The sequence below is a fragment of the Cyprinus carpio genome, chromosome B17 (genome assembly GCF_018340385.1).
Source record: "Cyprinus carpio isolate SPL01 chromosome B17, ASM1834038v1, whole genome shotgun sequence".
In the NCBI taxonomy this organism is placed as follows: Eukaryota; Metazoa; Chordata; class Actinopteri; order Cypriniformes; family Cyprinidae; genus Cyprinus; species Cyprinus carpio.
The window spans coordinates 19964036-20036124 of NC_056613.1; positions in this window are offsets into that span (position 1 = coordinate 19964036).

Genomic DNA, 72089 nt, shown 5'->3' on the forward strand with positions numbered 1-72089 from the left:
GCTGTCATCTCGCATTCACTCTTCTATTGAGACTAATGACGGATTAGGGAATGTGCTTCAGGGAGCCAGAAACTAAATTCACCATCATCTAAACTAGCAATGAAGTTTTATAAATTAAATCTCAGCAGAGTAGCAGGCTTTGATGTACGTAATGGAAATCATATCGGCAAAATCAAGCAAGCTTAGTTTTTATCCACATATTAGATTGGCATCCTTGGATGCAATTTACCTCTCGCTGAAAATATTCCTGATGAAATAGTTTCTCTACAGCTGTCGGTGTGGAAATTAACACTATGCTTTGACACATTGCCACTAATTCGGTCTAACCAACCAAATCGTCTCAGCATTGACAAGGAAATTGTTTTTGGATTAAAATTAGAGTACTTGATACCTGTCTGTTTAATTGTTTCTTTGAGAAATGATAAGACTATATTTGCGAAAAGAAGCAAAGACATTTCAGGGAAGGCCTGTGAATCCTTTCTTTTGATCCGAAATTATGTTGCAATGGATTGTGGGTAATGTCAGGGATTTCAAGTGCTTAGTGCTGGAGTAAAAAGTGTTCCCTTTTGGTAAACATCCAGTTTGGCTGCTGATGTGAAGTTGAACACCTGCGGTGAGACATGACAAATCGGACCAGGAGAATGAGAGGCATCTCAAGCAGAAGCGTATGCAGGGCCCTCCAGACAATGTTGGCTCGGCAGGTTAATCCTGTTCATGGGCCTTGTGCTTTTACAACATGGTTTCTGTTTGTGTAAAATTGGCTAATCTTTTATTTACCTGAATATGTAAAGATGTTTTGAAATGCTGAACTAAGCTGCACTTGAATATGTAGATTTAGTCGTTTCCAAGACATAGTTCAGCCAAAATAAAAATACTGTCATTTATTTATTCACTACAGCCTCAAGTTATTAGAAAACTGTATGCTGTTGTTTATAATTAGGAACACAAAAGCAAAAATATTTATGCAGCTCTTTCCATACAATGATGGGGACAAAAAAATAAATAAATGAAAATGAAAACAATAAAATAAAAACAAAATAAATGAAGAACAAAAGCTCAATAGTAAACAAGCAAGCACAATAAAAGTGGTCAATTTCAAGGAACCAATGCTGTTTTGTCGTCAGTTTTGCAGACTATGGTTTATTTTGGATGGGTGGGGCTTCAAAGTGTTTGTTTACACTTGGCAGATTTGGTTCAATTAAACTTCTGGTTTCCACTTTGCTCCGGAAGGTTTTTTTTTGTTGTTGTTGTTGTTGTTGTTGTTTTACTGTGTGAGAACATGATGTGTAGCATGAGAGCAACATGACTTGTCAGACGTAGCAACAGTAGCGAAGGGGGCTAGGTCATTATGAGGGGTTAATTGTAAACGCTGCCATCCAAACCAAGCAGACCAAAACCCATGAAAAGGTGGGTTTTGGTCCACTTCTAAAAGAACTCCAGTATGGTTTAACTGAGATATGAGCTCAACACAGACCAAAACCATCTAAACAAATCCAAAACTTCATTCACTCACTTTAGGATCTACAGTATAACAAGCAATATGAAATCATAATATTGCTAATCAGAGTTCAGTGCAGGCATTGGAACCACCGACCCCATGCAGCAGATCTTTATTTGTGTGCACAACAGAGAAAAACCTACCATTATTTCGACTCCACTACAGATTTTATAAGCCCTTCATGGGTTCTCAGCTTGTAAAAATATCATGATATATGTACACACATACAAAGGGCTTATTTAACCAAGAACACAGCATTAGTCAGGATGTTAGGTAAGACCCATCACAAAATATAGATCATAAGAGCTTTCTAATCAGGTTGTGACTTTATTCTTAGATGTCTTTTGTTTTGTATCTTTGGGTTTGGTGTTAAAAATGATAGCTTGAACACTAAGTGAACCAGGACTGAATGTATAATTTTCTTTTTATGGTCTGGACCAGGAGAATCAAGTGTGAATACACCCTAAGATGTGACTGTTTACTTATTGTTCAAGCACCTTATGGTATACTAATTATCTTAATATATTCACACTTTGTCTTGTTATGTTGTGTCAGTTTAAATTTTGCACCACAAGGCCTTAAGGCAACAGCATTTCACCCCATTTATACACTTGTATATGGCTGCTGTGAAAGTAAAGCTCTGTTGAATCCCTTGAAATAATGTCTCCCAGAACTTTTACTTTTGTCTTCAACTGGGAAAAAAAAAAAAATTAAGCGCATAAGGCTTGAAACAACATGAAGGCAAGTAAATAATGACAGGTTTTTTCATTTTGGATGTGAACTCGAAATGATTAAATTGGAAAAGTGTGAGTCATGTTGTGCTCTGCTGCCATCAGGATTATTTCTGTCTCACTATATTGTGACAGAATTGGCTGGGACACGATCATTCTGACAGTTAATGTTGTGAGAGTGCAGAAAATTCCTTGATTAAAAAAAAAATACAAAGCGTGCTGGACATCTCCCGGTCATGCTGAACAATTTCAAGCAATTTCATTGTGTACGAGTCTTATCAAAGCGCAAACATTCACCAGTGAAATGGAAGCCTCTGCAAGCAAATGCATGTAAAATAAAATCTTGCCTTGTCACTGAATTACAGTGGCTTTGAGAGCTTTGGCAGACCGTAATAATCCAGTCTCCATCTGCAATCACTGTGATATGCAACATTAATGCAGCGGTAACTGTAAGCAAGCATAATTCAGCACATCTGGCCATCATTCAGAAGGCCTGCCACAGATCTGAAAATAGAAAGACAAAAAAAAATAAAAAATTCACACTAAGACCCACAGAGATATCAATATGTGCTCTAATTTGGATGAAAATAAGACTGGAGGTTCAGGTCAACATGATACAGCGTTTGCATTCTGTGTTACTTTAGCATTCGGATGGTGAAACAAGATATTAACCAAGATAAAAATGTTTGGAAAGTAAATTGTTTTATCCACTGAGAATTGATTGGATAACTACACAAATAAATATGCTTTCAGCTTGCACACATGAAGGAATTTCAAGGTTACAGGATGAGCTATTGATGGAATTCCCCTCTTTTCTTTATTCTCTTCTTGCTTATTGTTAGTTACTTATGCAAGTCACCATATTCACTGTATGTTTGTGTCAGATTAAAAATAGGATGTGATCCAGAAAGCTTGGAGTATTCTTGATTTTTCTTTCTTACTATAAGTGTTTTGATTCCTTATAAGTTAACAGTTAATTCTATTGGATGAGAATCACCAGTCACTGGATGATATTCCTTTGTGAATGTATATAAGCCAATGCCCGAAGCAATAAACCTTTAAAGAAGTTTGAACATTGATCCTGAGGTCATCTTTCTTTCCTTTCATATTCTAACCATGTTACATGCCAGAGGGTTGGATAATAATTTGCACCAAAAATTTGTTTTAAGAAAATAAACAGATTCAGTTTTGATTGGTTGACTTGGAAACTATAGTATGGCAGTATGGAATTAAAAATACCAGCTGCTTGCATACAACACAAGTCTTAAATGCACTCTAAAAAAAAAATAAAATAAATAAAGGCTCTAAATATTAACAAATCAACACATCTAAATATCAACATTTGTGAGATTTATTGATATAATTTTGTGTCTTTGGAAAATAGTGATATTTGACATTATTATAAAAAAAGTGTGCTTGATAAGGCTTTATTTATTATTATTATTATTTTTTTTTTTTTTTTTTTTTTGTAGAGTAAAAAAAAAGGTTTTATTTTGAAGTAAAAAGATAACATAAGTCCCTTGGGGTCTTATTGTAATTCATTAAATTATTATCTAATAATTTCATGAGTTAGCCATATATATTTATTAAAACCTATTTATTTATTATTTATGAAATTTATTTATTACTATTTATTAAAACATATAGGCTAATTGTGTGAAATCATTCAATTTGAATTAATGAATATGACATATTTTCAATTAAAATGTGGGCATATTTATATAGCAATATACCTGATTATAACTCATAGGATAGTAAATTAGTAAATTAAAACACAATTGAGTTTTAAGAATGATATCAAAAGTAATTTTCTAGCAGTGATTTAAAATTGCCTCTTTGAATAATTTTACATAAATATGTTAAATGACCACACCACAATGCATGTTTAAAATAGGGTTACTTATTATTGATCCGAGTTTTCGTGCAAAAACATTTGGCAGTTCAATCAAGTAATGTGCTCATGGTTGATATTGATATAAAAATGCACCTCCTGTGGATTTGCTACAGAATTTTCACATTATTCATAGTCTAAAAAAAAAAGCTGCTTTTAGGGGCAACAATGAAAACACAAAAATTGATATTTATTATATATAATGGATCATATTTTGCTTCCTCACTCTTTAAAAGCACCAGCCGGCACTGATACACTGTAGATATGTTATATATACTGTGCCATTCTCAAAGCTATGCTTGTTTTATATGCATGTTTTTTTTTTTTTATTAGCTGCAAGATCACACAACATGAAAAAACATATTTCATTCTTCCAAGTTCTCTCATTCTCGAGGGTGTGATGGTTATAATGTTCGATGTTCAAGCAAGTTGCTATTATTTATAAATAAGAATGAATCAAATGCTCTTTTAATGAATTCAAGTGTGAATTATGAACTCAGTGGGTGAGTAATAAACACCAAACTTAGCATGACACCAGAAAAGTGGCTCTATAAATAGTATATAAACAGTACTAAATCTTTGATAAATGCAAATGTTATGTAAATCTGTGAAAGGAAGCCCTCACTTGCTGTTTCTCTCCCTTCCTTCGGTGAGGGCTGAAATACGTCTACAGTCAGGAAAGAGTCACTGCCACGCAGATCTGAACGAGGTCTCCTTGTCTGAGGCCTCTGCAGTTTTTAGTGTCAGAACATGCTGACATTGCATATCGGTGTAAAAGACACACGCTCGGTGACAATACGTCAGAGCAGCTGTCAGAGAGCAGCTAATTTCCCATCTGTATTCATGCCGCCTGTCCAGGTGACGCATAACTCTGAACATCCTGCACTCTACTCTATTTAATGCCTGTGTTTAACTGCCAGGTAATTTTCTCAAATGACAACAACAAACCAGTTGGGGTAAGTTATCTGCTTGTTTGGAGTCAACAACGCAAGTCAGTAATTTATTCCCATCACAAACAGAACGCTGTATGATTAACCTGAAAGAATGAAACTATTAATTATAGAAACAGAAAAAGCTCTCAATCAAAACTAAAAAAGTTTTTATTTCCTCTTTTGTGGATAAATTACAGCTAAGAAAAGTAAAACAAACACAACTAGGGTTTATTAAAGGTTTTTGTGATGCTTGTCAGTGGTTAATTAAGTGTTCTTCTGGAAAGGTCTTTTGCACTTTGCCATGTGCTTTCTAAGGGGTTGGGTGGTTGCCGGGGTGTTGCTATGCAATTTCATTGTTTTGCTGCAAGTACTTTATACACTACTGTTGGAGTTCAATAAGAAAAAAAGAAGGAACATTTTTGAAAGAATCTTATTATGCTCACCAAGGCTGTATTTATTTGATCAAAAACACAGTAAAAAATGTATATTGTGAAATCTTTTTTACATTTTAAATATCTATTTTCTATTTAAATATGTTTTCCAATTTTATTTATTCCTATAATGGCAAAGCTTAAATTTCAGCATAAATTTGATAGTGATAGTTTTTTTTTTTTTTGATGGCTAAAAAGTTCAAAAGAATAGCATTTATTTGCAAGCTTAATGTCTCCAAACATTTAGGACATGGCCAAACTTTCTTAAGTTTGACTTGTTTTGTTTGGAGAAATGTAGCATTACATCACTTGCTCACCAATGGATTCTCTGGAGTGAATGGGTGCCGTCATAATCAGAGTCCAAACAGCTGATAAAAACATTACAATAATCCATAAGTATTCACTGGAAAAAACAAAGTTATGGATAAAGGACTCATATTTCGTCTGGAAGCAACACTTTGAAGTCAAAAACATCTTGATGGATTTGTTTGTTACAAACACACAGCTTTTTACTTCATAAGACATTAATTGATGTACTGGAGTTATTGTGATGTTTTTATTGGCTGTTTGCACTATCATTCTGATGGCACCCATTCACTGCAGAGGATCCATTGGTGAGCAACTGATGTAATACTAAATTTCTCCAAATCTGTCTGATGAAGACATCATGGCCTTTGGGTGGCCATTTTTTCTGCAAATGTTTATTTTTAAGTGAACTATCCCTTTAATTCTTAGGCTACTATAAGCTACTTTTTTTTCTTTTTTTTTGGAAGCCTTGACCACATCATGCAGACCTCCGGTGAATAATGCCAAATGAGTGCCTGAATCTGCAGTAGTAGGATATGATCCAGTTCCTGCAGAAGGACCTGATTAACTTGTTGGCCGATGTGAGAGGGTCACATCTCCATTCTGCCATGGTGTGTCAGTCCTGCTCTAATGTGGTCACACGAGGACAGCCAGATCTTGGACGGTCATTTGTCCTTCCAGCCTCCTGAAACCTGCTATGCAGTTGAGGCACAGGGACATGGCTCACTCCATATGACTGGCACTGCCCAGCACGCCAATGGCCCTTTCCCTTGCTAAAAAAACACATCAGACAAAAGTGTGTCCTGGTTCTTGTTACTATACAGTTAGTGTTTTTGCTTTATAACCAAAAAAAAAAAAAAAAAGCCCCAGAATGTTCCTTTAAGGTTAGGTGGTTTGAAATCCCCCAAGCAATCGCCATTGACAAACATAACAAAATAATGATCACTCACTAGCTTGATATCAAAGAAGAAGCTTCAATCAACTCCACAATATCATCATTGTTCATGATCCAGATATTACCATGCTGACAAAAGGGTATGTTTAGGTCATCAATGTGTTTTTCTTGTTGCTGTATTTGAAGTGGATAATGATCCTGTATATTCCCAGAAAATAATCGTTCTAGTAAATAAGAAATGACTCTTCAAACCCTCTCACACTGCACAGATTACACCGGTTTCCATCCTGATTTTAGAGGATGTCTGGGTATTCTACAACTGCTAATGCATCATCGCAAACAACATCTGAAAATGTCTGTTTTGTGTTAATGAGGATTTTTTTTTTTCAGCAATACAGAATAACAGCTTTCCTAAACTATTTAAGTCAGTGCTGTATAAATCATCCAGACTTTATAACTTTCATCCAACGATTTCAATTTATTGGTTGACAACTGAGTTTTTAGTTTTACTGTCATGAAGAGCCTGTTTTTACTGGACCACCCAGACTTATTGTTTATAATACATCACCAAAACATCTTGCATTAAGGCATATTCTTGTACAAACAAGAATATATAAAAAGATGTAAGAGCTAAGTGATTGAAGAAACTACAGTACATCAAAACAGTGTCTGATGTTTTAACTTAATGCACTCTGAAAAATGTGCTGTTAGAAAAAAAGTTTGATGAAGTTTATGAGCATCTGCCAAAAGAAACTTCTCTGTTTATGACCCTTTTAAGGTCTGGCTGGTTTTACATCAAAATAAGAACCTAAAAAGTCATTAGACGTGTCACACAAAATGGATAAAGTTATTGAATCATGGTGCAGAAAGCGGCTTTATTCAATAATGTTCATTGTTATTGAATAAAGCAGATATCATCAAGAGTTTCAAGGCATTCCGAGCCACCATTCACAACAAAAAAAAATGAAATGGGTGACAAATGAAATTTGAAAAGCATCATTCACCACATGAAAGAGTAGAAAAAAAATTGAATTTTATCATTTATATCTTAACAAAAACAATCTTCAGTGTCATTGGTTTCTTCCTTTCCTGTAAAAGTAAGGTACTTTGCTCTGAGGAATATTAAAAATATGCCAAAGGATATTAACCAATCAGTAGCCACAGATATGATGAAATCTCTACATTAATTGCATATCATATGAATGTAAAAACCCATATAGGGAAATTAAATGTGTATCAGGGGAGGGCTGCACTGCTAAATATGACAATTTATCTTAATTTTAACTGCATAATTGGCCATAAATCCTTCTGTTGCATTGTGATCTGATTTTGCCTAGCAAAGTTAATTCCCCCTAACTAGCCTCTGACTGGCTTATATTGCACTTAATGCATTTTGCTTATTGAAAATATATTCTCAGGTGGTCACAACAAATTACAAATGGCTGTGCAGAACGCTTATTAAAATTGTTTTTGCGAGAAGCATTTTAATATTTTAAAGGGAACAGAAACAATCAAACAGGTACACAGAAAACCATTTACATTTATTATCTTTCAAAAAGACGTTACAGACTGTTTTGGGACAAACAGGGCTTTTGGGCTTTTCCTAATATTTAAACCAGAAAATTATATGATGTCATTAATAAGCCAGTCTTCCTGTTGAATCTAGTGTGTTTAGAATACCAAAGCAATTCCATTATAAGACATTTTAATGGGAACCACATTCAGTTCTTGATTACATTAAACAGTTTTGTGTTTTCTAAACAATGGTATTATGAGCATTAAAGTCAACATGAACATTTTCTAAAGGGATTTTATTGAGAACAACACATCCAAGCATTTTATTTATTTAGCTTGTATTTTACTCAAAAGTTTTGCAAAGTTTTCACACATTGCTAATATAGCATGCTGGCTTAAGGCCTGATATACTTCACTTAGGGGTATACAGAAGTCTGAAATACATGGGTATACTGAATATCCAGATGAGATTGATGCTGTTGAGAATGATATTTAGATGAATATGTAAATGTGCTGCACACTTTCCTTTCACTAACAAAAATGCACAACCAAAATGACAGTATTGAGAAAACAGCAGTTAAGAAAGCATCTGATCATAGCGGTTTGAATATTTTTGAACCAGCTCTGCAATCCAGTCCTCCTGTCAAGTCACTTCATGTTTATATGGCACTTTATACAGATAGATAGTAGCTCTTCAGAAGCAGGGTTGGAGACCCCTGTTTTAAAGCAAGTAGCTTTACAGCAGGGGTGTACAAAACTGTTCCTGGACGGCCACTGTCCTGCAAAGTTTAGTTCTGACCCCAATTAAAATCACCCGAACCAGCTAATAAAGGTGTTCGGACCAAAGCCACTGGAAGACAAGCCTGCAACCTTTAGCTAAAAAAGCGTAACAGCTAATATTAACACTTCTGCTTTGGCGGTATGCAGGGAATGAGACCTTCCTTGACACCTTGAATGGATATCAATGGAGGAGAGGCTTAACTACACTGAATAAACAGCTTTTGTGGGGAAACAGCTTATTATTTAATGAGTCAACGGGATATATCTTCAGCTGAACCTAACTATTTTTAGAGTTTACACCAAAAAAATAAAAAATAAATAAATAAATAAAATCCCACCTGTCTTTTTTTGCAACAGGGTGGATTCAGCTTACGTCACTTCTCATTCATTCCTATGGTATCTGGAAATGCCAATTGACTGTCACACAACTTAATTCAATTCAATGACGTCAAGGCTGTAATGTGATTGGTTAACAAGGCACACGTGATGCAAGCTGACTGTTACGCTTTCTCCAATGGTAAGTAATACAGACCCTTGTGTCTCCCAATAGTAAACCAATCTCTGTTCAGACTAACAAGACACTTTAATGCAAGTGTGTAGGAGTCAGTGTCTCTATCATTTAGAATGACAATATAAAGCAGGTTTTGGGTGTTTTTACTCATGGATATCCAACCTTTGATGGACTGAACAGAATAAATGAGCAGCAACTCCAAATGAACTTCGTTTTAACTTCATTTTGCTTGAGAAGACATCACTTAAGTTTTCTCTTTGATTTAACTTGAAGTATATTGGGGCCTTCACCCCATGTAGATCACAGAAAACCTTACTGCATTTGATCAGGTGTTACTAACAGCTGCCTCTTGGGATGCTAGATGGGCTCGATTCAACAAGACCAGGGGTATCCAATACTGCTCCTGGAGAGCCAACGTCCTGCAGAGTTTAGCTCTAACCAGCTCCAGCACACTTGCCTGGAAGTTTCTAGAGAGCCTGAAGACCTTGATTAGCTGGTTCAGGTGTGTTAAATTGGGGTTGGAGCAAAACTCTGCAGGACAGCAGCCCTTTGGAAACAGGTTTGGACCCTGCTGAACAAGTCAGAGCAAATTTTTCATGACACTGGCGAAATCACTGTTTTAGTGAAAGGTGAATAGGAAGTTCTTCATTTCTGTCAGAGAAGCAGCAAGAAAGATTTGTGTTTACTGTAACGCTTAAGATTAGGGAACAGATTCACTATTAACAAGGGGTTATAAACTACTAATGTGTTGCTTATTGATAGTAAGTAAGGTAGTTATGTTATGTTTAGGTTGATTTAAAGGATCTAGACTACTGTCATACAGAATAAAGCATTTTAAGGGTCATCGGATGCCCATTTTGATATGATCCTTTAGGGTCTTAATGAAAAGTCTATAACATACTTTGGTGAAAATTTCTCAATGGTAGTTTAAAAAACACCCTTTTTACCCTGTCAAAATCAGCTCTGTTTTCAGCAAGCTGTTTTTTAGTCTACTTTAAATGCTAATGAGCTCGGCTGACCCAGCCCCTCTCTTCCATGGGGTGACGAGCAGCCTGTAAAATTAGCACTTTATTAGGAAAGGCGATTTGAAAAGATTCATAGAAAACCCTTATACTCACTTCTTCTGTAGATGAAGCTGGATCACAAATGATTCGCGCAAACATATACACATTTAGGCAGATCGGGATCGGCGCATTCGCTTCAAAAACAAAAGTAAAGTTAATCCTCTGCGTCTTCAGTGGCTTAAGTGTTGGAAGTAAATGACGACTGCTATATTTATTATTACATCCAACAACAACACATCTCAATCGCTTAATCAGAGACATTTTTGCCTTCCTCCGCACTGGAGTCGACACAATGGCGGACAGCTCTCAGCTCACTCAGGGCGGGTCTAAGGTAAGACAGCCTTGTGGGAGTGGCCTGTGCAGAACTTCGTCATTCTGACAGGAATCTCAGAACAGCCTGATTTGAGAAAGGGGATTTTAAAATAGGGATTTAAAAAAAAAAACTAGGTGAATTTTATCATTATAAGATGGATGTGTACACACAATTCCAACAGACATTTTTTCAAACAACTTGTAAAGTGAATTTTGCATCCGATAACCCCTTTAATATGTGCTTTATAATTACTAATAAACAGCCAATATGCTAGTAATATGCATGATAATAAGCAGCTATTTACAAGTGAATAGTGTTTCCTAATTTAAACAGTTACCACATTTACACTACAAATGCAATGTGGCTGAATGAATGCAAAGCATTTTGAACCCCATTTTCTTCACCTGTATTTAGCACTATCGAACTTTAGCTTACTCAAAACTGATGCTAATACTAGCTGTAAATGAGTTTTATTTAGGTGCACAAGAGGGCAAGCTATGATTCTTTTAAATGGAAATGCAAGTTGTTCTACAAACAGAACATTAGCCATGTGCTTTAGCCCTGTGCTCATCAACCATTTAACATTGTGTGCCCTTAAACAGGCAAATTATGTTTCCAAAGTGTTGTTTTGGGTAATAACTTTCCTATGGCCCATTTCAAAGTAATAAACCTGATTTATTAAAGGGCAAAGCAAAAGCAGAACAGTTCTCTGTGGCTAGCCTTGTTCGTTTCCCTAAAGGAAGAATCTATTAAACACTTAGCCATACCTCGCCCTTCATTTCATTAATAGGAGGCACAGATGCCGGGGTCTGCTCCAGTGAGATAGGATGGGTGGCAGGAATAGCAAAACTACATTAGGGATTATGGCTTTGAGGAGGTCCACACCACTCAATCTCACATTCTCTCCACGTGGCAAGACAGAGTGATCAGTGGCACTGCTTTTTTTGCAGAGCCAGCATTGGCCCCTGCTTAGGTAATACTGGTGTCATTATTTAAGCTGTTGGTGATTAATCACAGTTTCTATTAAAAAAAGGAGAGAGACAAACAATCAAATCTCAAGGAAGAGAAGTTAAATTATCTCACTGAAGCAGGTTCCACCCTCTCAAGTATCAACAGCAGTTTAAAATATAGCTGCCAACATTCTGGTCATATTCTGCATTTCATGCATCAACTCTGTAATTTTGTGTTTTTCAGAATTTTTATTTATTTTTTGGGCTTGTCTCTGTGTATGATATTGTAGGGATGTGAGAATGTTGGCAAGAAAACAGCCAATGACAACGTAAAATAACAACTGTATCTCTAATGGAAACAATGGTAATATTAAAGCTCTTTATTTACAATTTTCTGTGTTGATGTTCAGTGGGTCCAAAAGTTAGTGATTACCTGAGAAAATGGATTCAAAGCCAACCAGTGTGTACAAAAGCATTATAGCCACCATATTACAGTGGTTTTATCACAGAAATATATATAAATTGTATATGGGTCAATTTAAAAAAATTTAAAAATCGTTGATTCTATTCATTTTGGTTTCATATTGTTTTAAAAAAGTGCAATTATTTTTGGGGAATTTACGTGACGCTAATATATTTCTATGTATTCGCCACATTGATCAACAGAAAGCTGCTTTGTTTAAAGGCAGTTAAATGCTTAATTCTGATTGGTTGATGGGCTTTCCAAACTGAAACATGGTTGGTTTAGGAGCTGTTTCATGCTTCATTCTGATTGGTTGATGAATATTCTAAGGTGTGCCATTATTTTGGGGGAATTCGTGTTTAGCAAAGTTTTGCCACATTGATATGCTTGATTCTGATAAACGAACGTTCTGAGGTGTGCAACTATTTTATGGGAATTCATGTGAGGGCAAAAGATTTTGCAATGGTGTCAAGTTGGTTATGCATGTTCACTGTGTGACCAACAAATATAGCTGCTTGGTTTAAAAATCTCTAAATGAGCTGTGCTTCATACAACGCTACACTATTGACGAAATATATAGTATAAAGCATTTATAGAATGTCACTGTCAATAATGGTATTTGGTTTGGCTCATCAAGGTGAGACATTAGTTGTAACTGTATAGCTGCAGTATGTCTCTGCTGTCAGATATGAGCACGCTAACTTCGACTGACCTTTTCCCGGAACAGTTTAGCTGACAGGAAGTTCACATGCAACATTTCCACTTCAAAAGGATTTATGGCAAAATTAAATTTTCTGCCTTCATTTTTACAGTATAACATGGTTTTGACACAGCTGACCTTGCCTCTACTTTTCGATTTAAAACAGTCCATTACAATGTTTCACGCTGGTACTCCATACTTCTGCTAAACCTGATTGGATTAATAAAACCGCTATTGTGTTTTACTGTTGATGTAGTTTCCTTTTATTATACAAAATTGCTGTGAATCTTAATAAAATCAGGACGGCATCAGAGCATAATAGCTATTTGAAGCTCATAGCATTATCATAACAGACCATAGCACTATTAAGCATAATTGTCTAAATTTCCAAGCCTAGAAATGCTTTCTTTAATTCCTAATATGATTTCTCCTCTCTGTGGGGGATTACGTTTTAAAGAAATGTCTCCTCTTTTATTGACAGCAGAAATATTTCAGTTGGCTTCAAGGAATTATGTTATTATGTAGAAGAGATTAGGAATGCAATCATTGTGGGCTTTGAGGCAATTTTGCAGCATTATTATGAAGTAGCCTGTAGCACATACGCCCTCAAAATGTATTTTGCACACACAGAAAGACATACTTAAAATACTGTCTGCATGCTAAAAAGTTAATTAAAAATTATTATTAAATCATATTACACACAAAAATATGAAACAAGTGCAAACAGCATAATCAAAAAAAAAAAAAAAAAAAAAAAACAGCAGAACCATACACTTATTGGGATCAGTAAATATTTTTGAAAATGTTTTTGAAAGTCTCATAAATAGTAAAGCAAAGTCTCACAATATATATACATTTTGAACTGTTATATTTGAATATATTTTAAAATATATTCTGTTATAGTATGAATTGGTCAAGAGGTCCACTCTTTGGATTTCATACAAGGCCCCAGGTTCAAAACCAATCCATGCATACTTTTGTAAATAAATCAAGCAGAATTGATGTATATCAGGAACAGGGGCATTTGGTAAGATCTTATTTAGTGATTTTCCTGGAACAGGGAGCGAATGGAGGATGTTGCTCCAGGCAAATATGTTGTCTAGAGGGAAAGATTATACTTCATGTAATGAACTTGAAAGGATTTTTATTTTGAGTTTTTGAGATAGTGGGATGTACATGAAATGGAATCCTTCTTTCTTTTTTAATCAAAGGCCTTATGTGACCCCTGAATAATTAAACCCTTTTGGTTTTATAAAGTCTCTCCTCAATTTTATTCCCATGTAAGGAGCCTGTCTCTGTTTATTTGCTGTAATAGACTCCAGAAAGATCAAAGGCACAGCAGAATAAGGAGTTGTCAGAGTGTGGCACTCAGAGAAATTATCTCGTCATGGCTGTAGATTATTGGACAAGGCCTTAGGGGACATTAGCTTCATTTGCATCTCTGCCATCTCCAGTTGAGTATGTGCAAGAGTGGGCTTTGAATCTGTCCGGTTGGCAGTGTCTTCTTATCACTCCATAGCTTTGCAGTGGTGCTGAGGCCAGTCTAGAGAATGTGTTCCATATCAAATTCAGTATGCTCAGAGATGAACTGGCTGGAATAGCAAAAAAATCAGGAAGTTGTGATATGGGGAGACAGCCCTAGGGAATCCTTCTTTATTGATAAGCAACGAGTTCTAAGTCCTGCTAGGAGTTTATATGTGTGAGAGGGAGAAATAGTTTGTTATGCCATATGGGACCATAATATCATAGAACCTTGGCACTAGGTTGTTTAATCTTGGCCCGTACCTAGAGCACCCTAGAGACCATCTAGCAATAACTGAGCTACCACACAACATTATAGGAACAAAGCAGCAAACTGCAAAGCAAGTCATTTAGGCAGACTAAATGCATGACGTCTGGTCCACATTATGTCTTATTCTGACCAATTACTGTGTAAATCAAGTTAAGGGGAGGGGTTATCTGACATATGTTGTACCTCAATAATAGAAGAAATTAAACAATTAAAATAGCTAGAGATGTACTAATTTTAAAGCGGTCCTATTTTATTTATTTATTTTTTTCACTTTTTTAGCTTTAGTTAGTGTTTAATGTTGCTGTTTAAGCATAAAAAAACAAAGTTCAAAGTACACATTTTAAAAGGAACTACAACAAATGGCTTGTTTGGACTATAACATGCTTCTTCCAGGCGAGTCCTGGTTGTGCTGCGCAAGAGAAAACAAAAAAGAAGAGTTGCTTTAGTTGCGTGTTGTCACCCTGTTGAAGAGATGCTGTTTCTTCAACCCCGGTTCCAAAACCCCTATTCTTGGTTGCAAAGGTTCTGCACATCTTCTTGTTCGTAAAAATAGCTAACAATTAACAAAGAACTTTATCACTGACTTCTAGTTCAAGTTTAAAATCTCAAACAATGGATTGTAACTAAATCTCCACCTCATCCAGCGCTTTTTTTGTTTACGTTCTCCGCTGCTAAACGATCCAGTGCATGAGTGAACTGTCTGAATGAATCATACTAAATTGTGAACAATTTCAGATCTTTTTGCAACTCCGTTTGACCAAATAGTTAAGAAGAGTGATTCATTCACATATCTGGGACCTCCAGTTCTGATTCTAAACAGCGGATAGAAAACACATATGACTTGATTGCCGAAATATTATCAGAGAAAATGATTCTCAGGTCAGTGTACGTCAATTCCACTGACACATAAGGATTCATAAGTAATATTTTACTGGGGCTTGTTGTGCCCCAGGGGAAAGGGTCTAGTGATACCCCTGTAATGTACAGTACGAACTTTCATTCTGAGATTCTTGCACCGCTCTTGTTTAGCTTGTATATGCTCCCACTAAGTCAAATAATGAGAAAGAACCAAACTGCCTATCACAGCTATACTGATGATACAGAGATTTACCTAGCCTTATCGCCAAATGACTACAGCCCTATGGACTCCCTCTGCAAATGTACTGATGAAATGAATAGTTGGATGTGCCAGAAATTTCTTCAGTTAAACAAGGAAAAAACTGAAGTCATTGCATTTGGAAACAAAGATGAAGTTTTCAAGGTGAATGCATACCTTGACTCTAGGGGTCAAACAACTACAAGCCAAGAAACTTGGTGTGACTCTGGAGACCAACCTTAGTTTCAGTAGTCATGTCAAAGCAGTAACTAAATCAGCATACTATCATCTAAAAAACATTGCAAGAATTAGATGTTTTGTTTCCAGTCAAGACTTAAGCCCCTTTCACACTGCACGTTGGACCCGGCAAATTGCCGGAACATTGCCGGGTCGCCTTCTGTGTGAAAGCAAACACGTCCCGGGATTGAACCCAGGATTGAACCCGGGTAGGGGACCTAGTAACATTGCCGGGTTCAGTCCTGGAACGAGCGCTGTGTGAACAAAAGCCAGATCTAATGCCGTGTCGTAGTGATGACGCACGTTATCGCGCGACTCTTTTAGCGTGTTTTGAAGGCAGATCAACGTTCGCGATGAAACAAGAATTTCAAAACCTAAACAAACAAAAAACAAATAATTCCCCAATTTCTTCCGCGCTGAAGCTGAGATCGTTCACCATCTTAAGTGAAAGTTAACGTGCCTAGCGTTTTCGACTCGTACATTACACGTCACACCCTGATATCACATGTCTTTACGGGGACCCTTACGGGTTGTGTGTGAACACACGCACATATTCCGGGTAATCACTGGCAGTGTGAAAGTGCAAAATCTAGCGACCCGGGTACAAATGCCGGGACACATTACCCGTGTATTTGCCGGAATCGCAGTGTGAAAGGGGCTTTAGAGAAACTTGTTCATGCCTTTATCACCAGCAGGGTGGACTATTGTAATGGTCTCCTCACCGGCCTTCCCAAAAAGACCAATAGACAGCTGCAGCTCATCCAGAACGCTGCTGCCAGGATTCTGACAAGAACCTGAAAATCTGAGCATATCACACCAGTCCTCAGGTCCTTACACTGGCGTCCAGTTACATTTAGGATTGATTTTAAAGTACTTTTACTCATTTATAAATCACTCAATGATCTAGGACCAAAATATATTGCAGATATGTTCACTGAATATAAACCTAACAGACCACTCAGATCATTAGGATCGAGTCAATTAGAAATACCAAGGGTTCACACAAAACAAGGGGAGTCCGCCTTTAGTTATTATGCCGCCCGCAGTTTGAATCAGCTTCCAGAAGAGATCAGATGTGCTAAAACATTAGTCACATTTAAATCTAGATCAAAACTCATCTGTTTAACTGTGCATTTATTGAATGAGCACTATGCAATGTCCGAACTGATTGCACTGTATTTTACGTATTCACTGTATTTTATGTAAAATAATTTTCTATTTTTAACTGTTTTAAATTCATTTGAAATAAGTCAATTTTTAAATCATTTTCAAAGTTTTAAAATTGCTTGTTTTTTTGTTTTTTTAATTATTTTTCTTCGTGATCATTTTACTTTCATGTAAAGCACTTTGAATTACCATTGTGTACGAAATGTGCTATATAAATAAACTTGCCTTGCAACAGATTACATTAAACTGTTATTAAATTATTAGTGTTTTTAACCCTCTCGTGCTGCTCACGTGGCAGTAAAAAAAAAAAAAAAAATTCCCCAATGAAATAAATATGCTATTTTAGTTTGATAATGTTTTTAAGTTGTGGTCCAAATTTGAGGTTGATCTAAAACAAATGAGCTTTCAGTAAGAATTTCTACTAGATGAAATTCACCTATTAAAGGAATGGTGCATACAAAAATGAAAATTTGTCATTAATTACTCACCCTAATGTCATTCCAAACCTGTAAGACCTTCGTTCATCTTCTGAGAACAAATTAAGAGAAGAAATCATTGAATAAAGTCGTTATTTACTTATAAGCAATTTACTCTCCCTATAAACCCTATGCAAAGCATGCTGGGACCTACAAATTCCCTGCCCATTTGCAGTTAATAATCATGCTGCATTAGCTCATTTTAAGTAAATTGAACAACCAGCCTGCTGCAAAGTTCCTCAAACAAAAATCACAGTATCTAAGATGTGATGCCACTAACCTAAAAGACTTTGGCTAATCCAGTCATTAGATCTTCTTTTTCATTATATTAACCTGGCATATTGCAAACATGATTACGTTTCCACACAAGATGATCTCCAGAAATTGTGTAAATCCAGCCAATCAGATTACAGGTTGCTTGATTGAGAAAGTAATATCCAGTTTTATGTGCATTATGCATAAGCCTGCTCTGCCAACCACCCACAACTCTTTAAAACTGTATCAGTTCGGTTTACAGGGCAAGTACCTCTTATATTTCCCTCAGAAAATGTACAAATTCATTGCTGTGCCTCAAGTGCTTTTGTTTATCTGAAGATTTGTTTTCACTTTTCCATTCGGTGTCATCTTCTCTGCCTCTGAGGATTGTTGCATGAGACTTCGACATTCTGTACATTTTATATTTACCCTGGAATCCTGTACTTCTTGTTTAATCAGCCAATGTCATTTCTCTCCCCTAATCATATCTTCTTTTGCCACTACCTGTTCTGATGCTGGCGGCCGCCATCAGCAGCAACATCGCCTCCGTCTCCAACTGTACTGACACACAAATAGCAAGGCGCTGCTTGTCAGTACTGGCATTCTCATCAGTTTCCCATATTTCCCCTTCTAGTTCAATTCCCATTGGATATGTATCTGTACATCTGAAACGTCGCCCTCCAATTCCATCACCTCCAGGAGATCTGTTTTCCCTATTTCCGCCTCAGCATCATCTTATCATGGCTCCTGCTCAGATAAGTCTACAATCTGCAATAATGGTTACAACACAGCTGAACATGCTGAACTTGCTTTGCACTTTTGGACTTTTTATCCTTGGAGTGGCAGGCTCATGCGAATAAGCTAACTGGGGTCATGCTAACTGGCAAAAGCTCTTGGCTTCTAACTACTTTTTATAATTCAGCCAATTCCCAGTGAATACAATCAAGCCCAGCCTTGTCTAATGTTCTTGTTGAATACAATTTTATTCCAAAATACAGATGCAAAATGGGTTGCAAAAGTGTTTCATTTGATTATAATCATCGCAATTCAGCCAGCAGAACACTGGTCTCCAAGCAGTTAATGAAACGTCTGCTACAATGCCGCAGATCCTGAGGAGGTGAGTCGTCTGTGAGAAGGGTTCAGCTCTTGTTTTTCTAGGTGTGACAGAGGTAATCACATACTGTACCTTTTGCTTTATTGGCTTGATGGTATTAAAGTTCAGACCCTGCTGCTGACCAGTAACACTCACAGCTGATTATTCAGTGTTGTTGTTTCATAAAAACATATATTATTAAACGATCAGTACAGAGCAGTAAATGATTTAGATCAGTTTCAGATCAGTGAATACACTGAAAATGACTGATGGCTGATACAGAAAGCAGGTCACCTACTGTAGCACGGAATAACAAAATCATTAACTACCATGTTGTATCAGCATTTTAATAAAGCCCCTCAAGCCTTTGAACTAGAGAAATCTAGGCACAATGTAAAGCATAGTAAAATCATTGTAATGCATGTCCTAGAGTGGTTTATTGCTTTTATTAAACAGCTTAAAAAAATCCTATAATTTGCATTATTTCTCATTATTATTAATAATTAATATGTAATTGAAAAAAAAGTAGAAAACCTGCTCTACTGCACATACTAAAACAATATACAACAAACTTTGTGTTTAATTAATTAACATTTATGTTTGAGATTATAATTAATCACACAGTAATTATATTGTGTGAAGTCTCTGCAAAATTCTAGTCATCAAAAAGTGATATGTTGCAGTAAATGTTTCAAATTGATTCAGATGTCTAACAACTGGCATTCATTCAACATGATTTTTATTCTCTTCAAATGTATTGTGTGTGTGTGTGTGTGTGTACACACACAGGAATAAATTACATTTTATAATATATTCAAATATAATTTAAAATGAAATATTTCACAAGGTATTTTTTTTCTTTATTTCTGATTGAATAACTGCTGATAAATTGATTTCTCTGTAACATCTCTCTAGTTTTGCTTTGTGAAGTCATGTATACATGATACATGTTATACTTGATAAATCAAGTGAAGCAGATGCTGCCCTATAAATTTCCTTTACTGATTCTTTTATTTTTCTGTTTGTCATTGTGAAGCTTCTTTAACACAATGTGTATTAGCACTACAGAAATAAAGACTTGACTTGACATGATACACACTCTGCTTTCACTGTTTGCTTTGAGAATGAAAATAACCCAGTAAAACCAGTTATGGAGTTTGTTTTTAACAAAATAGAACCAGACCTCATGAGACTGAACAGTAAAAGCAGCTGAACGGAAATAGAGAGGCATCATGTCAACAGCCATTGGCTGTTCAAGAAATCCACTGAAAACAAACATCGAAGGTCCTGGATCATTTGGCTTGGCATTGCTGACATACAGAAAACAGATGATTTCATGACTTACCTGAACATCAGTCCAGATCTGATCTGTGCGCTGCTGGTCTCCAGCTACAGCTGTCTGGATGCTGTCTGCAGGTTCTCCAGGCCTGTCAGGTGATTGGGCTTGTGGTCCCTGTGTTCTGAGCATTACAGCTGACAGAGTCGCTTTACGTTGGCTGACGTTCTAATAAACACACGACAACACTCCATTTCCGCTGCTTGATTGCTCTGCCAGAGCCAATGTAAAAGACTGTCTGTCATAACAGAGAAACCAAAAAATAATTATATAAATAAATGGTGAGAGTTCTTGTGATTACATTCAATCCTCACACAATAGCATTTGTTCTAATGTAACACTGGAAAAATAGCTGTTTACCATTCCTGTAGAGTCACTTCCATTAGGACTAATGTCCAGCGGAGTGCTGCAGTTATTTCGGGTTAATTATTTTGAATTCCCATCTGCAGTAAACCCTTGAATTGATTGGTACACCCACACTACAGCATATACCTAGCTGTTCAGATGATTCATAATAGTACACAACACTGGAGAACTTAATGCTGAGCACAGGAGCACAACTCAAGACTTTCGTATATTTTCTGGCTCAGGAGGAAGGACACATATTTATCTATCAGACGGTGATGCTCATCTAGTGTTCTCACAAAGCAGCAGTGGCCTTCATCTTTCAATGGAGAAGGCAAAATGAAAATTAATAGCTGCTTTCTTTCTTTCTCTCAGGCAGTGGAGGTAATCTAGCTGTCAATGTGAAAGTTAACTTAAATAAATAAATAAATAAATCAAAATAGTTTCTGCAAACGCAGCATTTATTGTCTGCAAAAGTACTGTATGAGTCTGAAGATCTTGGAGTATTTTGTGAGTTATTTTAACTTCCTTCACATCTATTATTGGGACATTACTTAATGTTCTGCATGTGAATAGACATATTTTTTTTTTTTAGATCACATTAAATACCTAACTATGGGATGCATTTGGTGAATGATATTTCAGCACCAAAAACAAACAAACAAACAAACAAAAAACTAAAATGATGAACAATCAATTGAATATAAGATAGTTATATAAATTAAGTTTCAGTGTAAAGTGTTTAAATTAACATAATTAAGACTATGGCTTCAGCGTTGGGGTGCTGATCAGTTGCTATGAATCGTCATTATTGTTGAAGTTTCTCATCGGTTTGTTGGTCTGTGGATGATTTCATGCACAAGAAAAGCTGTCCACAAATTGCTCGCCCAAGCAAAAAATATGCTGTTGCTAGGAGTTCTCTTTGAAACATTTGTTTACTTTATTTTTATTGTGCATTGTTTTATGGCATTTAAATATGGTTCTTTTTGTTATTTGCAAAAATGTTACTTAACTTCTTAGTAAGAGGACAACACTGAGCTTCAAATTTTTTGCTTGTTTTTGTAATATACAGTGGAGATCAAAATCAGAGAACAACCTACAGTTTCCTAAATACTCACTGCTTAGTCCTACTTGAATTTATCCTAACAGGAGTAAAAGCAGAGTTTTTAAGCATATTTCATGAGTTTAATATATTCTGAAGCACAGTATAAAAACCTAAATGAGGGAGAAAACGGGTTCAAAATGAGAAAACACTTTCAGATACATCCCAGTTATTGGTATTAATCTGGATCCTTGCGCAATTTTTTATAGCTATCTGACAAACACTAATTAACTGGCAGTTTTACTTTACACTTTTCACTGACTTTGCAAGACTGTGAGCTGTTCTAAAGTTGTTCTAGCAGCCATAGCAAGAGAAGCTGGTCGTCCTAAATCTGTGATTTCTAGAATATTGCATCTTTACAATGTCACTAACTCATTCAAGTACCCCAGAAATGCTGTTTTTTTCATCCACGAAGGACAAATGCCCAAGAAGACAGGATAATGTGGAGAATCTCAATGGACAGTCAGTTCAAAACTGTAGCTGGAATTGCTCACCAGTTTAGCACTGAACAGGATAAAGATATGTCTTCTCATACAGTGTCTCAACGTTTAAGAGAATTTGGACTGAAAGCCCACTTTGCAGTGACCAAACCTCTCATCAGTGGAAAAAATCAAAAGGCTAGACTAACCTTTGCAGAGGAGTTTGTTGTGTGGACAGAGAGTTCTCTTCATTGATGAAAGCTAATTTTATTTATTTGGGTCCGAAGGGGAACATTTTGTTTGGCATCAGACTGAGGAAAGACTGAACCCAAAGTGGGTAAAGAAGTCAGTGAAAGGTGGAGGAGGACTTGTAATAGTTTGGGGGTTGTTGCAGTAGAAGTTGGGCCTCTTACACATCTACATGGCAGAGTTTATGCAAATGTTTATCAGAACCTCCCGTGGCAACATACGGTTCCCTTCCTTGCATTCATCAGTCAGCAATTTTCATGTAGGACAATGTCCCCATCACATAGCAAAACACATAAACCAGTTCCTTGACACAAAAAAACATTGAAATAATGAAATGGCTGGCCCAGAGTCCTGATTGAAAATCACTGGAAAACCCTTGTTGACAAAGTGATGCCCTGTGGCCGCAGATGTGCAGAAGTCGTTCAAAGCAAGGGCCTCTACTCTTCCTACAAAATTTTGCCTGCTGTAACCTTGAGAAATTTTAGTTCTCTCTTTGTGCTACAGTCATTGCTGTTCTCTAATCTTGATCACTGTTTTTCCACAAAATAAAGGGTTTTTGTTGAAGTGCCTATTGAAGTTTTATTAGCATGGTATAGCCACAACTTAAGTTCCTTCAAATTTTGGACAGTGAAAAATCAAGTGTTCATAAATTGTTCTTTAATTTTGATCTTGACAGTAATTCTATAATTTGATAAAAGTTTTAGCAATTATCATGATATTAAATTATCACGAGATACAAAATATCAACATACATGCCTGTGGAGAAATAGATCAGCATTTACTACAACATTGGTTGTCATAGTAATGATTCACCAGGCTGAGATGAATTAAGAAAATTAATAAGATTTCAAATCACCTACAAATGGTGGTTTGGATTGGACTTGTGAAAATTGGATTTTGTGAGGTTATTTTCCTGTTCAAAGGTCAGATTTTTTTAATGTGCCTTGCAATGAAGCTGAAAGCTGCAATGAAACTGGCAAGCCATAGATGAAACTGTGTTAAAGAACAATTTAGCAGAAATGAGACACTGAAACACTGTCATTAAAGAGTCTTAATAAGCTTGTACACAATTATCAACTTCAGAAACATCATGACACATGCAAAACTTATGCATCAAAGATTTTGGTCATTAGAATTAGCAAAAGGTAATAAAACAGAAAAACCTTCCGTTCATCATCAAAAGAGACACTATTAGGCAGACTAGAGTGGATCTCAATCAGCACAGCAGGTGTAATGTGACAGACAACTGATTAATGATGCGTAGTTTATTTCTGTGTCCATTAGCTCGGAGGAGAGCAGAAGGTTCAGCCTCTCGTTGTGGGGTGCTGAGACGCCAGAGTGCTGGAAAGAAACACAACTGTGTTAGAAGAACCCGTGTGCCCTTTCACTGGCCTCTGCACCCCTAGGGTATCTTCCTTCACTTCATCAAACACCTTTGGCCCCCTGTGGATGGCCACTCGTCCAGTATTGCCAACTAATTTTCAGGGGAAGTTACTAAAGGCAGATCGATTTGCTGCTAAAAATTGCAAAATGACATTGTGATGTCAGTGAGTGCTGACGTCATTGCATAACCATGACACAAAACAGTGTTTTTACATAGAATACACAACAAGATTACTCAAATCTCAGCAAAATTGTGTTTTTTTTCTCAGAGATGCAGAGACAGGTGGTGGAGGAGAGCAAAGCTGAAGAGCAGTGTGAGTTCTTGGATCAACAAGCATGTCTTGCGCTATATGAGAGGAAAGATTTACTCAGAGAGCAGCAGAGGAGAAGTCAGCAGCTAGATGAAGAGGCTTGTGCAGCACACAAGACCAAAGAACTGATCACCAAACAGTTTGAAAGACAATGCCGCATTTAGCGGAGAGATGGAGCTGGGGAAAGTGCGTCTAATCGGACCACTTCTATGAGAATCAGAGACTGAAAATGCAGCAACTGTGCAGTGAACTTGACCCAGGGCAGGTACAGACTGATATACTCTGTTCGCAGAAGGTAGAGGTTACTTACCACACACCACATCAGTTATCTGATAATACATAGCACTCTACACCTTACCTACATCAGTGTAATCCTGTCACTACTCAGCCCATGATTTCACATTATGTTCCTGAGCAATGTTCCTGAGCACATTAACTGAACCCTCTCTACATCCAAACCATTACATGCAGAACCTGCAACTGTTGTTTCTTCTCCTATCTATCCTGTAGCATTGCCAAGTGTGTTCCTCCAACAGGTAAAATTGTCTACTGCAGATGTTTACCCTCCTATAACAGTGCAGCCATTCATGTCTTTTGATAGACAAACCTATAGTCTAGGTCAGTCAGATGCCAACCTTACATTTCCAGCTAAACCAAATATGTCTCAAGATTCAACAGTGACCAGCTATGCCCAGCAACCTACCTTTTTAGTCCCAGCAGACTCTCAACCTCCTCCTCCAGCAGGTCAGTTACAACAAACTGTTAGGGAACTGCAGTTTAGCCCACAGCCATTGCCAGCCATTGTTGTTTGCCAGCTTATATGGTATACCCAAACCAGCTCTGCCTAAATTTGATAGTGGTAAGGAGTCTGACTTTGCCTTACTCAAAATGGCACTAGACAGTCTCATTTTTGGACATGCTCATCTTATGGAGCTTCTAGACAGATTAAAGCTACCAAGTGCCTACAAATTAGCACAAGCCTACATGCATGACCCCACTCCTTACACCACAGCATTCCAAGCCCTCCAAGACAAATATGGGCAACCCCGTCAACTTGTACAGAGTGAACTTGGAGCTATATTGAACTCTCCATCAGTCAGAGTAGGTGATGCTGAAGCATTTGATAACTTTGTGCTCTCAGTGCATGGTCTTGTGGGCATGCTATGTTAATTGGAGGGTAAAAATGTCTATGAACTGAAATGTGGCTCACATGTAGACAGACTTATAGTCAAACTGCCTGCCAGCTACCGTGATGGGTTTTTTGAACATTGTCTAAGACGTGATATACTTATCACAGGGACAGACAAAACATACACTCTTCTGGACCTATCAGCATTGCTTCAGCTAAAATCACAGGCAAAGCACATCTACAGCAAAGCTGTTGACATGTTTCAAGAGCAGATGAAGCCTCAGAGGAAAGGTAAGAGAAGTCAGAGTCAGTCATTATCTTCTGTGTACTACAACACCAGTAGTAGTCCAGAAAAATTACCCCTTACGTCTCCGCCTCACCGTACCTTCCCACCCAAGCCGAGAGACAAGTCTAAACCTTATTGTCCATATTGTGAGTTTGTGTTCAAAATTCAAGTCACTGACAACTACCCAGATCCCAGAGTGGGTTAATGGCAAAAGCTGTTACCACTGTGGGCGTAATCACAAGCCTGAGGCTTGTAACCTCAAGAAACCATGTAAAATATGTCAAAAGCAGCATCTAGCAATGCTTCATGATGTAAACATACAGGCGCCCAACAAGATCCTCATGGTTAGTACCCCTTCAGACACCATTTATCTTGACCATTCCAATCATCCTCAACAGGTCATGTTAAAGGTGGTCAAAGTACTTTTACATGATGCCAAACACTCACTTGAGGCATATGCTTTGCTGGATGACCAAAAACACTCTCACTGAAAACTGTACGACATGAGTTTGTTCACCTATAAGGGGCATCTGTTTCTTTCCCCAAAATTCCCCAGCTGACAACCCAAGATCGATCATGCATTCACTGATAAAGAACTACAAGAACTTACAGGGGCAGCCAATCCCAGCAACTGACAAAGTGAGGCCAGTACTACTGATTGGTTCTGACTTACCACATTTGTTCATCCCTACTCAGCCTGTTTGTCTTGGCCCTTCTGGGGTACATGTAGCAATATGTGCTTCCCTTGGATGGACACTCCATAGTCCTGCCAGTGTGATTCATCTTCCCTTTGATGAGCAGCAGGTTTTTATTTATTTATTTATTTATTTATTTATTTTTATTGCAGTTGGACCTACACACTTTGATCTCCAGGGGCATGTGGAGAAACTGTGGCAAATTGACACTTTGCCCTATATCAGTGAGAAAGCAGCCACCCGATCCAAGCTTGATCAGCAAGCATTTGACTTGCTTAAGCAGAGCATTGTAAGGGTGAATGCAAATGGCATCATCACTTATGCCGCACCACTTCTCAGATGGAAGGACAGTCCTTGTCTAAAAGCACCCAAATCAACTTGTCTTTTACTACTTCGAAGTACAGAGCGAAGAATCGTAAATGACACTGAACAAGCCATGACCTATTGTCAAAAGATCCAGAAGCTGGAAACTGTTGGCTACGTGAAGAGATTGACACCTGAGGTTGTAGATGCCTCTACTGAGATATGGTACCTCCCTCATCACACCACAATAACAAAGCAAGGCTTGTTTTCAATTGCTCATATCAGAACAATGGACAAGCGCTGAATGATCAACTTCTTCCTGGTCCCATCCTGGTTCCTTCTCCTCTTGGTTTTCTACTCCAGTTTCATGAGCAAATGGTGGCTATCAGTGGAGACATTAAAGCAATGTTCCAACAGATCAGACTTTTGCCAGAAGATCGCTCACTGTTACGCTTTCTCTAGAGCAGGGGTGCCCAACCCTGCTCCTGGCAATCGGATGTCCTGCAAAGTTTAGCTCCAATCCTAATCACACACACCTGAGGCAACTAATTAAGGTCTTCAGGATCACTTAAACATTAAAGGCAGGTGTGTTTTAATTAGGGTTGGAGCTAAACTTTGCAGGACAGTCGATTGCCAGGAGCAGGGTTGGGCACCCCTGCTCTAGAGGGACATGAAGAGGGACAACTAGCCAAGTGTCTTGAGTTGCAGGTTCTCCCATTTGGGACTACCTGCAGTCCTTGTTGTGCCACATATGTGCTACAAAGTCGTGAAAGACAACAGTGGAGGCTACTAAGACGCTCAAAGGTCTGTAGAACAGGTATTCTACATTGACAACTGTTTGTAGAGTCTTGACTCCCCAGAGAAGGCCTGTTACCTCATCGTCAGGATGCGCAGTCATTTATCTTCTGGTGGGTTTAACATCTGCCTATGGGCTAGTAATGTACCTGCTGTAGTAGAACACCTTCTAGTTCAGGGGTGCCCAACCCTACTCCTGGCGATCGACTGTCCTGCAAAGTTCAGCTCCAACCCTAATCAAACACACCTGAAGCAACTAATTAAGGTCTTCAGGCTCACTTAAAAATTAAAGGCAGGTGTGTTTGATTAGGGTTGAAGCTAAACAATGCAGGACAGTCGATCGCCAGGAGCAGGGTTGGGCACCCCTGTTCTAGTTGAAGCCAGAGCAGCCAGTACTGAACTGTGGCTTTCTGAGCACAGTTTAGAGCAGGGGTGTCAATCTCAATTCCTGGAGGGCTGGGGCCCTGCAGAGTTTAGCTCCAACCCTAATTAAACACACCTGATCCAGCTAATCAAGTCCTTCAGGCTTATTTGAAAACTAAATGGTATGTGTGTTGGAGCAAGGTTGGAACAAAAGTCTGCAGGGCTCTGTCCCTCCAGGAATTCAGTTTGACACCCCTGGTTTAGACACATAAGAGCTAGCTTTAGGTCTCCAATGGAATTGTCTCACTGACCACCTTGGGTATCAACATCGCCATGTTGACTACTCTGAACCCACACTACAAAATGTGTATAAAGTACTGGCCACACAGTATGGCCCACTGAGTTATCTTATACCCTTCACTACAAAAGCGAAAATACTGATTCAAGATCTCTGGAAACTCAAGAATGGTTGGGATGACATCATCCCCCCAGAAAGTCTGTTAGTACAGTGGCAAGCCTGGTAAGCCGAACTGGCCAATTTGCACACTGCTGAGATACCCAGAGCATATATACCACCATGCGCTGATAACGATAGCACACAGAGAACCATCTATATTTTCTGCAATGCCTCTTAGCCCTCTGGGGTCTAAGGGGGTTTTGGGGCCTGGAGAAGTTTTGACATGCCCTGACTTTTGTGCTTTTTTCAGTTGCTTATAAACATATACATGGCTAAAGTCTGAAAACACTGTATTCAGCACAAACTGAGCTACAATAATATGTAAATAGCATGTATGTACATGATTGTGTTTTTGAGAAAACAACGTTTATGTGTGGTTAGTGAAAAACTACAATTTTGAAGTCCCTGAAATAAGGTCATAAAACACATACAGAACATTTGGTCACAAGACTGTTAAGCCTGGACCTTTTAGCCTAGAAGCCTTTTTGCTTCAAAATGATGTGAAAATCATCTTGTTTACTCACTCACAGAAAACAATAGATTGATTTAAATTTTCTAAGACACTTTTTGTTTCGAAAGGACATATGCGAGTAGGCGTGATTGACCCATACTCAGAATTTGTGATCTGCATTAATCCATCCAAAGTGCACACACACAGCAGTGAACACATACACACCGTGAACACACACCTGGAGCAGTGGGCACCCATTTATGCTGCGGTGCCTGGGGAACATTTGGGGGTCCGGTGCCTTGCTCAAGGGCACCTCAGTCGTGGTATTGCCAGCCAGGTGTGTGACTGAGAGGGAAGAGTTACAAGAAAGAATGTAAGGTCAAAATAAATGTATATATTTTTATGTTTGTAGTTTATTTCGAATATATTTATCCCACAAAATAACTTGAGATTCACTTGCGAGTGCAGTTTAACAGTTTATTAGGAACAATCAAAACTGACTTTCAAAGCTGAATTTTTAGCATCATTACTGCTCACCAATCCCTTCACGGGGCAGCTGCTATCATGACTGCAGCAGATGCCATAGCAGCTGAACTACATCTGTTAAGACAAGTTCAGAGGAACAGCTTCCAAGAAGAGGTGGCCATGCTGACCAAAGGTAAATCCATATCTGCCTAGAGTCTTCTTGCTTCACTTTCTGCTGAATATGACCAAACACTTGACTTAATCCGAATCAAGGGAAGACTCCCCAGAGCCGAGGGTCTAGATCCAGACTCAATACATCCCATAATACTAGAAACTAAACATCAGATTACAATGCTTTTAATCAAAGAATATGACAACCAGCTTCTGCATACAGGTCCAGAACGGGTCCTAGGGGAGATCAGACGCAAGTAATGGATCCTGCGTGGCAGAGAATCCATCAAGAAACACCAGTACAATTGTGTGACTTGTCAAAAATGGAAAGCAAGTCCAGTAATTCCGAAGATGGCAGACTTGCCCCCCTCACAACTAAGACTGTACAAACCACCTTTCTGGTCCACTGGTATAGACTGTTTTGGCCCTTTCACTATTAAGATAGGCAGACGCAAAGAGAGGCGCTGGGGCATCATATTCAAATGTATGACAAGTTGCATACATCTTGATCTTTTGGAGATAATGGACACGGATGCCTTCCTGATGGTACTGAGACGATTTGTATCACATTGTGGTAGGCCATATGAGATACTGGCTGATAGAGGCACAAACTTCAGAGGAGAAGCCACTGAACTCCAGGAAGCCTTCACATCATTAGAAGGTCCACTTAAAGAACATCTAGCCGGCCAGGAAATTACGTTCCATTTTATCCCTCCACATGCCCCACACTTTGAAGGAACCTGGGAATGAGAGGTACGGTCAGTGAAAAGTGCTCTTCAGGTAGTCTTGGGCAATCGAACAGTGCCTGAAGCAGTCTTGCGAACAGTGTTGGTAGTGGTCGAGGGAATCCTCAACTCTAAGCCACTCGGTTACATTTCATCAGATGTTGCCAACCCGGACCCTACCACATCGAATCTGTTACTGATGGGTCGTCGGGATGCCTCGCTCCCACAAGCAATCTACTCATCTAGTGATCGGAGAAGACAGTGGCGACACAGCCAAATTCTAGCCAATCACTTTTGGGTAAACTTTATCCGGCATTAATTACCAAGCCTACAGTCCCACCAAAAATGGCAAAAGGACACTGCCAATCTGAGTACTGAACAGATCATCATGATAGTTGATCCACAGTTGCCCCGAGCTTTGTGGCCTATTGGCAGAGTGACTAAAACATTTGCAGGGTAGATAATCGCATACGCACTGCAGAAGTGCAAGTGAAAGGGCACACTTATCTACGGCCTTTTGCCCAGTTAGTTAAGTTGCCATCGTGGGAAAATGAGGAAGAAAATAGTAACTGACACTGAGACTTTCCTAACTAATTACAAATGTAGATACCAAATTTGGGGGCGGCAATGTAGGAAAGTCTTTTCCTTTAGATTCACTTTCATATTTTACCACTAGAGGGTGCATATCTTTCATCTTACTGATACCTATACACCTTCCCTTTAAGACACTGTGCTTTATAAACCACATGCGCTGGGTCACGATGAGCATCCGAACTTTCAAGTTGTGTGCGTCCATGCTGAAAAGTACATTTATTTTGCCTTCTCCAGCAGAAACATGCATGTTAATAATGTTGATGATATTGTGATGATGTTATGTTAATCCTGTAAGCTCATATTTGTACAGTATTATGTTATTTGTTAAGCTACATAGGGAAGCTAACATGCTATTTTCACGTGCAATAGTGCGTTGTTGTTATTTTAACATTTAACATCTGTAGTAAGTTAATAGAAAGACTGTAATATTCTTTATATCTCATTTCCACAATTATCCTCTATTTCAGACCACACACACAAACACACCAAATACCCCAAGACCTCTCCCACTAACACATTAATTCCCAGAAAGTTCTCTGTTTCCGCGCACCAAAAACAAAAAAAAAAAACCTTGTACAACAAATACATTTTGTTATTTTGGTCACATGCACAGAGCCGCAGTAACTACATACAACTATGAGTTGGTTGCGCTCACAAACACACTACTTTGATGAGTGACAGTGAATCCACAGAGGAAAAATCTGGAAGTCTTGTTTTTGGTGGTGTTCGATGAAAGACCATATAGCGAACTCAAAAATCTGAATGACTATTTGAAAACATACTGTTTGATTTCCTTTCTTCTCTCTGACAAACAGGTGTCAGAAACTGAAAGTTGTGGAGCACTTTTTGTGTATTTCTGCTTTTCTATAACAGAATGAGTTTGCCTTTGTATTCAGCCATCTGCTGTTTTTTACAGATTGGGAAGAATAGACAAAGCACATGCAAAAATCAGACCGAATCTGAACATGATTTCAGAACCCAGAATTGGATCAGTGACATCAGTCTATAGGTTTACTGTGCGTACATGAACAATCAAAAATCAAAATAGTGCAGATTAACTGCAAGAACGTGTCCTGTCATGTACCTTATTCTTCTCTTTTCAAATAAAACATGTGTCTATCTGATGTCAGAGTTTGGCCTGTTTTTGGTTGATGTGAAAACAGCTGACGTCCAACGGGTCCACACCAAAAGTGCCCTGAAACAGCACTGTCCAATAACAAAGACAATTCCTGCTTCATCATATCAAAAACGTAGAAGCTGAAACATAATCTTGTTTTCTTTTTGATTTACAAGATGTATGTAAATCAGCGGGTATCAGTGGCATCTCATCACCTACTTTCTGTCTTCATTAAAGTCTACAAAAACCTGTTGGGGTTTTCAGTTAAAGCTCATTATGATTCAGCGAGTTCATTGGTACAAATCTGCGCTCATTATACTTTTGCTAGCACATCTGTCACACGTCCGCATGCCATCCTCAGGCTCATGAACAGCTGGAAACAACTGTGAATCAAAGCTGAGCAGACTCCACTGCGTAGTCATACGTCCTTGACTTAGAGAGTGTGGCCCGTCTGTCAGTTTGACTGTAGATTGAAGCAGGTAACATGTGGCTTTGAATACAAATGTGCCCATCATTGCCAGTTCTGTTTAAACATAAAAAAAAAATAAAAAAAATCAGATGAAAAGCAGCACAGATGCTCATGATTGCCTGTGTACTGCACTGAGTGCACTACGTGCATTTTTAAATTGTTAGACAAGAGCTGTATTTTGAAATCTGGTAAGCTGCCTCCATGGTCATCACAGACACGCCACAGACACTAATTTAAGATGCATTCTTTTGCTTTGACAACAATTTGAAAACACAATGTACCTTTTGTGGAAGAGGAAATCCCATTATGCACTGCAACAAGCTCAGTGAAATAAATCCAAGAAATATTTTGATTATAAATACTTCAGTAATGAAATGTATTGATAACAATAGTTTCAATTCATAAAAAAAAGGCATAAATTCTTGAGAATTTTTCATTTTTCTTCACCTTCCACTGTAGAATGTTCTATTCACACATATTGTTTTCACATTCCCCTGCACTTCTTTTCCATTGTTTTTCTATTCAAACATGTTAGACGGATATCTTTGAACATTGTGCCCGCATCTCACATATTTTACAGCATGTCTTATATGTGTGTTTTTAAAATGCTGTGTCAATTTAAAAGATGTTCATCTTGGAGATGTCTTTGTAATAAATAAAAATCCTAAAAGCTTGTATGAGGCAAATTTATGTAAACATAGTCCGTGAAAAGCACAATATGCAAGTGTTCACTGCTAGAGTTTTGCATGTTCGAAACAATAACTAAGGCGAAGCTTGATGACGTTATGAAGAGTGGTGGAACGATGTAAGATGTTGTTTTCATTATTAAGGGATGTATGGAATTCACAAATCATGTTCACAGATGAGGTAATGAATTACCTGTACCTTCCACAGTTATTCAAACAGCAAATAAATTTTACAGAGAAAGCGAGCAAAGAACATTAACATTGTCAAAGAACATTATGGCTGATTTCAGTCTAGTGTGAAATTAAGCACTTTCAAAAAATGCGGTCATTTCAGCCATAATGGATTTACTTTAACTGTGCAGCAGCATTTGTGTCCACGCTTGTGGTTTCTACAAGCGAAAACCGAGGACAGCACGGATATTACATCACTGATATGTGACCATGACCATGGATGAACAGGGATGAGTCAGTTTTTAAAACTGGAATTTTTTTTTTACAAATCCTTGGGAACTTTTGGAATAATGTAAGTACACAGCTGCATTAAATATAGTACACTGTGCAAGTGATTTTTGGATATTTTATTACGAAAATCTTACATATTGTGCGTTTAAGGGATTGTGAACAGATGGGACAAAACGTAAAATATATATATAGTCAAATTAAGAGTCTTAAAGTTTTTCTGCTGTCTAATGTCTTATAGTAAACACTAAAATAGCATTAATAATGAGAGAGAGAGAGAGAGAGAGAGAGAGAGAGAGAGAGAGAGAGAGAGAGAGAGAGAAATACATATGCAACTATTACAGAAGGTACAAACACTCACTGATGTTCCAGAAGGAAAAACCATGCATTAAGAGCCGGGGTGGGGGTGAAAACTTTGAACCTTCTGTAATAGTTGCATATGAGTCCCTCAGTTGTCCTCAGTGTGAAAAGATGGATCTCAAAATCATACATTCACTTTTGGAAAAGGTTCAAATATGCAGAAGATGCGGGAAAAACAAAGAATGTGCTGGAGAATTTTTTTAAAGAACAGCAGGCAGTTGAATTGCTCAGGACCAGCGCAGGACTCATGAACAACTATCACAAAACAGAGAAACAGTCGTGGATCATCCAGGAAATGACACAAAGTAATACAATTCAATTGCATGTAAACTTCTGAACAGGATAGTTAATCATTAATGCAATAAATAGTAAATCAACAGCTAATTGTTGTAATATCAAATCAGAAGACAGTTTGCTGCTTACAACTGGAATATTCTTATTAGGAATCAATCAATCTGTGATCTGTTATAAAAAATAAAAATCAGAAAATATTTAATTGGGTGTATTTAGGATGCAGAAAAGGCTAGCTATCAAATTAGTCTTAACAAAATAAAGATGTTATCCATTGTATTCCAAAAACATAATCCAAAACCCAAAAATTCAATTTCTGTCATGGCATGGTGTTAAACACAGTTATTAATTTGATGTGGTGGAAATAACACTCTGGTAAGAAGCATAAATAAATAATTAATAAGTAAGTAAGTAAATAAATAGCTTGATTAATTGCAGGGCCAACAGCACTGAGAATGCAACACATAATTGATACATTTTTGAAACATTTTGAAATGTCTTGCATAGCAACAAGTCTTTGCATTCACGTTCTTGCATACCGCAGCACAAGGGTTCAGCAGTGGTGTGAGAGCTCAGGAGTGACATGACATGCTGTACTTAAGTTCTGGGAAGTGAATATTCTGATAGAGATAAATGGGTGGAGCGCAGTGCTCTCTCTCGTCGCAGCTCTTATTCACATGGCTCAGGATTCATCCATGCTCATCATTTGTTCTGTTTAGTTTTGGGTAGCTGGGGAATCGATACCCGTGGGCCTGAACAAATCACTCCTGAGCGCATCACCACAGAGGATCATTTAACACTGTCACATAAGCGTACACGGACACACACAGGCACCGTGAACCGTATCTCCCTGTATAACTTACACCTACCCCTTGTTGAAGAATGCGGGGAGGAAAGCTATCGTTTAGGGACTGTGAAAAGGCTGCGGCTCTTAGCAGGATGAAACATGGGAATAGCCACAGCATGGTGTTGCGGTGGCAAGCTCGGTCTGAGCTAGAGATTAATAGGAGAAGGAGAGAAGAACATTACCACCAGTCAGGGATAAATGGCTGAAGCTTGTATGCACTGTAAGCTTTATTAATCTGCCTCACCTGTGCAAAAAAAAGCAGCACCGCGAAGAGCCGTTCATCAGAAGCGAGCCATATCAGGGAGTCAGAGAATCAGCTTTGCAGTGTTCCTCTTTTGGAGGGTCAAGTTATTACTTCCAGAGGGCACATAATGTGTAAGAGCACTTAATGGTCAAGAGGGGGGAAGTGCTACCTGTGATGAGAACATGTTCGGGTCAGGCTTGATAAGGCACTTCCTGTGTAATCCGCTGTAGGAACTCAGAAACAGTAGGACATTAAGACAAAGAGGTGAAATTAGAATGAATGCAATACATTAGTGAGACACAAGAGTTCTTTCAGTGGGGTAAATCCTCTCAAAAACATTTAACATTTGAACCAACTCTAGTTCTGGACAGAAATGCTTGACTCTCCATTAAGAACCAATGAGGTAACATCTGGGAATGGAAAATTTGAGGTAGTCATATGTCAGTATGGTAAGAGTATGTTGAGAAAATCATCTCAGAGTAGCCTAAGATGGTTTGTTGGTGTTCCCTTCTGGACAGCTTTGATATTTAGCCGTGACACACCAAAGTCATGGCCAATGTCGGGCCATTGTTGAATATTTTGTTGGCCCAGTTTTTTATGGTGTGTATGTTGAATCACTGTCGGCACCTCTGTGTAATCCCGTGTAAGAGTGCAGAGACAGTACAATATTAAGCTGACGAAATGGAATTAGAAAGAAAGCAACACATTAATGAGGCACAAGAGCTCTTGAAGTGGATCTTCAAGGAAGGAAAGAGGGGTAAATCCTCTCAAGAGCACTTAATGTTTGAACCAGCTCTAGTTCTAGAGAGAGATGCCTGACTCTCCAGTAAAAACAAATGAGTTGACAGTTGGGAGTGGAAACTTTGAGGTGGTCCAAAGGTCAATATGGATAAAAAAAAAAAAGAGAAGGGCATTTTGCTGAGAAAAAGATGCAGTCAAATTAGTGATTTTTTTGCAGGCAAAAAAAGAAAAAAAAATTCACTATTTTGAGAAGTATGATTCACTGCTCACAAAGAATTCACTTTCAAATCAAGCGGCTTTCAGTTGGTCAACTTTGCAAATTGTGACCAACCTCAACCTGTAGCATTCCAGTCTGCTCAGGTTGGATAGTGCCACAAAACGGCAATCATCAGCCACTGGCCAATGTTTTTAAAAGTGTATTCCACACCACCAGCAGTACTAGCTGGACCACCGTTAATGTCTTTTGGCCGACTGGACATGTGAAATTATTGTCGGAGCCATAATGGAGAGGTAATTTTGAGTGGCTGTTCAGCTTAGTGAATCAGTCCACTAGAAGAAAAAATAAAAGTGATGAAAGCATCAAACTGTGAAGTCATCATTTTCATCTTATCTGAGCAGTCCAATATGAGAATATTTTCATAATGGCATGGCTGTCTAGAATGAAGAACGTCAAAGTCCACCTTCTACAAGAGGGTCAAGTTATTACTTCCAGAGGGCACGTAATGTGGAGGAGAACTTAATGGTTAATAGGGGGAAGTGCTACCTGTGATGAGAACATGTTCAGGGCAGGCTGGTTAAGGCACATCCCATGTAATCTCCCATAGGAGCTCAGAGACAACAGGATATTAAGATGAAGAGGTGGTATTAGAATGAAAGCACCACATTAATGTTGCACAAGAGCTTAGAGTGGATCTTCAAGCAAGGAAAGTGGGGTAATTCCTCTCAAGAGCATTCGACATTTGACCCAACTCTAGTTCTAGAGAGAAACACTTGTCTATCCAATAAGAAAAAATGGGGTGACAGATGGGAAAGAAAACTTTGAGGTGGTCACAGGTCAATGCAGTAAAAACGGGAAATCTTGCCTAAGTAAACTGCTCAGACTAGCCTAAGATAGTTTGTTGGTGTCCCAGTCCCCGCAGCTTCTATTAATGTATATTAATATACATTGACTTTTTTTTTTTTTTACTTTTTGGAAAATTGTGTAGAACCCCAGACCACTGCTTCTATTCTATATACCTACAAATGCACTTGAGTTTCATCCACCACTGCTCTGAAAATGAGCTTGTCGATGTGCTAGCTACTTTTGTGAGATAAACTCAATAATTCAAAAACTTGCTCTTCGTAAAAAAAAAAAAAAAAACCAGAGTGACCACTTTATTCCAGGTATCAGTACAAGCTTCTTTTAAGAAGACATTTACATTTAGAACAAGTTAGAATCACATTTCTACTTTACAGCATGGCTAGCAGCAGGACTTAATTACTCACCCTCCTGTCGTTCCAAACCTGAAGACCTTCATTCATCTTCACAACACAAATTAAAATATTTTTGATTACATATTTATACATATACAGATTACTTATTTGGTGTATTTGGTGTAACAGAATATGTTGACATGCTTTGATGTTCAAAAAACACATTATTTTTCAAATACTGTACATTTTTGTAGTTCCTCTATGCCCCGCTTGGAATGAATGTGACCTGTATCCGGATGTTGTCCACATACACATTGAAAAGACAAGTGTATACACACTTGTGATTGGAATGGTATCCGATCAGCATGTCCTGGTCCAGAGGTAGTCGAGGACGCATTGTGATCGGATCTCAGTGTAATGTAAACGCAATCCAGCCATCGTGTCTGCATTCGCAGGTGGACATCACGCAAAATGCCATCCCCTCTCTCACAAACTGTTAGAAAAAAAAGAAGGAGAACACCCGTAATGGAGACTAGTGAGACTCCTTGACTTATCTTTGATTTGTAAAATGTCCTGCGACTGAAAATGCTTTTCAAAAGAAACCCCCCACTTCAGGTTGACTTTGCACCAGGCCATTCTCTGCGGACTTATTTTAATATTGCACAGGAAAAACAGATTTGTTCAGTTATCCAGAAAAGGCAGTTAATGTTGCCAATTGTAAATGCGCCATGTTCTGATTGACAGATGATCCGATCTGCCTGACCGGATCATGGTGATTGCATGTTAATGCCAAGTGTAAACGAAGCCAGAGTCTCGTGACAGACACAGTGATGATGCTCGTGTGTATTTGCAGTACACAAGCCGCGATTAAGAAAGCTGACTCCACTGTGATGTGACCCTGTCTCTCTCTCTCTCTCTCTCTCTAACGCACACATACACACAAGGCAATACTCTACACGGCCTAAACTCCACATTTGAACAGTCAATAGCAAATCCTTAAACTATTAAGAAAACATACTTACAGTAGCTGATTCAGAATAAGGGCCAGATTGTCATAGCAAAGTTGGAATTGACCCTCTTTTTTTTTTTTTTTTTTAGAAATAGCCTTTGCACAGCCAGCCTTATAGGCTACTCTCCTAGGTTCACAAAACTGTCGTCCATATAATGTGTTGCACAAATTTCGAACATCTGGGTTGTGCTGTTCTGTTGTAAATAAATCTTAACCAATGATTCGTCATTGCATGTACTTTCGGAAGGCCAAATAAAGTGCTTTCGCACATAAACACACAGCGTCTCCCTGACATGGCTGCATCAACACTACTGCGGTTCTGAAACCACGCCTTCTTTCTTCACATGAACAATTGGGCGGGATTACGCAAATTTTTCCACATCATTACATAGACACGTGATGGCATGTTTGAATAAGGCATTTTAGCCCAGTCTGAATAAGCCTTCACTTTAAGATAGAATAAATCCTTTTGTGGGAGAGCGTTGTAACTCTGCAGATCTTATACATGCACAAATACCCACATAAAACACTAAAAAAAAAGGAAAAATAGAAATCGCATCATATGACCCCTTTAACTTATATTATTATCATTATTTTGCATTTGAACTCCTATTAAACATTTAACTCTTTACCACTCTAAACAGAAATGCTATGTCAATGCACCTGTTTCATGGGCTCTTTCTAATAGAAGTGCCATATTCGTCACTGTTCCAGTACCCCATAATTTACAAATTAAGCACTGGCTAGCTGTCATTCTACGCTGCACTCAGTTACTTTGTACAGAGCTGCTGAGGCATGTCACTTACTAATGCTAAGACACGGATGAATGATTCAAAAGAGCTTAACTACTGCTATTTGAAGGAAATATAAGCGGAAAGTACCAGGTGTTAACAGGAATATTGAATATTAATTGTGCCTGCAAATTAAGGACCTTGCACATAAATTTTCACAATAGTAAAATGAACTGCAAAATGGGGATGCAATGATACCATTTTTTCAGATCCGATCCAGAAAATTCTGAGTATCGGCTGATTCTGATCCGATACCAGCTCAGTTGTTTTTTTTGTTTTTTTGTGTGTGTGTGTGTGTGTGTGTGTGTGTTAAACACAATCTACTAAATATAGACAACTTCATTTTAATGAAAAATAACAAATGAATATATATATATATATATATATATATATATATATATATATATACTATTAAAAAATATATATATATAATCATAATCTATGACAAAATACTATTATAAACTAGGTAAGTGGATAATTTAGCATCAAAAGTTATTCTAGAATAAACATGAATGCAAAATTTTATAAAATCTAAACATTTAGTGAAATAACATTATTTAGTGGGGAACAAATAAAAGCGAATAAGTGTAGGACTAAATCTGGTCAAATGTTACACATTGCTCTATATAAATTGTGCTATACATTAGATTATTAATAGCCTTATAGGACAGAACATGAAATGCTATAAATAATCTTTCATTATGCAAAAGTATTATAATACGAAAAGCTCCGATACAGAGCAGCACATGCGCATCCCGTGTGCAGAATGATGCGCGTGATGCAGCACAGCTTTGCATAGAGTTCAAAGCACAAGAGATACTGATGTGTAATTTAATAAATTTGTGCGATAGTTTATTGAGCCTTTTCTTTTAAAGTGCCTCTATTATGGGTATTGAAAGGTTCATATTTTGGTTGTGGGAATCCCCAACAACAGGTTGACATGCATGCAAGGTCAAAAAACACTTTCATTGTCTTAAAATGTTAAAATGTGCAAAAATACATATATATATATATATATATATATATATATATATATATATATATATATATATATATATATATATATATATATATACATACATACATACATACACATACACACACACACACTTTTTGCTCGTCTTGTCTAGCTCTGTGATCCGCATGCATACAGGTTATGTCTTAAAACTCCCAACACTTTTCTCCTCCTACTTCAAAATCGTCCTACATCGTTGTTTAAATGTATTTATTAATTTTTTTTGGAAAGAATGTTTGACCACCCTTGCACGTTCAGTTTGTAAACACTGGATCGGTGCTTCTGCAGTGATTTCGGATGATTTTGGAGTTGGAGAGGAAAATGAGTTGGGAGTTTTTCGACATACCCTAACTGTACCCTAACGTATTTCCCCTCACAGTGCAGAGCACAGTGTCTTCTCCCACAGGAATCCGCTACTGTGTTGTGTTCAAGTTTTCCCGGGTCTGCGCGCACAACAAGTGGGCGGGCAAAAATATGCTAATGTTTCAGTTTGACGTCACCTTGAAACAGATAAAGAGTCACTTTAAAAACAACTCATTTTGAGTCAACTCTTTCTTTTGAAAGACAATAACATTATACACAGTGCACTTTTAGATTTAAAACTTTGCAGGATGTTTTCATTCACTTAGAGCTGTAAAAAACACATAATAACAGCAAATTAACAAAAATACACAAGATAACAGTTACAACAGTTTTAAATTTTAGTTACTGGCGCTCGAGGAGAGTAATCGTCTTGACTGTCTTAACTAACCGTGACACGCAGTTTGAATGTTGAATGGAGGATGACAGAAAGACGCAGCAGGGAGAAGAGTTTACATCAACTTGAATTTAACAACTTTAATATTCATCTGTCCCTCACATTAAACTACGGAATATGTGTATATGTGTATAAAATCAAGCACCAAGCCATTGCAGTCCGCATTTATAAACAGTTGTAAAAAAAATAAATAAAAAAAAATTAAAAAAAATGGGTCATTCTGACCGGCTCAGTGAATTCAAGCATGGTAGTGTGATAGGAAGTCCATTTTTGAAATTCCATCCCTTCTAGTTATTCTACACTCAACTGTAAGTTGTATTATTGGAACGTAAAGCAGCAACTTGGCCACAAAGTTACTGAGTGCTGAGCCGCATGGTTTGTAAAAGCTGTCAATGCTCTGCTAATTCCTTAGCTTAAGAGTTCCAAACTTACACTGACATTAATATTAGCACAGAAACTATGCAGTGAAAGCTTGATGGAACTTGTTTCCAAGGCCAAGCAGCTGCATGCAAGTGTCACATCACCAAATAAGCATTGGATAGGTTGGTGTAAATCACGCTACCACTGGACTTTGGAACAGTGGAACAAAAGTTCACCACTCCTGTCTTTTTTGGGCCAGTTTCTGAATATTCAGTGCCAGGTGTTCTTGGGTCTTCCTCTCTTTCGTTTACCTTCTGGCATCCAAAAAAGGGGCAGTCCAGATGTCATCTTTTGTTTCCTCTGGAAGACATGTCCAATTCATCTCCATTGCCTTCTCATGATGATGGTGTCCATACTTTCTTCTTTGCCCATGGCAAGTAGTTCTTGATTAGAAATTGTTTTGGGCCAGATGATTTGTAGAATCCTTCTACTTGTACTGGTGAGGGTTGGAAGTGTTCAAGGACATCACCTCTCTTTTTGTCTTTCTGATCTTCAAGGCTACTTGTTGTTGTTTTCTCCTGCATGTGCTGGTAAGTATGTGAAAGTAGCATCAGGTCGACAGCAAAGTCAAGATCTTCCAGATTTCATCTGGTACCTCTTGGTTGGATCTTTGAAGAAGGAAAACATTACCTGCCTAACTGCATTGTGCCAAGTGTAATTTGGGATTAACTGAAATTTTGGACAATGCCATGCTTTCAACATTTGGGGAAGGGCCCTTTACTATTCCAGCGTGACTGCACAAAGCAAGGTCCATAAAGGCATATTTCAATGAGTTTGGTATGGAAGAACAACACCTTTGGGTTGAACTGAAATGAAGATTGTGAGCCAGGCCTTCTCTTCCAATATCAGTGCCTAACCTCCAAATTATCTACTGGATTAATGGACAAAAGTTCTTACAAAAACACTCCAAAATCTTTTGGAAAGCTATCCCAGAAGAGTGAAAGCTCTAATAGTTGCAAAGAAGGGACCAACTCCATAAATGTCTTCATATTTAGAATGGAATGTCATTAAAGTTCCAGTTGGTGTAATGGTCCCTGCAGGTGTTTTAATACTGTTGTCCATATAATGCATATACACATACACACTACAGTTCAAATGTTTGGAGTCAGTATGACGCTTTGTGTGTGTTATAAAAAAAAATTCTCCCAATCTCATGTTAATCTTGAGTACCTGAGTAGTACTGCATCCTTCATATCTCAAAAGAGTCATTAGTTTTATCAGCTTTTTAACAGTAGTGTATATCTACTAAAATTTAATTTTGTACATTAATATACCAAATGGCTACATTTCAAAACAATGAAGTATATTAATTTAAGTGATAATGATGGAGAAAATGGAATGGATGTCTTCTATGATGCTGCGGTTGCTACTCTTTTATTACATAAAGGATAAGTCGCTTGAGGACATGCATTACAGTGATTTTACCTCTGTTGAAGGGATTTTAAGCATGTTTCACGGATGGCCTCTAATGGCTTATTGCTTTAATATAATTGGTATAGAGAGCAACCAGACACATTTAATGCACTATCAACTCCAGTCAGCTTACCATGAAATATTATAATCTCCACAAGCCTTTCACAGAACTCAATTTCAAGGTATGATAGAGGTTAGAGAAATGCAACTTCACTATGATGTACAAAAAAAAAAAGAGAAGCACACACAAATGAAAATATCTGAGTCTGAGGTCATGTCCAACTCTCCAATACCTTGCAGACTCAGAACTGGGTATTCAGTCAAAAGTATCAGTGGTTTTATGTGAGTATTTTAGAGACAAACTCACAGTAGATGAAAACATTTTGATTAAAGGTCGAAAACCAGTCACCCATGAACGTATCTTCTCTACACAGTGACCTCCCAGACATTAGTAAAAAACGAACAGTTCAGGTTATCATTTTCTGGTGCTCATTCTTATTCTCTCTGAACCAGCTGAAATCAAACCAAACTGAATGAATAGTCAACAATATCTAGTAGTAGTACACTACCTGTGATTTGAATCGGATCTGCTCTTCAATGTTATCTTCTGCTACTATGAACCTTGACCAGTGGTGGTAGCAGTGCTTTTATGAATGTTTATAGCATGATTTGTGAAAATATAACTACAATACTGAATGACATAGCACAGACTTCTTCATGGCTAGTGTTTGCGTATTTCATTTCATTCTGTAACTTACTTGTTCTACAGATACCTTCACTAGTGTTAAATGCAGGCACGTGCACACACACACATCGAAGGGGGCTTGAGCATCTGCCCTTTTTCTTCCTTGAGAGAAAGAGCCCGTTTTTCTGGGGAATTTTTTTTTTTTTTTTGATAAATGAATACAGCCTATGTATATATGTGTGCATGTGTGTGTTTCTGTTTGCGCACAGCTTTCCCTGTTAAACAAATAAAAAAATCAAAATATCAGATCGGGTTGGGAAATATTGAGAATCTTTCGAGTTCCGATGCCTTTCTTCCCTCCGCGTCTACACTAATTTGCATACATTTGACATAAGGCATTGCAGATGAATAGGATAAACAAAATAACTAAAGCATTTCACCACCAATGTTGCCAAGTCTGCGTTTTTTTTCCTTGGAATTGGGTTACTTTAACTCTGTTGCTGCATGTCCGCGGGTTGAAGTGACCCCAGTAACATGATATTTGGCCCCTGGAATGCAAATTTTACCAGGAGAACCCCACCAAAAAAAACCTTGTATTTTATGCCCTGGAACGCAATTTTTACCAGGGCAACTGGGCAGGTTTTGTTGTAACACCTGGCAACCCTGATCACCACAGAACTTCCCCAGTTATTAGTTAATGACTTACTGTACATCAAGAGTCTTTTCCCTTTAAATCTTATGTTTGTTGATTTTGAAGTGATATATATTATAGTAACACCAAAATTTTTAACAATTTATTGTCTTGTTCAAAATAAATTATTAGTGTGAATATGGCTTTCTCTATTGTGCAGTCATTTATTCTAAATATATACTTGTAATTAATAGCATAGAAAACATTCACATTGTGTAAAGAAGACCATATAGTCTCTATGTGAGCTGATTATTTTGTAGACATCTGTTGAAAAATGAAAAAACGTGATACAGTTGGATGTGTGTGAGGGAATTAAAATAAACTGGTAAGTCAGAGTTATGTTAATACAGTCGTGGCCAAAAGTTTTGAGAATTACATAAATATTAGTTTTCAAAAAGTTTGCTGCTAAACTGCTTTTAGATCTTTGTTTCAGTTGTTTCTGTGATGTACTGAAATATAATTACAAGCACTTCATACGTTTCAAAGGCTTTTATCGACAATTACATGACATTTATGCAAAGAGTCAGAATTTGCAGTGTTGGCCCTTCTTTTTCAGGACCTCTGCAATTCGACTGGGCAATTCGACTCAATCAACTTCTGGGCCAAATCCTGACTGATAGCAACCCATTCTTTCATAATAACTTCTTGGAGTTTGTCAGAATTAGTGGGTTTTTGTTTGTCCACCCGCCTCTTGAGGATTGACCACAAGTTCTCAATGGGATTAAGATCTGGGGAGTTTCCAGGCCATGGACCCAAAATTTCAACATTCTGGTCCCGGAGCCACTTAGTTATCACTTTTGCCTTATGGCACGGTGCTCCATCGTGCTGGAAAATGCATTGTTCTTCACCAAACTGTTGTTGGGTTGTTGGAAGAAGAAGTTGCTGTTGGAGGGTGTTTTGGTACCATTCTTTATTCATGGCTGTGTTTTTGGGCACTCCCTTGGATGAGAAGCAACCCCACACATGAATGGTGTCAGGATGCTTTACTGTTGGCATGACACAGGACTGATGGTAGCGCTCACCTTTTCTTCTCCGGACAAGCCTTTTTCCAGATGCCCCAAACAATCGGAAAGGGGCTTCATCGGAGAATATGACTTTGCCCCAGTCCTCAGCAGTCCATTCACTATACTTTCTGCAGAAGATCAATCTGTCCTTGATGTTTTTTTTTTGGAGAGAAGTGGCTTCTTTGCTGCCCTTCTTGACACCAGGCCATATTCCAAGTCTTCGCCTCACTGAGCGTGCAGATGCGCTCACACATGCCTGCTGCCATTCCTGAGCAAGCTCTGCACTGGTGGCACTCCGATCCCGCAGCTGAATCCTCTTTAGGAGACGATCCTGGCGCTTGCTGGACTTTCTTGGATGCATTGAAGCCTTCTTTACAAGAACTGAACCTCTTTCCTTGAAGTTCTTGATGAACCTATAAATTGTTGATTTAGGTGCAATCTTAGTAGCCACAATATCCTTGACTGTGAAGCCATTTTTTATGCACCTCAATGATGGCTGCATGCGTTTCTTTGCAGGTCACCATGGTTAGCAATGGAAGAACAATGATTTCAAGCATCACCCTCCTTTTAAACATGTCAAGTCTGCCATTCTAACCCAATCAGCCTGACATAATGATCTCCAGCCTTGTGCTCGTCAACATTCTCACCTGAGTTAACAAGATGATTACTGAAATGATCTCAGCAGGTCCTTTAATGACAGAAATGAAATGCAGTGGAAAGGTTTTTTTTGGGGTTAAGTTAATTTTCATGGCAAAGAAGGACTATGCAATTCATCTGATCACTCTTCATAACATTCTGGAGTATATGCAAATTGCTATTATAAAAACTTAAGCAGCAACTTTTCCAATTTCCAATATTTATGTAATTCTCAAAACTTTTGGCCACGACTGTATATTTAACGGTTTGTTTAGAAAATAAATAAATAAATAAATATGAGAATTTTTTCCACTTGAGCCCCTGCCCCTCAAAATGTCTGTGCACATCCCTGGATAAACGCTACTGTTTATGATAGCGTCGATAATATTTCTATAGCATAATATCATGATACTTTTGTGTTTCCCTTACTGAATGTCATATCCTGTCAGCAATAACCTGTCCATGGGATTGTCTGATTACTGTCAGTTTAAGTGCGGCGATGCAGTGTTGCCAGATATTGCTATTAAAACAAACAAAATAAAAAAAATAAAAAAATAAACTAGGCCAAAAAAATAAACTGAAATTATTTCAAATCTTTTGCAATAAATACTATGCTGTATCGGCTGTGCCCACCCCCTTACTCACAACTCTCTCTCAAGACTCGTTCACTCCGCCACAAGAGCTAAACATTCTTGCAAACTGTCTAAACTGAATTAAACATGTCATGCAGACATTCATATGAGAGGTTTAACAGCAAATTAGTCATTCAGAGAACACTTTTTATTTTTGAACGTGGAAATTTACCGAGGTCCGGACCTCAAAAATGGCTAGGGGCCTGTGGATACCTGCACACAGTTGTATCAGACAAGTATGGTACACTGCTGATAAGCCACACCATTTATGCTTCAAGAATTTTGTTGGACCATGGGATTTAATTTACCTTACCTGTAGGGTATAGAGTATCCACAGATTAATGGGCTTGCTTAAAAAGACAGTCAGAAAGGCAAAACCGCTTATGAAGAGGCAGAGATATAAACAATCGTAAGTCTGATTAACTTGCAAAATATTCCATGTGAAGAAATGCAGGAGAAATTCTTCAGGTTGTAAAATGTCACGTGGTATGACTCCCCAAAAACGAAATGAGAAAAAATACTTTTTACCTCAAAATATACTGTTCTTTTTGAAAATAAAGATTGTAACTGCTATAAATCTTTGTCATAACCGTATGAAACCAACATGAATAAGAGAGAGAGAGGATTGTGTGGATCATGAAGCACCACTAATTAGGGTTGGGAATCACTAGAGGCCCCACAATCACGTTACTTGTGTCACGATACAATTTTATTGCGGTTTTAAATTTATTGCGATATTCTGCGATAGAATTTATAGAATTGATAGAATCTTTTCCCAACATCAAATTATGTCCCTAAAGGAAAACTTTGGCAACATCTGTTTTAACTAAAAATAAATATTTCTCAGTTCAATTTTAATGCTGCAGTGCAAAATGGGATTGTCAAGCAGACAAACTGACCAACACTTTCATGAAAAACTGTCATAAATATTGTATGCACTTGGCAAACTCAATTATTTGTAATACAGTCTAATCTAGTCCACCTTAATTAAATGTAAACCGGTATGCACTGCTGTGTGACTACAGGTATTTTGAACAATGTAACTTGAACTTGTACAAAAAAAGTAGTGCAGACCCTTCAGCAATTGTCACATAAAAAAAAAAAAACTTCTAAAAAAAAAAAAAAAAAAAAAAAACAGTCTTACATCCGATTTAAATGTGGACAGGGCTTTCCTGATAACTTTCTGCAATGCCACCATCTTTATTTCACTAACTTACTGCATGCTGAAGGTGAGCCAGCTGACCTCACCAAAAAAAAAAAAAAAAAAACCACCACCATCTAGAGGATTGTAAAGAAATTGATTGTATTATTGTACCAAATAGTATAATAAAAGATCAATATTTGGCGTCTGTGTATCGATACAGTATTGCCGCTGGAAAATATCGCGATACTATGCTATATCGATATTTTCCCCAACCCTATCACTAATGGATTACTGGAAGAAGGCCTTGCAGACCAGCAAATCAAAAATTATAGCAATACTTGGTACATTTGGTTGGTTTTGTACAGCACCCAGTAGTCAAAAGGATGGATCCTCACTGTGTAAAACCAGCTGCAACTGCAACTTAAAAAGAGTGGCTATCTAAACCCAAAAGAGCAGTATCTTCTTGTCTTCACCTTGTTGATCAAGAGTTGCTCCTACAACACGATAATGACCCTAAACATGCTGTACTTCCAGGCTATGTCACAGCAAGAAGAAAAGGATTCAAATCATGCAAAATAATACAGAATAGCCAACACACTCTCCAGAGTCCACATATAAACCTCATCCAGCTGGTTTAAGAATACTTGTGGGAACTTATGCAATAGTGTTGAGAAGGATTTTCCAAACACCATTTGACTTCAACTGTAGAAAGGTCTTTTTCTCTAGTGATAAGAGTTTTTAATTCCCAATTGTTTATTAACTGTTTATAATTGCCAGTATTTTAGTGAACTATAAACTTCCACTATGATAATTGAATTGTTTTGCCTACATAGTTAAAACTTAACATTGTGCTTTATTTGACTGTGCTGTGTACCGTCAATGATGAATTCTACTGTCACATGTAAGAATCAAGGTTACCAAACTCAAACCTTTCTTAAAGGTGCATTTTTTTTTTCTGTTTCCGACTTGAGACTTTCACCCATGCAATTTGTAAAAGTATGCTTTTGTGTGATGCTACATCCACAGTGTCAGGTTGAAATATAAAGACCTCTGGCATATCAACTAGTGCAACATAAATTAAATATTACTTTGTTCACCTTTAATTCCATTCATTTGCTATGCTAATATTCTCCATCTCTGCATCAAATCAGACTAAAATCAGAGCGTAGAAAACGCTAATTTTGATATTACCATTTGTTGTTGCTGGTTTCCTAGTGTCATTTCACACATCTGTCACAGTTCCAATTTTCACATCTTGCATCTGGAGGTTTCATGTAAGAAAGTGTGTGGATGTCAGTTTGTTACACAGTCAAACTGACGTGTGTATCAGTCCCTAATATGCATCTTTACAAAGCCTTGCTAAATTATCATGAAGTTTTCTAACTGTTTTGTAATATATAATATCTGACTGGAACCAACCTGCAATGAATACAAGGGAAATTACCCAGGAATTAATCATCACACCCTCTGATGTTTTTTACACACCCTGTTGTTTTAGCACTCAGTTTACTGAAAGATTCAAGCCAATAAGAGCATATTTAGATATTAACATACTTGAATATAAATGTAATTTTTATGAATAATGTTGATATTAATAAGATGAAGCTAAGTGTAAATTGTTTTAATTCAATACTTTATTATTATTATTCTTATTAATGCATGCATTCATAACCAATAACAATATAAAAGTTATTTTTGTGGGGTTCATATAGCAAAATAACATGCACTGCAACAAGAAGGAGCCGATAGCCTTGTGGGCTATGTGCCGACATACAGCGCTATTGCGATACGGGCGTCCTGAGTTTGAATCCAGGCTTGAGGACCTTTCCTGATCCCGCCCACTTCACTTCCTGTCACTTCTACACTGTCCCATACTAATAAAGTAGCCAAAATAAATAGAATAAATAAAAAGATAACTGGAATGATAAACATTTAGGATGTGTAGCGGTTATTTGCTAAACCTAGACTAAAACTAGCAAATGCGTTAAAGTTTAGCAAGTTTTATACAAATTCACACAAAAAGCTTTTGACTTTTGTAAACCTTTGTCAGCTGTCATCTCTACATCTCTGGCTTAACAAAAGTTGATCAGTTACATTTTTTCAAAACTTGGCACAGACGTTTGTTGTCAATTAAAATTTCTACCTATGACAGATGGTCTTACAGTCACGTTGAAAACAAAGCAGCTCAGAGATGTCGGAGTACAAACGTGATAAATGGACGGTGGTATTTCCCTATTGGCAATGAGCTGTTTCAAATACATTCCGAGTCATTTCATGAAGATTATATACGTTTCATATCCTTCTCCTCTGTGAGCCCGTGCTGCTGCTTTGCGATGCAGCTCAGGTGCCAGGCGGCTCAATTCTCACTTAGTTCTTCCTGCTTTCAAGCCGCTCTCCTTGGAGCGTGGCGGGAACGCATCTGATGTTGAAATAATCCATTACATTTGATCCTTCACACTGTGCTGCTCGTCGTGTCGGAAAATTTTACAGTACTTCCCAACTGTATGTTCAGCCCAAAGGACATCAAAAGGAACGTCAGACCAGCGAGCATATGTATCACTGTCAAGAAACCATTTCTCAGCTCCGCCGGGACCAGTTTTATGCCTGCACTGCAGACATGGCAACCTCGCCGTGTTTTATATTCAAATCAGGGCGGCTCTGCTTTTAACTGTGAAGTATGGGAGTATTATAGTGTGTGCAAATGCATCTTTCCTACATTAATATGGTGCCTTAGTTAATCTCCCCACATCTGGTGTACCATAAGGCGGTGCGTACCCGACAATGTGTTTGCTTTGCTCAAGTGGCTATGGGCCGTGATTAATTGAACCCCAGTGAGAAGGTCCGGGCTCCACTAATGTAGTCTTCATCACCTCAGATGCACAACTTGGCCTCTAAACCGAAATGTCAATGCCCAGCCGCCCACAGCCCGATGTGCACTCTGAAGATTAAAAACAATTTCCATCCTGCCAACAGGGCTACATGTATAAATGTAGTTTTCATATTGTCAGAGATAAAAGAGTTATGCATAACATACAGTCAGGTGGATATTATTGCAAAATAAACCAGACCGGGTGGATCAGGACTTGTTTACTTTGCAATAATAACATAAAATACAGATTTGATTTGATATCATTTATATTATATTAAAGCTATTCCTCTATTACTTCCTCTAAACAGATTGTTTTCTCTTACTCCATTACAGCAGAAAACAATCTACTTAGCAACAAGACAAACACTGCAATAATATAATATGTATATTATTAATCCACAAAGTAACATTTTTATGGACTAGTGAACTACCATATTATATGTCTTATTCTATTTTATATGTAAATTAGGAATCCACCGTTATGGGGGTGGAGGGAATGTAAAATTTTGTATTTTGAGTTATGTGATTTTGTTGAAGCATTCTTTGGAAAAGTTGATAAATAAGGTTCAAAAAAGGAATGCACCATTATTTAAGTTCTTGTTGATATGATAAGTTGATAATTGTTTTGATAGATAACCTATAAAAAGCTGTTATTAAAATTATATAAATTACACTAAATGCACTAAAATACATGGTTTTAATTAAGCACCATATAATTAAGCACAGTATGAAAATGGATATTCATTATAAGATTTGCTAAAGATTACATTTAACTTTTTACCTTTAATTAAAACAAATACTAGTGCATACATTTGAATATGTGAATATATGAATTAATATTTTGAAGATTTTGTTAGTGGGTATTTTTTTACATACTTCTTATATTTTTTTTTTTTATTTTTATATTTGACCAATCTTTCACTATATACATTATATACAATATAAAATCATGGAACCTCTTAAACACTGTAAAATTTAAATATATGTTTTAAATATACTTGTATATAAATATGCATGCATTTCATGTCACATATGTGCTCAAAAGGCAACATTTTTCTGTTCGTCACCTCTCTGATTGTGTGATTTGGAGCTCATAAGTGGCAGCTCAACACCATTTTTCACACAATATCTCAATCACACTTCATGAAATACGCAATTAAGTTTTCTTACAAGCAGTAAACTTAGACTTGTCGCCATGGTGCTAATAAGAACAATTTGGGAGTGTGCACGGTTCTCTCTGCCTCTCTGTGGGCTCAGCTGGCTTCATGCAAAAGGAACCAAACACTTGAGAAAATCACCCTCATCTCTGCAAGCAGGTCGAGTGGAAGCTTTCAACAGTTATGGCATGTGACTGGCACATTTGATTGACTGACCCGCACACTGACTGAGCATGCTGGGAGAAAAGCCTGCAGGTGGGTCAGTCTGTCTGATCTTTGAAGTAGTCAGTGCACTTACACTGACAGCCCTATGCTCGCATATATGCACAAGACTATCCAAGTGTACTTACTCGCTACAATTCAGGATTTGATGCAAAATATGTTTGGCTTTTGAGGCTTTTTGTTTTTACTTGCACACACATTTTTGAATGTGAGCAAACCCATAACAAAAAGTATTAAATTATGACATTTATTTTTAATGAATCAGACATAAAAATTCAGGAAATGCTACTTTGAATTGATTTGACGAGTGAACTCACTGAATTTGCTATTGAATCTACATCTCACATAAATAAGTCCTGAAAGTAAGTGCAAAAATAATAACAAGAAACTTTGTTTACACCATTTTCTAAACTGTTTGTTTGTTTTGGGCAAAACTTTATTTGTTATGTGTATTTTTTCATGTAGTACATCTTAGCAGATAACTTGTTATAATGAATATAAAATTAATATTTTCATTAAAAGTCCGGACAAAATTTTATATTTTTATTTCAATATTTATGCAAACAAAAACAGCATAGTGTTGCGAATTTATTTGTTGGTTTTCAAAATAAAATTGGTAAAATTATATTACTGTGTATATCAGTACTGTTTGAACATTTGCAGAACATTGTAACAAAAGTTTGAACTGGTACATTATTTAAAAGATTTAAGTCTTTTTTTAACATGGGTAGCTCTCAGCCACTTTAATTTATTTATTTTTTTTAAAGTAGCTCTCGAATGATATGATATGAGGCTGTAGACTCCTGATATAAAACATACTTTTATAATTGTTGCAAAATATTTGTCATAATGCTCAGGTATGTGCTTTTAGACGCAGCCACAAATCTGCGAGTGATGAATTAACAGACTAAATCCATCAAAGCAGTTATTGAATCAAAATCTGACTCACTTTTACTGGAGCTACAGTAAGTTAACATTTTATTCAAAAATGTTTACAAAAAAGAAACAAAAAGTGGGAGGAAAAGCCACTCTCAGTCTCAAAACACAAACAGGAATAAATAAACTGCAATTTCCATTATCTTGTTTATACTTACAATGGACTCTTTTTTGATATCACCACCATTATGTCCATAATGAAGGTTGCATCGTTTATTTTCATAAATGTGTGTGCGAGTTAAGCTCTTGTGGGCAGGCTGCATGCTTTATGAGGTGGCAAATAAAGCAGAGAGACTTTGCAGCAGCCAGTAAAAAGGGCCAGTGGCTGTGTCATAAGACCAGAACATGGAGGCGGTGATTACGGCCTCATTGGGCTGTTAGCAGGAATGGGCCAGCCATATTTAGAGAGCCATAAAACAGAGGCAGGCTGACAGCTTTACAGCATGTGGTAATGCTTAATGGAAGCTCTCCTCCGCAGGCTTATTACGGTAAAAACATACACCTCACAGGTGACGCTGCCAAAAAACTCTCTTACAACGTCTCTTTTTCTAGAAAGCTTAAAAAAACATTAAACAAGGCATCAACATAACCTGTCTGACTGTACCTACTGTACTTCAGGTCATACTGTTATTATTGTTTACAAGTAAACTGGGAGAAATTAGTTTAGTGGATACTAACATTATTGTTATTATTCTTTTTAGATCGATAAGCTTTAGATTTCATTTCATAGATCAGTTCAATAAACAACATACATTTCATAAACTAGATCATCAGCCACACAGAAATAAGAGGAACCAGAAATTAAAATTCTGTCATGCTTTAGCCTACTCACCCCATTTATGCTTGGACTTTCTTTCTTCTGTGGAATGGTGAATTTCAGAATTTTCTAAGCAGCTCTTTTTCATATTTCAGTTCTTGTGTCTATTAACAAGTGCCAGAAGACCAGTATCAGAAATATATTGATTTTATGCTGTATAAAAATGAAAAAAATAAAAAAAAAATAAAAAAAAAAATAATAATAATAATAGATTTTATATTGTAACAAACTTGGGTTACTGAACTTACCCATGCTAATTTAATGTTGTCACCTGACCCACAATTACCATGGTAAAGACTCAAACAGTGGCATGTAGATGTAGCATAGAAAGAGACATAGTAGACCAGTATCAGAAATACATAGATTTTATGATGTATACAAATAAAAAAAAATCTGATTTTATATTGTACTAAATAATTTGTTTACTGAACTTACCATGTTTATTTAATGTTGTCACCTGTGACCTGACCCACATTTACCATGGTTAAGGCTCAAAAAGTCACATGAAGATAAAGCATAGAAAGAAACATATAAGACCAGTATCAGAAATACATTGATTTTATGGTGTATAAAAATGAACAACATTCTGATCTTATATTGTTATAAACATTTGGGTTACTGAACTTACCATGTTTATTTAATGTTGTCACCTGACCCACATTTACCACGGTAAAGGTTCAAACAGTGGCATATAGATGAAGAGAATCAAGCACAGAAAGATCAAAGACCAGTATCAGAAATACATTGATTTTATGGTGTGAATGAAAAAAAAAGAAAAGAAAAGAAAAAAAAACTGTCTGTTTTTATTTTGTAGTAAACATTTGGGTTACTGAACTTGCCTTGTTAATTGGATGTTGTCATCTGACCCACATTTACCATGGTAAAGGCTCAAACAGTGGCATGTAGATGTAGCATAGAAAGAGACATAGTAGACCAGTATCACAAATACATAGATTTAGTGGTATATTGAAATGAAATGCATTGAGACTGTATATTGCAATGAACATTTGGGTTATTCAGCATACCTTGTTAATGTTGTCACCTGACCCACATTTACCACGGTATAGGCTCAAACAGTGGCATATAGATAAAGAGATTCAAGCATAGAAACACAGAAGACCATTATGAAAAGTACAATGATTTTATGGTGTACTGTATACATATAAAAAATACTGACTTTATATTATATATTATTAACTTACTTTGTTAATGTTGTCACCAAACCCACATTTACCACAATTTTATAATGAATAAAAATTAAGAAATTCTGATTTTGTACAGAAATTTATGCAAAATATGTTCTATTTAATTTAAACAAAGGTTGATGAGTATTTCATGCATTTCTGTAGCGATTTACCTTCACGTGAAGACTTTGCTCGACTACAACAACACAACTGTGTTCCAAAACATAATAGTAATAGAATGTTCAGGTGTAAATGAACATGGCTGCTGCTCATTGTGTCCATTTCACATCATTAGTATGTTACACACAGAGCTCTAAAATAATACAAAGCATATGATTGTGAATGAGTGCGAAATCTGCACTAAATATCATTCATAACCACAAAATAATCATTAGAAAACGCGTCTTCCTATTATTGATCTGAAACAAACAAACAGCGACTCTAGTCCAAATCACAACAAAGGAGCCGGTTCTTCAAATTAATTAACCAAAAAACAAAAACAAAATTAAGTTAAGTTTAGAGCCAGTTACTATAGCATTATTGCGTCACCAATGAAAATAGTTCCAAATAAACTTACAGCAACCGTCAGATTTCCAAGCAGCCTGCTGCTTGTTCCTGAATGATTCTTAGTGTCCGAACTCCGAATCGGGTGAGTGAATGATATGATTCAGTGATTCACTCATGAATACACTCACAACCTACTGTCCGTCCATGATCCATCCATCGTTCTATCTGTTCGTTCTAACACATTTAAAGCCTAAGTAAATGAATCTGTGTTTAGAGTCCGTCTGTCAATATATGATTCAATGTCACCACCTACATCTAGACAAGATTCAAGATTCAAGTAGCTTTGTTGGCCTGGTAAAAAAATAAATAATAAAAAAAAATAGTTTCTTTACATTGCCAAAGCATAGAAACATTTTAAAATACATTTAACAAAAATATAAGAATAGAAGTAGCATATAGCATAGAGTCTATATACTGTATCTGTATTCAGTAAAACGAAAGTACTAATAAAAATTTCAATAAAGAGAGAGGAGAAGGACTGGATCCTGTCATGTCAGTTTATGTGTGTTGTACAGTGTTTTCATCTATCTATCTATCTATCTATCTATCTATCTATCTATCTATCTATCTATCTATCTATCTATCTATCTATCTATCTATCTATCTGTCTGTCTATCTATCTATCTATCTATCTATCGTTCGTTCGTTCGTTCGTTCGTTCAACCTATCATTCTGTTGTTCTGTTGTTCTATTGTTCTGTCTGTCCATTATCTGTATCGTTCTATCAATTTACCATAGAAGAGATTTTAGAGCCTAAACAGAAGAAAAGATTATGCACTATTTTATGGAAGGCTAATTATTATTTTTTTTCTTTCTTTCTTTTTGAAGCTTCAGTCACACATACCTGTCCTTGTAAATGTATCCATTAAGAAATACTGCATACAGGTTTAGAATGACACACGTGTGTCAATGTTAATTTTTGGGTGAACAACTATTCATTTAATATTACTTACTGTGACCCCTGAGACTATTTAGATGAGTGTAAACAAACCTTGAATGTGTGCACTGGAGAGTGTGCTCTGTACAAACAAAAAGACAGTGTCTTTGAGACTTGTGTTTCTGTACAGTGTCTAGAGACATTGTTCCCAATACGTCTAACTAGCTACACAATGAGCGTTATTTCAGATTTAATCAAACTGAGAGTGAATGAGAAAAGGAAAATAGTTTTTAAAAGAGTTAAAAAGGGCATTTTTAGACAAAACAATAAAATGTTCACATTCATATAGGCTATGGCTAATCTGAATAAGCAGTGAAAGAGAGCAAACATTTGGATTTCTGTCCTCAATAGAGCATGAAACTCAAATCCAGCTCAAAGTTTCTCCCCATGGGCTGAATTACAATTAAAGAAGGAATGTCAGAAGAATTGTCAAATTGAGTGTGGAGCAGAAAGAGGTGGTTTATATCTTTTTCGTGTTGTGATTGATTGGATTATATGAGCATGCTTCTCACAAACTATCATTTTGAACTCAATTTAAGGGTTTATACAGATCTCTCACTTTCTCTCGACTGGCTGTCTCATTCCCGGTAGGACCAGTCAAGGGTGAGAGCAGCTCAACTGGGTCATTACCCTTTGGCCCACGACAGCACACAGCTGACGCAGATAAGTCTGGGCCAGTAGAAGCGTGAAATGCTGTTCAGATATCACTCACACCACAATACAATCACACTTTCTGTCTCAGAGCATTGGAAACAATTCGAGGAAGAAAATGAAATTTCTGCCATCATTTATTTGCCCTGATGTCATTCCAAACCTGTACTTTTTTTTTTCTTTGGAACACAAAGATGACATTTTGCAGAATGTCCTGCATTTTCCAAAAACATTTTAAGACGAAGTAGAAACCATCCATTATGATCAGCTGAGACTCATAATGCTTTGACAGATTTTTGTGCAATTAACTTGTCAATTTTACTGGCAAGTTCCAAAAGTACAATAACTGTCAAATCAAAATTTGTCCCAACATTTCACAACTAACTAAATAAAATGTTTTCTGTTAGGCTAGAAATCACTTTTACGTAAAAAAAACCCCTAAAATCATTTACTTTAAATGCTAAAAGTGAATTTAGGCATCATCTGAATATTATAAATGCGGTTTGAGAACATCATATTAATTTAGAGCATACATAGGTGTATAATTTGTGCTTTTTGTGGTTCTCAATGCCGTTCTTCTCTGTTCAGTGTTTTAATACTGCCTGCTAATGTTCTGCATTTACATAAAAAGTTGACAACAGACCTCAATAACTAGAGCTTTAGCTAAAAACACTCTAAATACAATTTTCATTTTGTTATTTATTTTTTATTTTTTTATATATATATACAGATGTCCGATTAGTTAATCAGCATTGAGCTGCTTCTAGGTGCTGCAATGCAAATTACAATCATTATTTCCTATGTGTTGCCGGAAGAATGGTTTTAGCCTTAATTAAGCCTCAGATGAAATGTTAGGTGACTATAATTTATGAAACAGGTCATGTTTTGTTGGTCCTGCAACAATAACACTCTCTACAACAGTCCAAACTCAATCTTTAATGGCAGGATTTTATTTTTGGGTAAACAAACATTTAAATTCCATCACTTATTGATTGACTTGTTTTGGGATATTGTGATGCATGTTTGTATTATTAAAATGCTTTATTGGGTATTTTTGCAACAAAGTATCCAGAAAATAACTATGTACACTATTAAAAATAAAGGTTCCAATTGTTTTTTGTTGTTGCTGTTTTTTTGGAGCAGTGCCTAGAAGATATGCAGCCTTCTGCATTTCAATAAAATAACTGTTTTCAAAACTGTTGCCATAGTTTACATCAAATAATATTAACAGAGTGCATTGTTATATTGACAACATTACTTAGAATTTTGACTGTATTGTTAGTGAACAATGACACAAGGACTTTATATTCTAATTGCACTGATATGTTCACTGACATAAATACTTACTTTTGAGAGATGAACTAAAGATTTTGACTAAGTTACAGACTTTCACAAGTAATCCATTGTGTGGTGCTGTTTGTACGAATTCTTTTGAGAAATACACATACTTTGCAAATATAAAGGATGATTCGAGAAATGCACAAAGGCGACTGAGAAAAACTAACTAAATTATGTGTGTTTCGGTATTCATTTTTATGTTATTTTCTAAATCAAATGTAATTTTAACATAATAGACAATCATATTACTCTAGAGTTTTGATTAACAACATGAAATGTGTTCCGAACTTATGGTTATTTTATCCAGCACTGATGTTTTTATGTTCTATTTTATTACCATGATAAACAGTGTTAAAAAGAAATTCAAATAACGGCACAGCAGTCTCCCCAAACTGTTATTTAGAAAACACTAATGTACTTCAATAGCTAATTTATCTAGCTTCTACCTCCAGTCCCACCTTGTTACCCCTGTCGACTGACTGCTACCTCTGGGATTGAGTCTCCTTTCTCATCACACACATTAACCAGAGAGATAGTATCATTGAGGTCAGCGCCAGCCACAGACCTGATGGGACAGAAAGAGCCCAGCACAAAGCTGAGCTCCATTTGCCAGATCAACCCATCTGAGCCGCTGACATGCTCAGAGGAAGTAATTCAGTAGCTTGCTTGCGTGGCGGCGCTCCAGTGGTAATTAGCAGCAGTAAATCTTCATAGCGTCCAAAAAAAATTAGCATTATATGCCTAACGGTGATGAAGGAAGTTTTTAGCATCGTGTTACCCAGTTGATAGGGTGTCAAGTGCGGTTGCCAGGTGGTTACTTACCACCCCAAGTCAAAAGAGCCCACCTTCAAGTCTCTATCTGGCTTCTGCATACAGTGTAGGTAATGTGTAAATAATTGGGTTATGTATTATATTATGTACAGTATTTCATGGTGAAATTGATGGTGGTAGAATTTTTGACTAATACAACCTGACTAAAAATGATACACAATGTTATGATCCTATGTTATCTCTCAAATTGTGTATTGTGTGTAATATTGATAATTAATTACTTTTTAAATAAAATGGTTGGCTATTTTGTCTTGCTAAGGCCAGTTTTTGAGTCAACATTTTATATGAAATACACACAAATCAATTTTGTCAGACTTTTTGCATATTGTGACAAAAACCTGATTTAAAAAATAAAATAAAAAAATCTATATATTAGGAGCAAAATTGTGGAGAAGTCATAATTTTTGAGAAACAGATGAAATTGGTTTTAAGCAAATTGCTTCTTTTTTTCTCTTGTTTTAAATTACCATACACTAAATAATGGCGTAAAATTGAATTTTCACACAAAAATTGCTTGTAAATGTAGCATTTGGACCAATCAGACACAGAATTGTTCATTAGACTTAACAAATCAATTATTCATTAGATGAACAAACAATCACAAACCCCCTCACCCAACACAAGACTCGCTGCCCATATGTCTGTGAATGACGTCCAGGCCCCTGGTTACCATAGCAACCAGGGCACCTCAGCCAGATCAGATAAACTTTACAACCTAAAAGTATGTAGAGAGAATCTTCCCTCCTTCATTCTCTCAAACAGACACATACTGCTATATGAAATGACTTCTTACGTTAATTCATAGACCAATTTTTCTATCATGCATATCCCCAGGTCATTGTGTATGATTACTTCCTTCTTGTATATGGTTTTGTGTATTGTATATGTTTTATGCATGCTTATGATAGATGTTATATCAGTTTTAATAAAAATCAAACCATGAGAAATAAAAGTGCCTAAAGTTTCAGAAACAACCAGTAATAGTGACACTTGCCTTCACAAACCACTCTTATGGTATGTAAGCCAATATACATTTTGACAAATTTATAAATGGTCTGTCGCCTTGAACTGACACTTGCCCTTGGCGTAAATGGCAGAGGGTTGGAAATAAAAGATAGATGTTGTAAAATAATGTGCAGATGCAGTTATTAAGTTTGGTGGGATTGTTGATGTGGACATGGAGGTCTGAGGGAGCGTGAAATATCACATATGCTCAAAGATCAAAGCTGTGCTGATGGTTTAAGGAGGCAGTCATAAATCAATCTCTAAGAACATTCACACCAGACGGCCAGCTCGGTTTTGATTTTGTTTCCCTTGGGGGGAAAAAAAGCTGAATTAAAGCACTGACTGACTTTTGGAAAGGGTATGAAAATGCTGGAATCTGAAGATTATGGAGCAGTTATTAATGGGTCAGTCAGGATAATTGCATTTGCTACCTGAATTGTGAATATTTCACTTGCAGACGGTGTGATGAAGGCTGTTACTGCACCACTGATTGAGCGGGTTCAAACGCGGCCTGATTTAATGAACCTCTTATCTGGTAAATCTAAATCCACTAAGACCAATTACAGAGCTGCTGATTCACGTGGAGTTTGAGTCATCTGACTTCTTCCAATGAGATTCACATTAAGAGCAGTGAGCTGGTCAGGGCGTTTCTTTTTGTATGGGTTCCATTCATTTAAATGGACAGTTCACTGAAAAATGTAAATTCTATGATCATTTACTCACCCCTCATGTCATTTCTGACCTGTATTTCTTTCTTCTTTACTTGTACAATAAATGGAGCCCCGAGCTTCCAGGTTTCAATAAAGATAAAAGCGATTTTTCTTATTCACTGATATTTTCTTGACATTCGTCACATTTCTAAATGAATCATTCTATAAATGGTCATCTTAATTTTATTTAATTGGATTTTTGTAGCGAACAGGTTGATGCGGTTAACAAAACTGAATGATTTGTTAATGAGTCACACTTCATTCACTTTTATTATATGGAAAAAAGTTGGGCAAGGATGCACTGAAATTACATTGATCGTATTCTAAAGTTTAACTCACTGATTCAATGATCCATTCACATTGGTTAACAGAGTCCAATGAACAGGGAGATTTTGAGTCAAATTTCTGTCCGCTCATCAGATAAAGCTTCTGTATGATTTCAGACAACTTGGTATATAATGCATGATTCATATCAACTACTTAAACAGTACTTTTATGTAGCATTTGTTTTGTTTTGTTTCATTAATGAATCAGATTTGTTCTATTGTCATGTTCAACTCACTGATTCAATGATCTTTTCACATTGGTTAATATAGTCCAACTGTAAAAATTCCACTGAAGGCGAGTTGAGCTGAGCCCATGTGTAGTTTATTAGATCCCAACTTAAAGTAAATACAAAGTATGCAATGAATGAACATGAACATGAACAAACGGCAGTTACAGGAAACAAAGCTAGACAAGAGACAGTGAAACATGAGGGCTATATATATATATACACAAGTCTGATGACTAAACAAGGTGTGAATAATAAAGATTAATAACCAATTACAAAACAGTACTGAGAAACACATGACTAAAAAAAACTATCAGAACAAGACATACAAAGAGAGCACATGGCAAGACACAAGAGGGTAAGGGAATCACATGACAAACAGGATGCAATGATGCTTTCAAGTCATGTCAGATAGATCATATTTACGAGTTGAAGGCACATGAATGCCACCTCAAAGTTGTTATTAGAAGTGGGAATCTCAATTTTTTTCAGTTTCCGAGTCAGTGAGAAAACGTCGGATGCAATGGACGCAGCCAAATACTATAGATATACAGCGTCTGTATTGATGGTAAATTTGTTGAAATAAATAAAATGATATATATATATTTTTTGTAATGTACAATAAAACTATATAAGTTATATATACAAATGATTATAGTATTGTATAATTACCATATAATATATAATGATTCAGTTTACATCACCTTCATAAATTGAAAAAAGAAAAAAAAGAAAAAAGAAAAAACACAACGATGCACATTCTTTATTCATCATTTTGTAGATGAAGACTTAAAAATCTTTGAATTTTATGTAGAAAAGTTAAATCGCCATCTTGTTCCGATCAAAGTGATTTGAACGCACCAGACACCGTAATTACGACTTGTCAATTCGTAAGTACGAACGTCCCAGGAGGACTTATGGTGCATTCAAGTCATGTCGGATACATCATATTTACGAGGTTAAACGCACATGAACGCAACCACAAAGTCGTAATTACGAGTGGGAAACTCAAAATTTTCTTTAAGCTCAGAGTTTCTGAGTTGGGAGCGTGTCAGTGAGAAACATGACAGAATCAATGGATCGATGGATGCATCGTCTGTTGTTGATGGTAATTTTTTAGTTGAAATTGATAGACAGGATTGCAATATAACAATTAATACGTTTTTTATGCGATACAGATAAAAGTGGCTTAATAAATTATTTAAAATATTTTAAAATGCAAAACACACCTGATGCAAATTCTTTGCTCTTCATTTTCTATAAGCAGAGTTAACAAACCCTGTTGTATTTACTTGTAATTTATTAAAAGAAGGTACACCACCATCTTGTGCCAACTAAACTGACTTGAATGCACCCGACTTTGTAATTACGACTTGTCAACTCGTAAGTACGATCTTCCCAGGAGGACTTGAATGCAGCATTAGACACAGCACAAGTAACATGACTGTGGGAATACAAAATATCATTACACATTATTCATATGAGCTACCTTTACATTACTTTTAGAGCTTTTTTGTAATTTTCATGCTTTGGTGCTCATTGGCTTTTATTATACTGAAACAGGCGGGCAAGTAAATTTTGAATGTTTAATTTATGAATCCTATATTGAAGTTTAACTCACTGATTCAATGATCCATTCACATTAGTTAATAGTCCATTGGAGGGGAAGATTATCATAGAAGAAAAGAGCAATTTTTTGGCAATTTTCACTCTTTTTGCCTTTATTACATGCCAAAAATGTGGGCAAAGATATTCTCAAACATGTCACCATTTCTATTGAGGAAAGAAAGTTTTGAACGCTCATTAGCAACACTGGTTGATAACGTAGTCAAGCCAAAGACTTGAAAAAAGAGTTTGACAGTTTGATCATCAAAGATGAGTTTTAAGGGATAAAACTGGTAACTGCAGAGGGACTTTAACATTTTTAAAAGCGTTATGAACTTACGTTTTGATTATCAGTCAAAATACTCACCTAAAATGAAAGCACAGTGGTTTTATAGATAAATCTGAATCTGTTCATCAGTGAATGGTTTGAATATGAGCATAAATATTCATGTATATCCCAAACATCTGCACTCACTCTGAGTATAATTCTGTTTGCTATCGCGGTGGTCGCAGCGATGTCCATTCAGAAGCGCTCTTGGCGATGTCAGCGTCTCTTATGAAGCCAGCCCACTGTAATGAGCTCATTAAAGTCATGAAATCTGGTTATGAGGCATGACCAAGTTGAAATTGAAGAACATCTCTCTACCGGATTCTTGGCAAGCTCTCAAACAAGCGAGCAGATTCAGATGCTGTTCTTCACAGCGACCCAGTCAAAAGTTTGGAGATGTTTGCCCTGGAGCTGTTATGATGTGAAGCTTGAGAAAGCGACTGCATAAACAGTTCTGATGAGCCCTTGTGTTTTCCAGGCGTCGATGCCAGTAATCTTCTGTTCACAGAAAACGAGAGAGACACATTAGACAGTGGAAATGCGGAAGGATACGCTGTGTTTGAAAGGGAAGAAAATAACCGAGGCCTGTGTACATCACACATTACAGCTTTAACGGCGACACATGACAATACACAGGATCTCTTGCTCTTTTTACGTTTTTACAGTGGTTCATTTACCAGATGCTTTTTATCCAAAGCATCGTTCAAACGAGCAAAAGTACAACTTTTCATCTATTGATGATTGTTTTTGTCTTGTTTTCTTTTTATGTGAGAAGCAAAATTTCTTGAATCAAGTTTTTACGTGTTTTGGTAAGAATTTAGATTTGGGAACACATTTTCAATAAATAAACTCCTTATTTTCTGCTTTTTAATAGTTAGTACAGTAGGTAGTTGTTAAGTTTAGGTATTGGGTAGGATTAAGAGATCTAGAATATGGTCATGCAGAATAAGGCATTAATATGTGAATAATAAACAGTAATAAAGTAAGTAATAAACAGCCAAATACACCAGTTAGTGAGACTAGTTAGTGAGAATTGGTCCTTAAAATTAACTAATTGGTTACCTAATTAACTTAATTAATTAATTAATTAATTTAAGTTTGTATGTATTAGGGATGTTCAGATATTTTGGAAAACAAAAAATAAGGAACAGGAATGTGTATGGAAAGAAAATACAACATTTCAACTTTAAATGTTAATTTTCATCTTGTTTTCATTCATTCATTCATTCATTCATTCAGTCATTCATTTTACTTGAGAAACAAAATATCTTGAATTAAATTTATTTTTCTTACCCCATAATCAAATTATTTTCACACGTTTTAGGAATAAATGTAACAAAATTAGAGGTTTATGCTTTAAGGAAAAGACAAATTGCTTAAATTAGGTTGTACAACTTGCATAAAGATTTATTTTATATGAAAAAATGACTTTTGTACAATTTTGCTTCTGAAGTAATGATGTTTCAGTGATGATATTTTTTGGGGGAGGGGTACAAAAGTAAGTTTTTTTCTGCCCTTTTTTAGTGTAGGAGGCAAAATACTCCATTAGCAAAAGAGTTCCATGTTTTAGGTATAATATGTCACAGTAACACTTTATTTTAAGGTGTTCTTGTTACACTTTACATGCACTTACTATTATAATAACAATTAATTATATATAACTACATGCAAGTAACCCTAACACAAACCCTAATCCTAACCATATAGTAAGTAAATGTAGATATTAATATTACCTAGCACTTAAATGTATAATTAAACTGTAGCCACCTTAAAATAAAGTGTAACCAATGCCACCATTATGTCACACTTATGTTCTCTTCTTTTTAGTTCTCATGGACTTTTGTTTTGTTTTCTCTCCTCATGTGCCTGTGACCTAGTTTTCCCTCGTGTTTGATTGTATCATTACGTTCATGTGTGTCATGTCATTTAGCCTTATTTGCCTTCCTATTTAAGTCGTAGTCTGTTCACTGTTTCTTTGTCCTGTATATTGTGAATGTTTCCCACGTGTGTCGCCTGCCTGCCTATCATGGATTTACCCTCTTGTGGATTAATTAAAGATTATTTCACTTGATCATCTTCTTCTTTGTGTGCTTAATTCATTGTAGCATGACACATTAGTTATTTATTCTAAAAGGAAGAAAATAGGGTAAGAAATGTAAATTTTTTTAAGGTTTAATTTTTTGAAAAATCTTTGAAAGTTGTCAAATTTAGATGTATAGGCAATACAACAGTGAAGCAACACTGAGACAATCCGTAATAATAATAATAATAATTAGAAGTAGTATGTCATTATTATTATTATTAATTTAAAAATACAGAACAAGAAATCATCTTATGGGACACCATACTTGGCCATGTCACTTAACTTTTACTTTCATATATATATATATATACACAGTATATACACACACACACACACACACACACACACAAAACTGGTTTTAGTGCAAGGAACATCATAAGTGGACTTCTGCACTTATATGCACTTATAAGCAAGTTCTGCTACAAAATTAAACACTGGAGTGTTACAATCAAAGGCCCTCAAATTAGTTTCTGTTATGAGTCTAATTACAGTGGTGGAATAAGTGTGTATGACATCCATGAAAAGAACCCCCACTGCAATAACCAGACCGGCTCAAACAGCCTAAACATGATTTTGTTTGAAATGTAGTCTCATAGGTGTCATTACCACAGTATGACCTAAGAACTAAAAGCACTGAACCTGAAAATCGGGGTCCCTAAAAACCCCAGTCATGTTTCTCATCCACTTACCATGCCACAGCTCTGAGCTCAATTATTTACACCATTTTTATTTGTTGAATCCCATTAGGCACAGTTGTTGAATGCTAGCGTGCACTTATGACTAAATCTGTTAATGTTTGTCATTATGTAACTGAGGCTTTTCTAAAGTCCATTTTCCACAAGTCCTATGCCAACACATCTCTTACTTTAGAGCAGCTCAACTCAATATTAATGATTAAGGCAAAGTATTTTGTGGGAATAAATATATTCATTGACATGTGACATGTTGAATATAGTGCTGCTTTATACAGAGATATTTTCCATTACAGCCCACACTTGTTATCTGGCAATTTCAGACGTCTTTTGACTTTTTAACATTTTGAGCCATGATTTTGATCTCTCAGATCTTCAGCATGAAGAGGTTTTTCTGGAGTTTAGCCAGAGGTAGAGCAGGTCCTTCTGTGAATACACATTTTCTGCAAAAAGTGTCCAAGAGGCAATTACATTAAACAACTGCAATGAATAATATTAATCAGATGAGATCACATGACCTCAAACCATTTCTTTTACTCAGCAGACAAGGACCCTTTTCATAGAAACACAAGGCTTCATTCAAGGCTGTTTTATGCAAAACTACATAACACATAACTGTTTTGTAATGAAAAATGTAATCTATCCATCATGCAATGTATGCATCATTTTAGTCAAGAAACTGTTTTAGTTTAAACAATGTCAGACCAAACTTGCACCACATTTTCAAAGAAAAATGAAAATTTATCAACATTATACTCACCAGCTGCTTTATTAGGCAAACCTTGGAGTTTGGACCTCCTTTTGCCTTTAGAACTGATTTAATTCTTTGGAATAGAATCAACAAGGTTTGACTTACTGTTGGCTTTCTATCGATTTGAACCAGTCTGTCCATTTTCCACTGACCTCTGGCATCAACAAGGCATTTTTGTCCACAGAACTGTCACTCATCAGACATTTTCTCTTTTTCAGGCCAATCTCGGTAAACCCTAGAGATGGTTACACTTGAAAATCCCAGTAGATCAGTGGTTTCTGAAATACTCAGACCAGCCCATCTGGCACCAACAACCATTCCACATTCAGTCACTTAGAGCCTCTTTCTTCCCTTTCTGATGCTCAGTATGAACTTCAGCAGATTGTCTTGACCATGTCTACATGCCAAAGTTTTCAATTACCTTTTAATAATTTAGGCTGTTCATTTACACAACAATGGCGTTTGGGGTCCAGAAAATGCAAACTATTGAAAAGTGGTTTCAAAGTTCAAGTTTTTGTAAACAATACTGTTATAAACTATGAAAAAACAAAAAACAACAACATATGTTTATGACGTATATTACATGTATTATATGTGTTATGTTATGTGCATAGGCAAAGTGACATGGCTGGCATTAATTACAGTGGTTTTAGACGTTTTTACATATCTGTGTGAACAGAGATTTGTATTGATAACGCTGCATCTTTTCAAAATGCAACTGAAAAACATTTTCACTCTTAATACAATCATTGTGTAAACATACCCTAAATGCATTGAATTGCTGCCATGCGATTGGCTGATTAGATAGTTGTGTTAACGAGAAGTTGAACAGGTCTAATAAAGTATCCAGTGAGTTTAACGTCAGACTGTCCTTATTGTAATAGTATATAAACTCAGAATTGCAAAATATATATTTAGAAGAGAAGACAGAATTTCTCAGAATTGCAAGAAAAAAATACTTATGGGATTAAAAAGTCACAATTAGGGTTTTTTATTTATTCATTCATTCATTCATTTCATCATTAATTAATTAATTTATTTATTCTTTATTAGTTTTTTTCCCCCCTGTGGCAGAAAATGACTTCCATGCTTAAGTAATAGCTATACTTTTCAGAAATGTCTTTTTAGAGATTTCTTTTAAATCTGTTCACCAAACAACAACAACAACAACAACAAAAAAATAACAATAAAAAAAATAAAACTAGCCAGTAGGTAGTGACAAATGAGGGTCTTGAATGTCTTGCAAATATATCATTAAATCACTGAATAGATTTGATAAAGATTTGATAGTCGCTCACCACCAAAACAACTTTTATACTCCTTTATGCATAACTGTTATGCTTCAAAATGTATGTGTCTACAAATCTGCAATATTAGACATGAGTTTAGATGTTTTCCTCACAAATAACAGCTTTTTTTTTTCTTCATTGTGTGAACTGCTGAGCATTACTTTCATCAAAAGCAGACCTTTTTCGACATATTTTATATATTTAACACTATATGTAGCAATACTTTAGCAATCCCTTGTGATCTTCCTCAACATCATCGATACACACCATTCCCATCGAAATCAACGGATTTCAGCTTTCTGGCTAATGTGTAAACACCCTAAGCCTGAGGTTTGAACTTTTCAATGTACCTTAACAAATAAGACTAGTCTACCTTGAAATGTATAAACAATAAGAAACATATTAATGGCCTAAGAGTGATTTAAGCTGATGTCATGTTGATGGTCCAGTGGCTTGTTCCCCCATCCAGACCTCCGGCTTTCATATTGAGATGAAAGTGTTCTGTGAAACGCTTCTGATCCCAGGCCTTTGCTTTGTGCTGAGAAGCTGCGTTTTGTTGTTCTCACAAGAAAGATTTCACCTTTCCAGAGCATATTCCACAACAGATTGCAGACTCCCACTGTAACACCTGCAAACCAGGTTTCCTCCTACTAAATATATAGTGAAGAATATAATGGAATGGAACCAGTTTTATTTATAACTTAACAATGGACAGTAACATTTTTGACAGATTGTAGTGTAGTGTCTTACAGAACTTCATACATTATATAATAACTAACCACAATCTTCAAAATTTATAATCGATATTCTATATTTTTAATTCATTTTAACATACATTCACAGTTTATTTTCCTCTTTGCCGCTAATTGTACAGAGAGTTGGCAGAATTATCATAATTATCCTCTTGAAAATGGGCATGTTACAGTTCATACATATTTAACACCAATATTTTTACAGCTAGCTAGCATAAACATCTCTGTAGCAGTTCCGTTATTAAAGGTTAAACTGTCATTGCTGTTATTACTGTTATCCCTACAAACAAATATCTTGATAAATGCAGTATTCATGAAACAGTAGGCGAAAAATACCTAATGAGATACAGAATGCTATGAGATCCACAAGTGTGCGATTATAAGCTGAAAAATAAAAATGACAGAAAACTGTGAGCTAAAAACATTTACGCATCAGTTTGTTTCTGATTCATTTAAACATCCGTTTGCAGCTTCATTTTACTCTTTGCCTGCATGGTGAGTTAGAATGAACATAATTGCACAAGTGTTACAATTCATACATACTATATAACTATATTTCTAAAGAAACATTGAATCTGTGAAGTGGAAAATAACTAACACTTCATCCTCAAGTGTTGATGCCATGCTTACAGCACTGAGAAAATATGAATTCAGAAGAGTTGGAGTGTACGTGTAAATTTGTAATAAAAAAAAAAAAAAACACTGAATGCAAGAGTCACAGTGAACTGCTGGCCGCTGTAGGTCAATAATGATCGTGACCAATCGATTAGTGCATCCCTACAGTTTTTGTCACTGTGTCAGGGAGTAACAGACAACACTAGTGGAGAAGAAGTGTGAAGAATGGATAACACTACAAATTACACAATAACGGTAACCAAGGGGTGCATACTTCTTTGGCCAAGAGTGTATTAGCATCACAGCAGAGGACAAGAGTTTGTTTGGAAGACATAGCAGCCAATTAGAATCTGATAAAAGGCTTCAAATGAAGAGTATAATTACCGCAAAGTTTGTGGAGTGTGTGATGTGCGTCTGTGGCATTAAAGGTGTGAAATTGTCCATAATGAGAATAAATGGAGGTCTTTTGCTCTCAGGAAGCTTTAAAGACCCTTCAGAATTGGAGTTAAAAGTGCCATATTAAAACTTTTCTGCTAAAAGTTGATTGACTTTTAGAACTACGCTAGCGTATAGATAATCTTAAAGGTACAGTTCACCCAAATATGATCAATTCTGTCATCATGTACTCACCCACCACCTGTTCCAAACTTGTATTAGTATATTTTTTTCTGGTGAACACAAAGTTAACCAAAAAGTTAAAGGTAGCCATCGGTTTCCATAAAAAAAATAATTAATCCATATTGCGCAAAAGGTGCGCAGAATCTTGCTTTCAGTGACTTATGATATGATTGGTTGAATGGTAAGCTCGCATCTGAAGAGTACGACAGACCCACGTTGGAAGAGAGCTCTGCCAGGAAAGTCTCAAAAACACACACACACACACAAATCCGAGTGGATTCGTAGTAAATGACGATTTGTACATTCAGACACTCGTACATTTTAAACATTCAAAGGTTTTTGTGCACAGTTGTATATCTACGAATTGTATTTTGCATTTGTGAAATGTATTTTATGAATATATAATTTTATTTTGCGCATGTGAATTGCTTTTTGTGAATATTTTTTTTTTTTCACGCACGTGAATGTTTTTGTGTGTACGTGAATTGGGTTTCATGCATGTGAAATTGTCTACGCATGTGTGAATCGTGTTTTTTGCGTGAATTATATTTGAGACTAATCTGCTTCCATACTTTTATGTCTCAAGAGTGTAAAAGATAACAAATTCTAATTTGTCCCTATTTGTATTTATTTTTAATTACATGTTTAAAAGTTAAAATGAACATAAAAATACAAAATGAAGAAATGTGAATATAAATATCATTTGTGAGCAGAATACTCTTGTAATTTTGTCCAATTGTAAAAATATATCTACTTTAGTTTGCCATTGTTTGCTTTATTGCTTTATTTCCAGATTTTCACTCACACATTCACAAATGTGCACTTCCGTTCTCTATAAGTAGAATTACATTTTTATGTATTTATGAAACGAAAAATATAGATTGTATTAGATGTTAGAAAGCATGATTAGTGATGCATGATTTCAACAAATTAACCATAAATACAGATGCTAAATCTATTGCGTCCCCTAGATTTTCTCACCAACTCAGAAACTCTTGGCTTAAAGAAAGTTTCCCACTCGTAATTACAAGCTTTGCTATGGGATTCATTTGCATTCATTTTATAAATATGATCTTTCCACATCTTTAACACACCATATGGTTTTGGGAAACACTGAATAGTGCGACTATAGTTGGCTAACAGTGATTTTGGGAAAACCTTAATAGTTAATTACGGTTACATCTGTGATGTCAACTCCAGCTTACTTTACTGTTTCAACAGAAAATACTTCAACCCCAAAAAGAAAACTGCACTCTGCAACAGTGAGACCGGGAAAAGAAAAGACATTTTCCACTCCAAATGATCACTCAACAATGATAGTTTTAAAAAGCAGTACTTAACCTTTAAAATGGCTCGACTACAATGCAGTTTGTAAAGATGGATAAAGAGATTCAAAACACATACATTTGCATGTATCTTCAGCTCCAGAGATGCAGTGAGTGATGGAAAGACACAGTGGCTTAGGGACTGAAGAGGCAACCATCCCGTGACTCACTGGCATCAGGCATGTCCATCGTCCCCCTCTGCATCACCTGCAGCTTCACCTACTGGGCCAAGGCCCCCTGTCTATTCCCCGTCCATCATATCTTCACACGCACGCACACACTCCCTCGGGGCAGCGCCACCAACGCACTCAGTCAGGGTTCACTGCATCCCTCTGACTGCACCGTCTGTCTGGCCCTGCTGGAGATACACACACACACACACGCACACACACACTTACACTTCAGTGCTCTTCTTTAAAATACATCATGCAGAGAGCTTTGAGCAACATACCCTCTCTTATGACCCCAGCCAGCAGGAAGAAAGAGACACACGGGAGTCAGATGGGTCTGAAAGCTCTCCATCTCTGTCTTTCACAATCTCTCGCTCACTTTCTTTTCTATTTGTGTGCTTACATTGGAGCTACAACAAATAATCGATAATGAAAATAACTGACAGTGGTTTTATCATTGATTAGTATGTTTTAGATGTTCCTTCAGTGACTCCACTTTATATTACGATACTGTGAGAATTGCATTCATTTATTTTACAGAACAGCACAAACTAATAGCAAGTTAGCACTGTGAGGACCATATTT